The 61,460-nt window shown below is 38.9% G+C and overlaps 1 protein-coding gene across 2 annotated transcripts; it reads right to left on the bottom strand.

Moving 5' to 3' along the window:
• Positions 1-2,113: 2,113 nt before the first annotated feature.
• On the bottom strand, positions 2,114-36,058 carry LOC106938914 (cadherin-20). 2 transcript variants are annotated; one of them, XM_015021120.1, is made up of 12 exons: positions 35,773-36,058; positions 27,680-27,982; positions 22,435-22,729; positions 22,228-22,347; positions 16,780-16,947; positions 13,875-14,062; positions 12,400-12,653; positions 9,641-9,777; positions 7,979-8,100; positions 7,153-7,270; positions 4,580-4,831; positions 2,114-4,115 (listed from the first exon to the last, which is right to left on the bottom strand). In XM_015021120.1, the coding sequence occupies exons 2-12, from the start codon at positions 27,899-27,901 to the stop codon at positions 3,592-3,594; spliced, it is 2,400 nt and encodes a 799-aa protein (XP_014876606.1). In that variant the 5' UTR covers positions 27,902-27,982; positions 35,773-36,058; the 3' UTR covers positions 2,114-3,591. The 2 variants fall into 2 exon arrangements, with proteins under 2 accessions (XP_014876606.1, XP_014876604.1); XM_015021118.1 differs by lacking the exon at positions 35,773-36,058 and having other exon boundaries at positions 27,680-27,992.
• Positions 36,059-61,460: the final 25,402 nt, after the last annotated feature.

Genomic DNA, 61,460 nt, shown 5'->3' with positions numbered 1-61,460 from the left:
TGTATATATATGTCAGGGTTAGTTAATGTTTAAATTTTTTAGTGAGGATTGACAACTGAAATAAGAAATAAAAATGTGTCTGACTATATTTTAAGCTTCCACTAGCATTATTTATGGGAAAAAAACAAAAACCAAAGAAACAAAAATCAAACAAACCAAGAAAAAAAATTACATGTATATTTAATTAATCAACTAATCCTATGTACAGAATATTAATGCCTATATGAAGTCACTAATAAAGTCTGGCATTTTGGAAGAATACAACCAAAACAAACATGCTAGTTTAGCGCTAGCGGGGGAAGACAAAAGTGAAATCCTCCAACCACTAAAATCTGACGCCAGTCCAGTTTTGTTTACATTTCGTGAAGAAGGAAGTTGCGCTCAGTGTCATCTTCAGAGCTTTTTGTGTTGTTTTCTTGAGTGGTTCTTGGTGCAGCGCCCCACAGAGGCAAGGAGAGGAACAGCTTTTTCAATTAGTTTGGTTGGTTTGACTCAGTGTGGCATGAAAGAGAACCGCAGCAGCTGAAAATGTAACAAACTGTAAGTTTGGTCCCCAATCGAACCAAATCTACTGGTGAGAAAACGCCACAAGGTGCCATTGTCCTATGAATACATAATCAGCTCAAATCATCAACCCTCCACCGGCAGGGTTGACAGTTTCTGTGAGATGTGTGAACTAATATACTGTGTTTGCTAGGAGGAAGAGAATATTTGGAGGAAAAATGTCTACAAATATACGTTTCACTCTTCATGTGTCAGATTGGCTTGACCTGCTCTTCTCTCCAGAGCCTGGGGGTTTTCTTTCCGCCCCCTAATTTCCAGCAGAGCGAAGTGTTTTTCTATTCAGCATTAGGGGATGATTCAGTGGGTTTGACGCGGTTTACCCTCAGTAGGATTAGAGCTGCAAGGCTTCTTATTATCTTGAAGCGTTTGAGCTCCATTGTCTGTTAGGGAGAGCAGTGGAGCTTAAGACAAAATTAGCCCCACAGAGCCTTTCGGTGGCAAAGCTCTTTCCTGGAAATGGCCGTGGAAGAAGTCGACAGCGGGGCAAATGTGAAGGAGAGGATGCCGTGGTGTTGCGTCTGGATGTAAGGGATTAATTTATACTGCTGGATGGCGCAGAGAAGGGCAGTGAGGAGGAAAGAGGCTCTGGGATGTGAGCTGTATGTGCTGAAAAATGACAAGAGATGTATGCTGAAGAGATGAGAATGCAGTAGAAGTGAGTGCAGATCCTCCTCCTCGTCTTTGACAGTTTCGGAAACTACAAAATGACATTCAAAGAATATAAAACATTTCAACTTTCTTTTCCACATATTGTCATTGGGGTACAGTAGCAAAAACAAGCAAATTACATTAAAATTCAGCAGAAATTTTCTACAAAATGAAGCATTTTAAAATCTCCTAAACGGTAACACTGTTTTCATGTCAGACGTTTAAAGATCAGACCTACTCTGAATGTTCTCAGCATCTCTTGACTAGTACAAAACCAACCAAGTTTTTGTTTACCTCTTAACCCTAATAGGCATTCACACAGGCCCTGTTTGGTCCGCTTTGATCCAACTCCAGTGCATTTGGTAAAGTCTGGTTTGTTTGGGGAGGTCTGAATGCATAATCAACCAAAAAAGCAATCTCTGATCTGCCTACGAACATAGGTTTAGATTCGGCTGAAGTGCAGTTTGGATGCCTATGTGAACACCAAGCAGACTGGAGATCATTCCTAAAGCAGGAAGTGGACTACAACGCTGGGAATTCTGGGTAGATGTAACCAAAACATATGTAAGAGTCTAGCACTAAGGGGAGAAATATCTCATGGTCTTTTACCAACAACAAAAGAGAAATCCTACAACCGCTAAAATCTGATGCCACTCCATTTTGTGCAGACCGCTCATTCACAGCAAGGCCAAAGAGTGCTAACCATAAGTCAAGAGCTTTTCAGGGAATAATAATTCATACCTCTTTGATTGTATAATTAAAGTATTTTTGGACTGGGTAAATTTTGAACTTCAAATCGTTCAATTGCCCCATAACACCACTGCTGATGTCATTTCTCTTGGTATTGTGTTTTTATGGAGGTGCTCACTGTAAACTTTGGCTTAATTATCGTTCAACAGCAAACATTTTTTAAAAAAGCTTTTATTAACAAGAATACAAAAAATATCTACATTCACATACCACTTAGTGCAGTATGACTCACCGTATTGAATTCAAGTAAATCTGCCCAATTCAATAATGAAAAAGCACTTTTTACATCTTTCTCAGTTTCTAAAATCCTTATTTCATATTTTGGTGTTTCCGTCTCTCTTGGATTCTTTTTTTTTTCTTAAAAGTCTTTTTGTTCTTTATACATTTGGCACTTATTGCAGGTTGACCAGTGTCCCTGCAGCCCAAATGGTTGGAGAAAAGCAACGTGACGGTTGGAGCCTCTCCGCTGTCGGACTCCGTTTGGCACGGCGGTGGGATCGGAAACGAAAGGCGACTTGGTCGTGTGCTCGTTCAGATTTCTGTCGAGATAAACCTCCACCCTGCCTCATGGCAACTTCTTTATGCTTTCAAGAAAACTGTTTGGGAATCGTAATACAAAGGGGTGAAAAATGACAGACATCACAATAAACACATCGAAGACCCCTATTAGAATACAGCGTACCATTGATATACATCACTGGACTGGACATCACCTATTAGCCTCTGTAGGTAGTGATGCCGTTTCTGTGCCTTGTGTCATGTCTACAACCCGTACCAGATGCGTTTCACATAACTGTTCAAATTACAAAGACAAATTTGCTTAATGGAAACATGGAAATTTCAGAAAAATAAACTTTTTATTATTAAAAGGTTTTGGCGCTAGCATCAAGTTAATTTTTTAGACTGTATTGAAATTAGTTTATTTCACAAAACTGCAATGGAAACACTTTTTTTTTTTGCATCACAGGAATCGCATAATCAACAACCGGATGTTACTACTGGCAGAGACGACAAAGAAGACAACATGAAGTAGTAGTAGGGGGATGATGGCACGGCATAATTTTTCAGGACTTCAAATTTCACTGACACATGATAGTGACGTAATGTCCAATCCAGTAATTTATACCAATGGGTGTGACTTTTAGAAGCATTGAAATCTCCTTTCTAGCAAACCCCGAAGGTGTCTACTGTCACAACATATGTGATGTTTTTAAAAGTTTACGCACAGTGCTAGTTGAAGAACCCAAATAAATTAAAACATAAATACAAAAGTTTAAACAAAGGAGTAAATTAGGACCAAAAACACATCAAAACACTGACTTTCTCTCAGAAGAAAACATCTCTGTGGTGCAGGGAGTTTTCATCTCCAGCTCAAACACTTTGAACCAAAGAGGCTCTGTCTCTGGGTGTTTCAGACCCGAGGAGGGGGTTAACATGTGCTTTGAAGCTGTTCCTCTACCGGGCCCCATGAGGCCCAAAAATCCAGCCCATCTTTGAAGAAGATTTAAACCCGGCTCAGACTGCCTCTGCAGGCGTGAAGGCCTTCAAGGCTGCTGATAATCCAGCCTTCGGATGTAGAATACGGGCGTCCCAGCGTTGTCTTCTCATTTGTGTTTTGCCTTTCTTCTTCTACCACATGGGAGGCGTGTTTGTCTCCAGCACTCCATACATCTCTGCCAGCTTTTTAAAGCGTGGCCCCCAGTCGTTCAGGTAGTCGTACTCATGGTCGCCGTTCGACGTTCCCGACTGCAGCGAGCTGAGCGACTCGGCCACCGAGCCTTCGCCTTCGTACGCGTACGTCTGCAGGGAGTCGTACGGCGGCGCGCACGGGTCCAGGTCAGCCTCCAGGAGCTTCGCCAGCACATAGCCGTGGACGTTGCTGTCCTCGCCACTGCCCACGCCGATCACGCACGGCTGAGGGACGTAGCGTGACAGGCTCTCGATCTCCGGCATCATGTCCTGCCGTATCTTGCCTAGAGGGTGGTGCACTTCCCTGGGGTTCCACATGGCGGCGATGTCGAAGGCCTCGGTGTCCTCCTCACCGCCGCCTTCGTCGTCGTAGCGTACGATGTTCTCGTGCACATTCTCCTCCTCGTCGCAGAGGTAGGGCTTTTTACGATGTGTCCGCAGGGAAAGCATGAGGAGAATCATCACTGGTGAAAAGAAAAAAAAATGTGGAGGTCAGTACAAAACCTTACTAGAATATTTATGTACAATTTTTACATTTTTGTACTTGTATGAATTTTCTTTTATTTTTTTACACTTGTACAACCACATTATACTGGAATTACAGCTATCATCCCTTAGAAAACAAAAATCTACTGTAGTACGATGGGAAATATTCAAATTAATCAAATTTTTGGTGTTTAAAGATTTAATTTTTGGAAAATCTGGATTTTTTCAAATTAAATCTTCAAAAATTTGAATAATCGTTGAAATCAATTAATTGCTCAACGTTAATATCTGTATATAAATGTGAAACTGGTTCCTTTTAATATTTCGCTAAATTATTAAGAGCCATTGAAGAAGGTTCAAGGAGCCACTGGTGGCTTTGTTCAAAGAAAACCACAAGAAACAACTTGTTCTGCACAAGTAGCAGCGCCGGCTGCTCACTCACCCAGCAGGACGAAGATGCAGGCCAGAATAGCAATGAGCGCTCCTTTGCTGAGGCTGGCAGGCAGGCTGTAGGCCTCGGCGTTGCACGACATGACGTTTCCCTCCTGGTCGCAGCTGCACACTCGGATGGTCAGAGTGCTGGTGCTGGTCTGCATCGGCTGCTCGCCATCGGACACGAAGATGGGCAGGTAGAAGACGGTCTGATCCTGCTGGGACCAGCCGCCGCGGCGCGTCAGGATCCACGCCGTGTTGTCTGCAGACAGCAGAGATAAGGTTCAGCCCTGACTGTAGGGAAGGTGAAAGTCTTAGTCCAGCATTCAGTCGACATTTATAAAGCCATCGTTATCAATAGATCTCTTCTTACTGGAGACCTTCTGAGGTTTTTAGAGCTGGATAATAATTTCTGCACAGTAATGTAGCATAAGAAACTCAAGAGTCACTGTGAATCTGTTTGGGATGAAACGACTAATCGTGATTAATCAATTATTGAAATCATCGTTGACAAGACTCAAAAAAAAGCCCATGTGCTGGAAGAACAAAACAATTAAAGCAACCATTGAACCAAAACTGCAATTAATACATACAGTGTGCATTTAAGATAAAATAAACCTTTTTATCTGAAAATATGTTTCAGATAAAAGATATCTGAAACAGTTCTGGCAGATTCAGATTGAGCTTCACCAGGTTCAAATTATGTAAAAAAAATAAAAAATCTATTAAGCAACTTTTGCTTTCAATTAACTTTATTTGTATAGCACATTTCAGCAACAAAGCAGTTTAAAGAACTTTACGTCATAGAAACCATAATAAATGAATTATTGACCAACATATTTGATGTGCATGAATTTGAGTGATGGCACTTATCAAAATGTAACGTTTGTTCAATTGTTGACTGTTTTCTTTATCACTTTGTAATTTTCTGTTTTCAGAACCTTGAACCGCCTTGTTGCTCAAATGTGTTATTCAAATAAACTTAATTGATTGATAAAAAATACAAAGCCAGTAAACATTACATTTGATCAAGTTACACATCAGACTGTTGGTCAATGTTTCATTTATTATGGTTTATCAGTAATTAATCAGTTAATAGATATAAAATAACAAATCAGCTCTACACTGTATTGTTAATTCAAGCAAAGGCTGAACTTTTCTCAAGTATTTTTTTAAGCTTTAGCAAACATTTTACTGCCTAAAGTGTGTTTTCTTATTTAAAAAATAGAGTTGTTTATTTATGTGCCACTTTTAATTTATCTCTAATATTGTTTAAAAATAGGCTTAGATGGGAAATGAAAAATCTGCAGAATGTGGCAGTTTTTCATCTGATTAATTGATTACTAAAATAATCGTTAGTTGCAGCCCTAGAGTCTGTGGGGATGAAGTATCTGCAGTTTCATAGTAATTAGTCCCAGATGGTTGTTCAGGGACGTTACAGCTCTGGAGGTTTAAGCGCCTGACTTCCATCCAGTAGATGCACCTACTGCATCCAGAGCTATTAGGACTGCCGACACTGATAAGATGCTCATACTGCAGCTGATTAAGGAGGAGATTAAATCATATATTAGTTTTTGGGACTTTATTATGGTATAAATTGAATCTATGAAACTAATTTCACACTGATTTTGGGTAAGTTTAATACAAAAACACATAATCTTTACAAAGTATTTTGTGTAGCTTCTAGTGCACTTGAAATAAGACAAAACAAACTTACAAGTAACTTTTTAGCAAGATGTGGAGTATGTTGAAACGATAACAAATTTTGCTGGACGATAAATTGGCAAAGAAATTACAACAATAATGTTTTGAGACTATTTTTAAGTAATAAAATGGTAGTAATAGCACAATAATGCGAGTTTGCCCTTCAAAGATCAATAAACCTGAACTAATAACGCTTAAACACGGGGACTATTAAAAAAAAGAAAAACAAACAAGACGACCAGTTACAATAATTAAAAACAGAAATAAACACATAATCAATGAAATAATGAAATTGATTATATCTGTAGATAAAATTGCTGTTCTAAAAATATTAATCATTATGATGAGAATGATCAGGTTCATTTTTATTTATCATGCAATTTATTTCTTGTAGGGACATGGAAAAAATTTCGTTATAAGTGAAATAATCTGCCAGTGGAACTAACTTTTTTTTTTTTTTTTAGCAATATTAAAGAATTATTTATTTAAAACAAGTTCCTGTACCTGATGAAAAGTTAGTTATAAGTTAGTTTTGTCTTATTTATAGCATACTAAGATATTTTCCAGTTAATTAGTTCTTTTTCATGAAAATGTAGAAATTATTTACTCAAAACAAACTTCCATCATGCTGAAAAGTTACTTTTAAATTAGTTTTTGTCTTATTTCAAGTGAACTAAGATATTTGCACTAGAAACTGGACCAAAACTACCTGATAAGATTTAGTTTTTTGCAGTTAGTGCAGCAGACAGTAGGGAGTTCAGGCAGAGCTGACTGAGCTGCTGCTCCATGTGGAGCTTCGTTTGTCCTGTACTGACAGGGACAGTTGGGATCGGCTCCATGCAGCTAACGCCGCCACGCTCAGTGTTTCAGATCATCTACCTTGGTTGTCTCGCAGCGTGAAGTTGGGGTTGTTGGCGGCCTCCGGAGCCAAGCTGTAGTAGAAGCGTTGGCCCCCCAGAGGTTCGTCTGGATCCACCGCCGTCACGGTCTGGATCAGCTGGAACACAGCGACAGGTGTGGTTACTGCTCTGAACCGCAGTTTCACCGGATTTCACTGGTGATTATGGAATAACAGAACATACTCCAGTAATATAATAGCAACGGCAGCATATTCTAAAAGAACTGGAAGACATTTTAAATTTCCAAAATAAACAAAAGACAAACAAAATGAACTATGAAGTCTCTGTAAACAAAACTTTCCTTCAAAAAAGCACCAGACTGAAGACTTTTACCATCCAGTCTTTGGTAGAGAGAGAGGAAGAAAAGAGAAAAATGATAAATCATGCAAATGGAAATTATTGAGCTCGTTTTATGATTTGATTTATTGCTTACTGCCTATTAGTTACTAGTTACTTATTATGGACCGTTTTAGATAATATTTCTTTTTAATCTACTCTTAAATGTAACCAGAACTGCATAGTTTGTTTACGATCCACTAAAGTGCAAACAAATTGATTTTATTTTATTGTTTGTCTTTTTTAAGACTACAGCTGGTGTCATCAATAGTATCTTCCAATAACGCATAATTACAAAGTCATATTTTCAGATTTTCTGTCATCCTTTAACACCAAAAGCCCTTTGAGCAGCTGGTGGAGATAAGCTTCCTTTCAAACTGCATCCATTGATGCCGTCCGTTCAACAAAACTCTCACTTGTCTAAGTGTGAATGAACCAAACCATTAGATTTGTAACTTTGGTCTCTGTACCTGTCCTGCTTTGGCATTTTCACACACAAACGTCTCCAAGTAATGCGACAGCGACGGTGGGTTGTCGTTGACGTCCAGCACTCTCACAGCCACAGACACGCTGGCGATCTGCGTGGGGTTATCTGCAGAAGACACAAAGATGCTGTGAGGCGTTGAGCTCCCGGTGGGACTTGGTTAATCTTCCCCTCATTTACTGCCAACCCGGAGCACATTACCGCTTCTCACGCTCCCATCACAATTCTATTAGTCTTCATTACAGTCAGCAATTTGCATACCTTAACCAACTGTGTAATGGGCTATAAAAATACAATTAGAGGGCGGTAACTACTTTCTCAGGTTTCATCACACGATCGATCAGTCAGCAATGTGACTTTGATTCTGGAGGTCAAAGCTCCACGGGGTCTAATAGTGCCGACCTGCAGAGTCGGATTGCTCCGCCCACTTTAAATGTCAACATTTCTTTCATTTACTGATGCTTTCTCAAAGGAAAAAATTCAAGTTGGGTGTCATTTTTTTATTTTGCTGCTGATACAATTATTTTTTTTCTTTTTACTAAAAATGCATCTTACATTGGTTTGAAACAGTACTTTTAAACTTTTTTTAAGCTTCATTGTTCACATTTTACACCTTTTTATCACAGTTTGAAGGCTTTTGGGATGGATTTTCACCCACTTAGCTCAAGCTCAGTCACACTGAATTCTCAGTCAAAATGGTCTAGTCAAAGCCCAGAACTAAATCTAACATTAACATACAGAAAGTTTTTGATCTGTTATATAAATGAAAGTTTATAGCACCCATCCGTCCGTCCATCCATCCATCATATATTTGTGCTTTAGTATTCTTATTGAATAATCATATCCTGGTCATTGTAGCTAGTTTTCCAACATTGCATTGTGAGCAAAAAGCGACAGAATCCTCGAGAGTAAAACTGGAGGAAGTGTGTAACTTTATTTTGTCTGTCCTCTAAATCAATCGGCTTTCCTCTGTTCTCCCTGTTGATTCTCGTTCTGCCTCTTCATTGTTTCCTCCTTCCTGCCACGCTCTGCCTCACCAGGTCTTCCTGCTGCTGCCCTCAACGTCTCATTTTCAATTAGCCGTCACACGAGAACTTATTTAATCAGCCGGTGATTCCATTACCGCCTCCTTTAAGGTGCGTCGAGCAAACAAAGACTCTTCCAGACAAACAAAGCCAATGGATGAAGGATGAAGGTGACTTGGTGCGTCTGCTGATGCGCAACAGGAGTTATTCTAGATCAGTCTTAAACTTTTTCAAGACCACTTAACCCATTTAACAGACACTCACCTAACTTGAATCTGCCCCGCACTGCCCTACCTCCTATTGTTGTCTTCTTTGTTCATCTTAATGAGGAGTGTGGTGGTTTTTTGTGAATGTGACTGGCATGACAAAACCATGAACATGAACGTGTAGATTCTAAGCTTTCCAATAATGTCAAACACATGAAAATCAAAAAAGAAGTCATGTTGTGTGCATTAGTAACATTTTAGGACACAAATAAACTGTGATTTATATGCAGTACTTTGCAGACCACTAGGGGGCCACAGTTTGATAAAGACTGTTCTAGATCTATAGGAAGTGTTTCTGCTACAAATTGGGTCACATTCTGATGTTGGTGGAGTTAATCTGGGTTATTTTCTACTCACTCATCTCCATGGCCAGGACTGTGATGTTGTGCCATCCCACCTCCTCTCTGTCCAGCGAACGCACCGTCATCAGCATCCCGGAAGTGATTTCAATGTAGAAGAATTTTTCGGGGTCGCTGCTCCTGTCGATGGAGTACCTGCAAACCAAAAAATCACACTTCAAACAAAACTAACCGTCTTATCAAGAATTTTTGGTCTAGTGCTTGTTTTAAGTCGATAACTCATCAAGATTGATGAAAAAGTACTTGTTCCATTGGCAGAAAAAGTCACTTAATATTGTCCTGTTTTGGGTCGTAACTAGTTACATTTACTCACATTTACTTTTGTGAAAAAATGTAATGTTAGGAGTATTTTTACTCTGATGTACTTTTTACTTGAGTAAAATACATACAGTTTTTGGGTACTAGTCATTTTTCATCGATCTTAAGGAAATATTGACTTAAAACAAGTTCCTATATCTTTTTGAAAGGTTATCTATGAGTTTTGTTCTATGTCAAGTGTGCTGGGGTATTTTTACTAGAAACTAGATGAAAAATACTAGATAAGATTTGTTTTTTGCAGTGATATCAACATAAAGTGCACTTCTGCGTGTTTTTTGGTGGAGCTGTAATCCTATCTGAGGGCCGCCGCGCGCTCGTATCCGATGCTGCGTGTGCATGCGTGTGTGCGGCGGGGAGATAAGGCGTCTGGCAGCTCCTGCAGGCGCAGCGAGGAGACGGCGTTCCTGATCGGAGGCTTAATCAGAGTATCTGCTCCTCGTGCCAAACAGGCGGCAGGAAAACACAAACCTGCAGAGAGCTGCTTTGGCTCATCTTCTGTCACTGTGGGCCGATTTCCAACAACAGCTCCTCTGAGTGAGCCGAGCTAAAGCAAGATACCCAGAGGAAGGAGCAGGATGCTGACAACTGAATATGAGAGATTCTCAAAGTGAGATCATTTCTACAAAGGAAAATTTCACTAACTCTTTCCTGTTGAGGATTTTTAAGTATATACTACAGATCCACTTTTTCCCGTCCGATACCGATACAGATATCTGAGGTTTAGTATCGTTCGATACCGATCCAATACTGAAAAACAGCTGAATTGACTTAAAATGACATAATTGTACTGAGTCACACTACATTTATGTCTGTAATCAAATTTGTTTGATGACTCTGCAGGGGTACAGCACATTTAAATACACCAATAGCTTCACAAGGTTGGTCAAACATGTAAAAGCAACTTTGATTTGTTCAGTCAGCGCAGTCCCAGCACGCAGCACCACTGTTAAGTATTGGAACTTAGCACAGTTGGGTGTTTTATATTCTGTTTAATTTAAAATAAATAATAAATAAACTGAAACTGATAAAAAGAGGTTGACTACCTTGACCAAACTGCTTGATTGTGATTGAGGTTTTGTTGGCTAAGTTTCAAATCTGTTGATCTAACAGGTTCCATCACGTCAAAGTTTTTCCTTTTTTCAGCAAACTGACATGAAGAAGCCATGATGAAAGAAGAAAACTTTTTAATTTGGTCTGAAACCTTCAAAAATGATAAAACTAGTGTAATGCTGCAAAAACATTGTTTAAAAAAATCATGGACCTGTCAATCAGTGATGGAGATTACTGTTAATATTTATTTTCTAAAGTTTAGAGCAAAAATATACGAAGCATGTATTAAATAATCAGTGCATTGTTTTAAACTAAAATAATCCACACAGATCAAAACACAATCATACTTTTTAATGTGGCTCTAATTTAACATTCATTAGTAGATTTTTAGATATTTTTTTCCATTAAGAGCATTGGAAAATTATAAAAATGTTTTTTTTTTAAAGATATTAAATCAACATAGCACAAAATACAAGCCCGTGAATTACATTTGAATAAAAAATGTTAGTATATGAACAATAGTTAAAAATTGCTACCTCTTCGTCTCTATACATTAAAACGACAGGCAGTTAATGGGTAAGTGACATAAAATGACAGATTTAAGAAAAAATGTATGATAAATAATTTAATTCTGTTAATCTTGAAACTGAAGTTTTATAGTGGAGCTAATATTCCTTCATATCACTAAACTAAGTAAGAGATTTCTGCCTAATCAGTTTATGAACGGTTGAAACTGAACACCAACATCTGTTTATATAAAACACAAGAAGTCATGCTGTGTACTGGTTAGGGTTCAAACTGGTTATTTCATCAGGTAGAAGCACATATTGATCAGTATCTTTTTCTTTCTGAGGCTTCAGCAGTGATCAGCTTTAATGTGTGTTATTATGCTGCCCTCTGGTGGTGCAAGGCAACATTACATATAATTTAAGCCCTGGGAAGACTTGAAGTCTGGTTAATTTGCTTAAAATATAGATATTTAATTCTGACCTTAAAAAAATACTTGATCATTTTAATATTTTTCTGTTTTTAAATAGAAATAAGTTGCAATAAGTTTGAAACTGCTTTGTCTTGTTTTTTTCCCCTGACGTTTGCATTTGAATGCACCTTGAGTGTTTTCTTTATTTGTATTTGCAAAAATAAGAGAATTAAAGATTTTCTTTTTGGAAAAACAACTTTTTCTTCTTATTTTTATGTTGATTTGTTGTGAACATCATCTGAAGAAAAACTGAATGAATCCAAAAAACTTTTGTACTTTTTTTTAAACTGACGTAAATCAGCCTGAAATAAACTACTGGCTGAAATAATCACAATAAAAAACTGTGAATTTGTAAAAGGAGAAAATAACAAACTGTGTAGTGTGAATGTGTTTTTCCTTCTCCTGCTCACCTCACTGTGTTGTTGGCAGCGTCGGGATCTCGCGCCGACACCGTCTTCACCACCGTCCCGATCTCGGCGTCTTCCAGAAGCTCGATGTAGTACGCCGGCGAGCCGAACAGCGGCGGCTCGTCCACGTCCTCCACGCTCACGTGAACGATGGTGACGTCCTTGAACGGGCCGCGGTGCCGGAAGGTCGGGTCCAGGTGGGTGTTGGCTCCCTCCACCTTCAGGGTGTAACTTGGCTTGTTCTCAAAGTTTAACGGCTGGAACAGAGAAGCAGATAATCTGGATTATTTGATTTACATGGAAATAAAAATGGCCGCATTTCATGCCACTAACTAAATGAGGCAGACATTGGTGTAAGCACTAAGGTGGGTCAATAAATGTTACTTTTATTAAAAGCAAGTATGTTTATTTTTATTATTTAAATGTAAAACTTTGTGTATATTAACTTTTTGGAAAATAGTTTAATAATATTTCATGTTAAACTCATGTTATATTGCTGTATTTAATGTTATGTGAATCCTGTCACATTTTTATAAATTAATGATATGCATAAATTACATTCTTTTTTCAATTAATATTTTTGTTAATTTGTCCTAATCTGTCACTGATACACATATCTAACTAAAAGCTGCAATTTAATATTTTTTAAAAGCTTAATTATTTAAATAAAAAGTGAAAAATACATATAAATGTAGAAAAAACAAAATTTAAATTGTGGCATGTTGAGTATATTTTTTAAATTTGTACTGGTTTAAGTTGCAGAAAAATAACTTGTTTAAATGCTTCATTTCATGTTATAATAAATAATTTGTATTAATTATTGCGATTATTAAAGACAATATTAGAAACCTTTAAATGCTATATATTGCTATAAACCATAGCAATATATAGTTTATAATTATTCAGATTAACCATAATATATTAAATAATACCGTCATGCTTTTTATTTTCATTAATATTATTAACCCTTCTCCTTTCTTTGAATGCCACCACTAACATTTTCAAATATAGTTTATAAAGAGAAAATATTGTGTGTGTATGTATTTATATATATATATATATATATATATATATATATATACACACACACACCATCTAACAAGAACAATGCAAACCAAGAGGTTTACAGGCAAAATAATTGTAACAGAGAAGCTAAAATCAACAATTTACTTTTGAATCGATATTTTACTGAATATATATATATATATAGATATAGATATATAGATATAGATACTGCGCAGAACCCTCAAGCTCCCAGGCCTCTGGTAGAGGACCCGAGCTCAGAGGATGAAAGAGACCACCCGCGGAGGGTGAGAAGGGATTTTTATATATATATAAAATCATTTGTAAAATGTGGAATAAATTGTGGCACCAATGGTTACCTATCAGGGTTATATATGATTTAGAAATGAGCAAAGTAAAAAAACATCAGCATTTATTTGAAGGAAATCAATCAATATTTGCCCTGAAATGTTTACCTTTTTTACGGTGATGATGCCAAACAGGTTGGTGGCGTCGGTGCTGATGTCAAACGTGTCCCTCCCGTCTCCGTCGATGATGCTGTATTTCATCTCGGCGTTGACCCCAATGTCCCTGTCCTTGGCCCAGATCCGGCCCACCACCGAGCCCACGGGGGCCGACTCTGGCACGCTCATCTGATACAACCCTGACAACGCAAACCAGACACGGTTCACTCATTTGTCCTCTAGAGGGAGCCAAATACCTTCCTTGTATCGGAACTGCAGCTTGACTCCAAATCAGAGAAACATAAATGGCTCCATAAAGTCCTGATACGCTGCCTTGTGGGCCGGCGAGGGCTTCATCTACCGCTTGGCGTCAAAGAAAAGGTGGCAGCTGCCCAGTGTGGTGTGATCGGGCAGCTGATCAAACCTACACTGAGTGACAGCGCTAATTGGTCGGAGCTAATTGGTTATGATGGAGGTGGAAGTGGGTGGTGAGTTTTCTTTCTCTTGGGGACTGAAGCCATCAGTCAGCCATCTGAACATGACCAAAGAGAGAGAGTCAGCCCTGGATTTTAATGTGGAGTTATCATGAGCCAAACATGGAGCTGGACTGAAGGACTCAGCACCTGGATGCTTTTGGGGAAGGAAACGCATCACTGGATGAAGAATAAAACACAATCTATTCAGAACATTAGCAGTGAATCAGGTTGTTTTCCCTCAGCATAGGCTGGTAGGCTTGGTTCAACGACCGAAGCTGCAACGTTTGTTACATTTTCAGTTGGTGTTGTTCTCTTTCACACTGCATTGTCAATTAAACCAAACTAATTGAAAAACCTGTTCCTCTCCTTGCCTGTGGGGGCGCTCCACCAAGAACTAATGAAGGAAATGATACAAAAACCTCTGAAGAAGACACTGAGCTCAACTTCCTTCTTCACAGAATAGAAACAAAAGCAGAGTAGCGTGACATTTTAACGGTTGTAGGATTTCTCTTTAGTCTTCGTTAAAGGACCACAAGCCATTTCTCCTGCTAACGCTAAAATTGTGGGTTTGTTTTGGTTGTGTTTACCCAGAATTCCCTGCATCATAATCTGCTTCCTGATTTTGGAGGGGTCTCTGGTCAGCTTGGCGTTCAAATGTGCATTCAAAGAGTTCACTTTGCTGTTTTAGTCCAATTGTGCATTCACACCTTCCCAAACGAACTGGACTTTCTAGACAACAAAATGGAATTGGATTAAAAGGGGTTGTTGGGAATCCAGCCGTAGATACTTCTCTTTTTATTCTTTAGATAAAAAACTTGAGATAAATGTTCACATCTATGCTGATGATACACAGTTTATTATTGTCATTTCTCCTGATGACATGTTGCCATTTGATGTCTGTTAATCTGGATTAAGATAGGTGGAAAATAAATCTGACTTTATTGCGCTCACACGCTCCATTTCTCTCTCTAGATGAAAAGCGGCTAAATAAATCCAAACTGAGGGGTTTGTGAACTCTAACAGCGCGGTAAGAACCGCCGCTTTTTGCACTTCAGGGAGAATTTGTGATTTTCTTGGAGTGGAGTAAAAAGCAAGCAGTGATTATGTTTAACACTCTGCTGTATTTGGCATGATAACACCAATTTCTTCCAATTTTAAGCACTTTTTAACAACTTCTTACCATTTTTATCATCAAGTTAAAACATTATTTTCTGTTTTTTCCCCTCATTTCTTGGGTGAATACTTTTATTTTGACGGTCTGCTGGAGTAAGTGGGATGTAAATTACATGTTTATATTATCGCTCATTTTTAGCTTGCATCTCTTTAAAGCTCAGTCTACTCTGGTCAACAATTTGCAGATCTTGTTTTTTTGTTTTACTTGTACTGTTTTTGTCTTATTGAAAATGTTCAACACTTTGAAGTTATTAATAATAACTATTTATAAAACACTTTCGAAGTGCCACAACTTATTCACATCATGATATAACCATCATGATGTGAATAAGTTGAGGAGTGATCCCAGGAACAAAACTGGGCTGAAACTGAGGTGTTTTATGTAGTTCTGGATCCCATGAATATTTCCTAATGGGTCTGAACAGAAAGGAGTGAAGCACTTCCCAGACAGAGGTTATTATGTTCCCTTAAAGTGGCAGTATTGTGCATTTTCCAGGAATATAATTCCATTTTATAGCACAATCACTGTTACCTTTAGTTATAAAAATGCTTTCTATATGTATCAAATAAGACTTAAAGTTTGACGTTGTATTGTAAATGCTTGAAATTGGGCCTCTGTCTCTTTAAAAACTCCAGCCCTTTCTGGAACTGCAGCTTCAGGAAGTCATCCAAACATGGCTCCTCTATTGACCCTTTCACCACATTTTTACCAGCGTTTCACTGAGAAGTAACTCCTATAATGAGCTCAGCAGATGTGCAGTTCCACCAGGTGTTTGCTAATTGCTGCTGGCTAGTCTGAAGGAGCTGAGTGGGGGAGGAGCTGCGACTCGAAGGTGGAGTTAGGTCCAGCCAGGCGTTTTGCACAGCTGAATGGTTGCCATGGAGATTATAGGATTTCTTAAACATGAATGAAAGAATCAAAGAAACACTCCAGGAATGTTTTTGATGAGGGGATAACATTATAACATGATGGAAAGCTGGAAAAATAACATTTTACTAAATACTGCCCCTTTAAACACGATATCTGTAAAATAAAATTATTCAAAAATGAGCTTTGTTTTGTACTTTGTAAGACAATTGAAGCATATCTCTCTGTAAAAACAAAGGTTTGTTGCAGCAGCATCAGATATTCAAAGCTGCAGGCTGTGCATGCAGCAGCCAGCAGCCATTTGTTTACAGTAAATGAGCTGTTAAAAACTCGAGGAGATAATAAAGTGTGCGTCATGGTGGTGAAGATGCATCGTAAACACACTCGGTGTTTTGCTTACGCTGGTCAAACACGGGCGGGTTGTCGTTGACGTCGCTCAGCGTGATGTTGACGGTGGTGGTCCCCGCCAGCCCCCCCAGCTGTCCGCCCATGTCTTTAGCCTGGATCAGGATGGTGTAGTTCTCCCTGGTCTCTCGGTCCATGTCTGTTAAGGACACCCGGACCACACCTGGGAGCAGAAGCCAAAGGTCACGGGGTCAATTAAAGCTCAGAGAAGGAGAGCTGCTCCAGAGTGTGTAATTATTTTCTGATCTTTGACTAGGCCATTCTGAAACATTGATATCATTTGATCTATGCTACTTTGTAGCTCTGGTTGACAGTTTAGCGCCATCAGCTGACCAGCATCCCTGACCTATGGGAAGAATCGCATTCCCACAGCATGATTCTGTCACCACTGTGTTTCAGCATGAGGACGGTGTTTTCAGTGTTAGATTCCCTCTAAAAGCAGATTATTGCATGTTTAACGCCAGAGTTACTGTGGTTCTCTGCTTAACTCTGATTAATCCGTTATTTCCTCCCCAACCTTTCCTTTCACTGCAAAAACACAAAATCTAACCAAGTTTCTAGTGCAAATATCTTGGTACACTTTAAATAAAACAACTAACTTATAGATAACATGTCATTAAGAAATAGGAGCTTGTTTTCAGCCAGTAAGTCCTTAAAACTGATGAAAAAGAACTATGTCCATTGGCAGAATATTTTGTGTATAACGTGAACAATTTCTTGTTAAAGTGAATTTATCTGCCAGTGGATCAAATTATTGACCAATATTAAGAAATTACTGATTTAAAACAAGCTTCTATTGTTTGCTGAAAAGTTACTTGTAAGCTGATTTAGTTTTATTTCAAGTGTACTAAGAAATTTGCACAAGAGACTAGACAAAAATACTTGGTAAAACATAGTTTTTTGCAGTGCTGTGGTTTCCTAATTGTTCTGTAATGTTCTTTAAAAAACCCCTGAGGTCTTCACAGAGCAACTGAGATTATACCCATAATAAAAAAGTTGATGGTTGTAACCTTGAAATAGCTGTGGATGCTTTGGATCTGTGCTGTCTGTGTGGGATGTATTTGTGAAGTCTCTCAGCTTCTACAGTAGAAACAGTTCAGTGCATGTAGCTGGCCTTCACCCTGCAACTCGACACACTTATTTCACCAGAGTGTAGTCTTCATAAAAACCAACAGCTACGCAGAAAACAAGAAGTCTGGGTCAGCTGATGATGTTTTCTGGTCCAGTTTTGAGTTTTATATTGTGTTGACATCAGTAAAAGCCTTACAGGCAGCACTTACAGTGGAACCCAGGAAGCTGATTCATTGCTCAAGAGCCATGCTGAGGTTTTATTGACAGGGGAGCCGTCGGATGAAATAAAACAGGAAAACTAAAAGGTTCTTGTATGCCAGCATTAAATCATGAAGGTCGTTAAAAGAAGAGTTAGTTTTTCAACAAGATGTCTCAGTGTGAGGGTTTCCTGAAGTTGCGCAATTTTAGGAATTAGCTTTGTTTGCCAAATTCACGACTGTTTTCAATTTGGCAACAACATGAATTGCATGTTTGGATAATTGTTCCCTCTGGTTCTGGATGCTGTGCAGCTGGAAGGATGTTTGCTCTTACTTGTTTTTAATTTAGAACAGTTGTTGTGCTACGTAACCATGCCAACAAAGTCAAAAGCTGAAATAACACCTGAACTTTGACCCCAAATGGCAGATGGGTCAAAAAGGAGGACGTTCATTATATCCCGGAGTATGGGTGGGCGATAAGGACTTTAGGTTCTATCACAACATTTTGTGGTACTTTTGGGACCATCGGGACACCAGTCACTTAAAGAAGTGCAATTTGTATCACTAAGCTGCACACAGGAACTGCATTTAATCATAATTTCAAATTTATTGGTATTTATTGATGCACATTGCATAAATAGTGGAGAAAATAGTAAAAATAACAATCCTGACAACCCAGATGGTTTTTTTTTTTTTTTTTTAAAAAAAAACATCATTAGGAATTTATCATGGCAATGTTGAATAAAATTTTTTAGATGTTTATCACGATAAAGGTTACAATAAAAGCCCATGAGCTTTAGTTTCCTTTGCTCGATGGTTCTGACATTTAATCAATTCAAACTCATTTTTGTCAGGGATTAAAATAAATTTTGCACTCTTTGATTAATCGATTTTATGAGAGTCACAATCAAAAGAAAGAAATATCCTAATTTTAACAGTATGCATTCATTTAGTTTCTTTATCCAATCACATAATTGTCAAATACATGAGCAATTCTACCAATGAAATGGCTGCAACTCGACGCCTTTTTGCATCTAGAAGTGTTGAAGAGCTGCTGAAGTTCAAAGCGAGCATCAGAATGGAGAAGAAAAGGGATTTAAGAGACTTTGAACTTGGCATGGTTGTTGCAGCCAGACGGACTGGTGCTCCTAAAGAGAGAAAATATCCAGTGTGTGGATGAAAAGTGCCGTGTTGATGTCAGAGGAGAACAGAAAGTAGACAGAAAGTAGTGCAAAAGAGCTGAAATATCTACTCGTTTACAAGCAAGGTGTGCTAAAAAGCTTCTCTGCACACACAACACTAACTAGCTCATTAGCCTGAGGTTTAATAACAGTCAGGAGAAGCTGAGAGAAAGGGGGAGGAGGTGAGTAGCACATACACAGTGGTGATTGACAGTGCTAAAACCCTCCTCCCAGCTTTGATTGGTTATTTCTGACCAAGTTGTGCAGGTTTGTAGTTAATACTGGGAGCACTGGAAGAAGACAGAGGAGTTTTTCTATATAGATTATTGGTCTTATACTCTGCTGTCAAAACAAAGTGAGGGTTTTAGCTAATTTGTAAAAAGGATATATTTTTATGAAAGTTACGTACTGTAGCTTTAATTTAGCAGAAAATGTTTTTAGTCTAGCTGGAGGTAGTTTTTGGCTTTTCTGGAGTAATGTGCTAAAAGGGAGATGGAAACACATTTACTGAATATGTTCTAAAACGGATAACTTTCCCTCACCAGAGTGTGAAACTCGGATCATTTCAAAGAACAAAGCTCCAGCCTGGAGGGGAGGACTCTACATTTTCCTGAGCCAGTTTTCCTGTTTGCAAACTTTTCATTCTACTTATTGCAGCCAACGATATTTTAATATGAAATTAAAATATCGTTTAATTTAATAAAATATGAAATTAAACGATATTTTTAATTTCATAAAATATCGTGTCAATATTTTATGAAATTACGCTCTGCATCTCCTGGTTGATTCGCTCCAAACCAGTAAATAGAAACTCACTTTTTTTTTTCTCTTTTTGGCAACATTTTGAAAACTTGCTCATAAATCATGACAAAAACATTCCTTGTTTGATTTGCCGTGATTCCAGCTGCAGCCTTCATTTTGCAGACTTTTTCTTATGATAAGCTGAGCCTCGGTTAAAGGCAGGAACCTTGTCTGTTCCTGAGAGCAAGGCAGGTCTGTTGGGAAAAGCGGATCCAACCAGTATCACCAAGGTGGTAAACTGGTCACCACAGCAAACCAGTACAGCCTTGAGCTCACTGTTAATTGTTATTTCCACTCGAGATGCTTCGGCTTCTCTAAGCATTCCTCTCTAAAGGGTTTTTAATAACCAATCCAAGGCTGCTGCCCAAAGACTTTATTATTATTTTTCTTTTGTGATATTTTTCCAACCGCTTGTTTGTTTTGGTCAGATTTCCTCCAATCATCTCCTCTGCAGGTATAATGCGGGTCTAGAGTTTGATTCTTAAACTTAATATAATTTCCTCCTGTTTTCTAGTTATTTTTCCAGCCTTTGAGAGTTTTTGGTGAGTCACTGAAAAACAGAGATGTTGTTTTTGTTTTCTTCTGAAGCGATCTACCTGTGGATACCTGAAAATAAAACCCGCATTTTTCTGTAAACTATAATCTGTGTTATATTTGGAAAGATTCACTCCAGATAAAACTATAGTTTTATAAAAATGATCAGAGGCTGAAGGATTGATCCTGCAGTAACTAAGACTACAAAGTAATAGCCAAATAACTGAAATCAAACCAACACAGCTTGGTTAAAAAAAAACAAGTCTAAAAGACTAGATTTCAATTATAAGCTGCGTTTTTTTTTTTCCAGGAAGCCTCTTTCCACACTACAGCCTGCCTTCTGTCCTCATTATCAACAGGAAAGTCACACTTTTAAGCTTAACACGTCTTCTTTGTCAGCTGCCATGAGTGAGTTTTTAGATGTAGCAACAAAAGAAACACGTTGGGTAGTTTCGTAGCAACAACAGGAACCATGCTGAGCTCCCCACATTTTGAGCTGGTTGGTTTACACAGGGGGCACAAAGCGAGCAGTGAAATCACTGCAGCCACATCTCAGAACGTGACAGAGAGGAGGAAAAAACAGCAGCCACAGGAAGGTTTTTACTTTACCACTGGCTCCAAAAATTTGACACATCTGTAAAAATTTAAATGCAAAAGTTATTGTTATATGATTTTCCCTGTAGGGTGACACACGTTTTGTTAAATCCCCCTAAAAACTGATTCAGGAGTATCAGTCAGGAGAAGGGTACAAAACATTTCCTCCTTACTGTAAATGTACAAAGTTTAAACGGTCACCAATAAAAGGAAACTTGAGGCGAGAAGGACATCACAAAAACTGTAAAGTTCTGCAAAACGGATGAAAAGATGAGATGGAAACTGTTCCACCAAGAGGCAAACAGACACTGAATGACCTGCAGGAATTTCCAAAGTGACAACAGTCTTCTTTGTTCTCCATGTAGCTCAGCTTTGGGTTACAAGACAGAAAGGACACATGCAGTCCTGGAAAAAATACGCTATTCTTCTGCTAGTCAGTCTGGAGTCATAGACCGCGGCCACATTTAATTAGTAGTATGAACGACCATGCAAAAAAAAAGAAATCTGGTTTCAGCAAAGGATGCTGTGTGAAGGTAGTTTTATATGCATCAGTAGTTAAGCTTCTCCTCAGTGGTGTAGATAAAAATGAGGCAGGCTGAATAATTGCTCACTTCTTGGTTTAAATTGAATTTGGATTGAAGGTTGAGGTGAAATAAGTAAGGTTTGTTTAAATGAAGCACCTGTTGAGCAGGAAATTACTTGATTATCTGCCGTCTGATTGGACAGTTTGATTTAAATCATCACTGTCAAATCATTTCAAGGAGTAGAGATACAGATTGAATGTCTAATTTTAATCTGGTAGGTGGAACATGTCTGGGCAGGGTTGTTCAAAAAGTTTTCTGTTTGGCTTTTTAAATAGATACCTAAGATAAAATTGTGTATCCTAAACATTTCTTCCATTATTTCAAGTTTTAAATTGAGAAATTATTTTTCTTTGTAGAACAGCTACTTTCCTAACTTTGTAACGTATGTAAACCAGCATCTGCAAAAACAACTCTTCCCAAAAACAACTTCCGTGATGCTGAAAGTCAGTCAGGAAGGTTTGCAGCATGTCTGCGGTCATACCGGTTTTTGCGTCCACAGAGAAGTATGGCTGCCCCTCCAGGATACTGTAGACGACACGAGCGCTGTTTCCATACGTGGGGTCGTCGGCGTCTGTGGCAGTGAGCTGGATCACAGACGTTCCTGAGCAAATTGGAAGAAGAGACAGTTTGATGAGGATATTTGTTGGTGATAAAACTCAAGCTGCCCTGATTGTTCCCTTCTGCTGACCTATTCTGGACATTTCTGGAACGGTGGCCTGGTAGGGACCATCCAGGAACTTCGGCTCGTTGTCGTTGATGTCCTGGATCTTGACGATGAACTCGGATTCAGGCTCCAGAGGTCGGTCAGTGAGGCGGTTTCGGGCCTGGGCCCGGAGAACGTACTGCGACTTCACTTCCCTGTCCAGCCTCTGGATGGCGTGGATGTCCCCGGTGCTGTCGTCGATGGTGAAGGTGGTTCCCGCCCCCTCGCCCGTCAGGATGTACTTGATGGAGCCGTCACCTTTGTCCATGTCCGAGTGGAGCTGCAGGAAAACAACACTTTCAGACAATGAAACTCTTCTTATGACCAATCTGATCCCAACAGTGAATGCTTCTAAATTCAGCCACAAGCTCAGTGTTTTGGGTGGTGATGTGTTTTTTGAGGGCATTCAAATGGGTCACATCTCCCAGTTTTACAACAATAAAGCTGCCTTGCTCTGCTAAACATGAAGATAAGACAAGCAAATAACTTTCCAGGCCAAATCAGCCTTATGATCTCTGTCCAAGTTAACATGTGCCTCAATCCCTGAAGAGCAGACCGATTGGAGGAAAGAAAATGCCTGCAGAGATAAACATGAGCTGATTTAAACAGAAAATAATCAGCAGTTATTTGTGGAAATGTGGGCTTAACAATATTATCAGCACATTATCAGTATTGGCTGATAAAAGCTTTCAAATTAAAGCTGGTGCTGGACCAGATTGGATGATTGCATGAAGATAAATTCAGATTCAAACTACATGAAGTTAGTTTCTGGGAAAGTTGTATGAAATCTAATATCCAAGTAAAGAAACGCTGACTTAGAAAGAACGCTTGTAAAAATACCACAATGTTATAGAAGGTTTTCATGTTTAATAAAGGTCTCTCATCAGGCAAGACAGCAGAAACTATAAATAACCAGTAGGTGGCATAAACTCAGATTAATGACAGGTGTGAACAGAAATCAAGAAGTTGGTTGATTATGCTAATTTATGCATCAACACTTACAGTATGTTCCTAAATTTCATCTGCTTATGACTGAATTTAAAGTTTACAACATATGTAGATGACCTTCAACTGTCCTTTTAAGGGATAAAAATACATAAAAATACAGACTGAAGACATTTAACTGCTTCCTTCTGGAGTTCTAGTTGTATAATTTAATTAGTTACTCATCTGATACCAGAACTGACACTTCATTAACAGTTTTAGGAGATAGGAAGCCGGCACCACTGTCAGCCATTTTCACTTTCATGCATTCAGAAAATGATTAGCTCTCATTCTTTGACACATACACCTAACCCTACCCTGACTCTGTACCCTAACCCCAATACCTCACACAAGCTACACCTACCAGCAGTGAACACTGCTGGTTAACAAAAGTATTGAAATTTCTAATCACATGATGGTAGACTTATTCATGATTCTAGCTGTGGTGACGATAACTTAGTGAAGTTCAAAGTGAGCATCAGAGCAGGGAAGAACTTGGATTTCAGTGACTTTGACATGCTGGTCTTTCAGAAACTGCTGCTCCACTGATATTTTCTAGCACAAAAAAAAATCTCTGTTTTACAAAAAGTAGTCCTAGAAAGAGAAAGTAATCAGTGGGCTTCAGTTATGTGGTTGAAAAGGTCTTGTTGATGTTAGAGGAAAAATGAGCAGACTGGTGCAAGATGACAAAGTAGAAAAAGGAGCTCAAACATCCACTTGTTTACTAGAAAGGTGCGCTGAGTAACAAATCTGGACACACAACAGGCTGAGCCTCGGAGCAGAAAACCAAACTGGGTATCACACCTGTCAGCCAATAACAGGAATCTGAGGCTACAATTCACACAGCCTCCCCAACATTGGAGAACAATTGATGCCTGGTCTAATAAGACTCAATTTTAGCTTCACCAGTTCAGCGGCTGAGTCAGAACTGGGTGTAAACAACAGGAAAACATTGATCCATCCTGGTATCGTTGGTTTAGGCTGGTGGTGATATAATGTCATGCTTTAGGCATTTAGCATGCCATATAGGATTAAGAAGAATCATTTGGTATAATCGTTTTTGTTGCAAATACATTCTTAAAGCTATTTGAAATTCATTCTTCTGAAGTATCTCCAATATATTTTTCTGTAAAGTGTTCCATGAACTCCTTTATGAAAATGAAACCCAGAGATGTACGTATTATTTAGTGCAGTTTGCCACAGCAAAGGGGAAATAACGCAGAAAAACCGTTGAACAACTCCAAACCATATGTATTCTAATTTGTTCTTGCTCTCTGTGTCAGTTATGCTATACTCACGCTTGTTGCCATAGCAACTGACTGACTACAACGCCACTAATGTATCAGGATGCAACACCAAAAAACAAACACACAAAACAGAACATTCACTCCGTTATAGTTTTATGTTTTCAGGCTTGGTGTTTGTTTTGCGATTATTAATTGCTGTGTTAGATTAGCTATGCCTGTGGTAGCTAATTAGCAGCACATTAGCAATGTGGTAGCACATTAGCAGGTTAGAAATGTAAACACCTGCTCTACTGATGAGCTGTTGGAGTTGCAGTGTGGGTCGAACTGAACTGCACCGCACATCTACATGGTAAGGTTGCCAAAGTCAAGCTAGCATAACTGGCCTACTTCCATATCCCTCAGTTTTTTGATTAAAACCTTTTCCCGACCTTGTTATCTAGTTGTCGTAGTTTTGAGAAATCGTATCGACTCACTGCATCCCTTTTCCTTTTGTATTATCACGCGTACATTTAAGATTTGGCGTTATGTTGACAACACTGACAGGTCCTGTACATGCCCAGTTTGGATGTGAAGATGAGTTAACTGTAGACCAGAGAGGTGGTGTGTGGTCACATGCATAACTTTAATCTGTTAACAGGCAGCAGACCTGTAATCACAGCTCGCTCCCTGTTTGTTGCTATGGACCCAGCAGTGCAATCAGCAGCCTTTTGTGGCCTCTAAGTGCAAATGCCAGCCTGTTGATGTGCAATCAGCCTTTACTTTGTACTAAGAGGGCCTCTCTGTATGACGACGAGTACTTACTGCCATCACGTTGGCAGAGTGAAATTCAATGCCTCCATTGGTATCTGCGCTGTATATAATCAACAGGCGAGCACACAGGCTCAGCACTCTATCTGAAAACACACTGCTTTCAAGACGCTGGCTCTGGCCTTTCATCATCTGTGGCCTCTGAAAGAAGAGACCCAGACAGGGTTGTAAAACAGCTCCTTGTTGTCAGGCCGCTGATGCTTCACCAGCTCTCTTTGCAACACCTATCATTCCTGTGCAGCAGACAATGGAGCGTCCCTTTCTGCTTCTGGACCTCATGCTCACCTGCACTCCACCTGCAAACCCATCAGGCTCGGGCAGAAGTTTTTAATCAAAACTGTGTTGTTGCTTTTAGACTTCTTTATGTTGATGCATCTTAGGCCGAAACTTTTCCTTCACCTCCTGCACTAATCCCTTCATACCTCCAAGGGCTTTGAAAACTTAGGGTATTAGTTACCTGCTTCATCTCCCAACCTAAAGGCTTTGAACAACAGCTCAGAGGGGCTTTGAATCGAGGTGAAATATGTTAAAAGATGAGGCTATACCTTATATTTTTCATGTTTTCTATTCTCTCCGTTGGTGACTGACCTGTTTGAACCACTGTAATCATCCATGAAATGTTACTCGGTAAACCACTGTAAGCGAAATTAAAAAGCTCAGATCAAGATAAAAAAATTTACCAGTATAGCAAATTAAACAACAAAATGTTAAAGTGACTAAGTAAATTAAAAAGCGTTTAGCACGTAAATCAATCAATGTAAAACACCATTGGAGTTTCTGTCCATTGACTTTAAAAATGTATAATTTTCTAAAATATTTTCAAATGAAATTCAACAAGAATAGAAATTTGGCAGGTTTCTTTCATTCCCATATAAAAGCCGTGTCAGCGTTGAAGTTTTTTCAAAGCGAAAGAAATTTAGGCTGTGCAGTTTAAAATACAAAGATTATTTTAAGAATGTATTTATCTTAGAACATTATTAAAAATGTTAAGTAATTCAATGTAAAAACAGTAGAAGTGAGTATAGAAAGTATTATGTAGGAGAAAAACACACGGATTGCTGAATTTGTTTAGGTCAGTTTATCTTGTGTGATAACGAAATGGTACATGGTTAGAAAAAACTATTGTGTGGTTGGAACAGAGAGTTACGAGATAACAAAATGTTGCCTGATTGAAACGGAGCATTATGTGATGACAAAATGTTGTGTGGTTAGAGAGGAGCGTTACGCGGTTAGAACGAAGTGTTACATGATAATGAAATAGTCTAAATAGTTAGAAAGCAGCGGTGCATGATTTTAACGAATCATTGCGTGATTATGACGAATCATTGCGTGATTATGACCAAGCATTGTACGATTATGACGAAGCGTTGTACGATTATGACGAAGCGTTGTACGATTATGACGAATCATTGCGTGATTATGACGAATCATTGCGTGATTATGACCAAGCATTGTACGATTATGACGAAGCATTGTACGATTATGACGAATCATTGCGTGATTATGACGAAGCGTTGTACGATTATGACGAAGCGTTGTACGATTATGACGAAGCGTTGTATGATTATGACGAAGCATTGTACGATTATGACGAAGCATTGTGCGATTGTAAGAGCATTATCTGGTTAGAACTTAGCCTTGTAGTTCCAAGTGGGATGAACAATGAAAGCCTCTACATTGCAGCCAGTAAGTCTTTCCCAAAGTTTCACTCAGTCTGCTAAAACTTCCCGTTTTACCTATTTATCCCATCTCAGGTCAAATGAAACCAGATCAGACAATAATCCTCTCACCGTTTCTATTTTGAGCGTGTTATTTGCCTGTTTCTTTGGTCGGGGGTATGTCAAAGCTCCAACGACAGCACTGCTGAGGGCCTGAAGACCTCAGGATTAAATCTGGATTTTTTTTTATACCTTTGAAGCCGCCCTTTGCCTCTCGTCTGATCATCCCTCCTCCTGCAGGCTGCTGAGCTCTCTGGAAGATCTGTTGCTCTGCTCTGGTTGAAAGTTTGGAAACTTAGCAACTCCTACACTGAGCTTCTCTTCACACCAGCAACACTGACTGAAAAGGTCACGCTGAAAAGTTGTTCACCTCGCATTTCCTCAGGTTGTACCTTCATGTTGTCATATATGTATATAAATATATATATACTGTGTGTGAGTGTGTGTGTAGCCATGCTTTCAGTCAGCACCGACCTTTCCAATGTAAAGCGGCTCCAGTCCGGTGTACTCCTCCAAGACGAAAAATTGATTCCACACCCATCCTCTTTTCACCCTCTGCAGCAGCGCAGAGCTTCTGGTATTTTCCTCGTCTCCTGATTTACCCAGGAGGCCTTGAGGCAGAAGGGTCAAAATGCAAAGGGTCACGGGGAGCAAAAAGCTGCCCGCAGTGGCTGGAAGATGCACTTGGACCCCCATTGTGAAACGCAGCGATGCTGAACAGACTTGTGCTGTTCACGTGTTATTTCCTCTTATTTTCTGATTCCTGCAGCAGACTTTCTGAGGAAAGAAAAGAAAAGGAGAGGACAGATGAGTGTGCATCATTTTTATTTTTGGAAGCCTGTGGATAAAGCAGCCGTCCTTTTACTCAACATCAAGATTACTTCTCCACTGCTGAGGTTTTGTTGGGTTGCCTGTGTGTGTTTGAATAGGAAGGGATCCTGTTGTGCCCAGTAAAGTCACACAGAATGGAGGAGAGAACACAAAGAGAGCAGAGCGTTCACCTGCTGCTGAGAAAGGAGCGGCTGATTGGTGTTCGCAAAGTCCTGCTTCAGGCACGAGAAGGAAAAACTTCAAAAATACAAGTTTATATCAGGACGTACATTCACCTATCGATCGATCAGCCAGCCATTCATCCATCCGTCCAGTCAGTTGGGAATTTAATCATTAAAACATTTTTCTAGGAACTCTGTAACCTTTCCAGGCAACGTGAAACAAACTGACGTTAGAAAAACCGCCACCAGATTTCGTCCACTCTGTGACCAGGAGGTTTTATCTTATCTGAGTTGATCAACAGGAGTGGCAGCGTTTGCTCGGATGGCAGGGGGGGGACGGGCTCCAATCGGCCTTCAGGGCTGGTTTCACCAAACCTCTGACTCAATCATGGCTGCTTACTTAATTTTTAAACCCTCCCAGTGTTCCTGTTCAAAATTTCAAACAGTTTGCCCAAATTCTTAATGACGCATACATTAACAGCCGGAGAAAACCTGCCAAACTGCTGCTGCTGCTGCTTTCCTCCAGCTCTGGACAGGCGGTCTTCACAAGGAGCCACACTCCTTTCCTCCTTCCTCCCCTTCCTGTCATCAGCAGAGGTGCGCTCCTTCACACCTCGTGTAATTGGCCCGGGGTGTGATGTTCTGAGATTGCAGTGTTTCTGTCAACACTCCTGTTCAGCTGCACTCGCACCATGTTCTACAAGCTCCCTTCAGTGCTGCACGCTGCTCATTACAAGAATGCTACTTTTTTTTTCTCAATTTTTCCCTCCGTATCTCAGCTGTAAGAAACTCCTCTGGCTCTGCTTGAGATTTAAACGCCATCTCCATCCACGTTTCTCCTCAAATCAAAGGGATACTTAAGACCAGGGAGGTCAGCTCCATGGTTTTCTTCCAGGAGAAGTTATTGATTGACTTTCTCACTAGAACTGAAACGATTAATCAGATTAATCACAATTAATCACGATTAATTGATAAATGAGATTATCGCCAATGTTATAATGACCACATAATTGCACAATTTGATGTTTCAAAAATAAATCCTCTTAATGGAAACATGTTGTTGCATTTTGGGCATTAAAGTGTTTGTTTTCTCATTTAAAAAAGGAATCCAACTGTTCATTTGCATCTCTTAACGTATTCCTAATTTTGTATAAATAATACAAAACTTAAGTGGTGAAATGAAAAAACTGTACAATATGCCATTTTAAAAAGTGAAAAAATGTGATTAATCAATCACACTTCAGAACAATTGATTAATCATCTGGATAATCGATTAATCGGACACTAAAATGATTGTTAATTGGAGCCTGACTTTCTACATTTCCATATGTTTCTTGTTTATATGTATAAAGGCAGCCTGCTTCTTGATTTAATGAATTTGAGGGAAAAAATAGACAAATTTATCGGCAGAAAACAGAACAAGGGGCGTGAAAAGGCAGCGAGCGGGGGGCAGAAAGGAAAGTTTGGTCCTCCAAAGGAAAGGAATGAAAAGCAGACTGTTTGACTCATGGACCGACTCCATTATGTGTTGTAAAAGAGAGCATTGTGCTTCTGTAGACTCTCTGAATCACCAAACCCAGTTAATCATTGTGGTGGAGGCACAAAAGGCAGCAAATGGTGGGAGACTTGGCTGCATTGTGAGCGGGCGGCTGGCCAAAGTGTGTGTGCGTTGGTGTGTGTTTGTTGAAGAAAACTCAGCTTAGCAGGACGACTGACCCTCGACCCGACTGCTCCCTTCGTTTTCAGCCCATTCATGCCGCCTGGTCTCCATTATGAAGTCCCCGCTCCGAGCCACGCCCAGTGAAAGGTCGTGACCTTCACCCAGGCCGTTTTGCTTCGTTTTGTTAAGCTTAATGAGGCGACGTGCAAAGTAAAACATTTCACAGTCCTTTCTCCTGGTAATGTGATGGTATCTCGCTTGTTTAAGGAAGCAGCTGCTGCACAAGCCGCTGACGGATGACAGACGGGATAAATAGGGTTCCTACGAATAACACATGATGCTAGGAAAACACGCAACACGCTACTTTATTGCACTGCAAAAACACAAAATCCTACCCAGTAATTTTGGTACAGTTTGTAGTGCAAATATCTTGGTACGATGAAACTAGCTTTCAAGTAACTTTTCAGCAAGGTATACGGAAACGACTCCACCAGAACATGTTGATGCCTGCAGACAGTGTTTGCTGTTTTAGCAGCTGCTCTTCTGGAAATGTCTAAAGGAGCATCAATCTGGAGGAGAGTAAAGAAAACTCTGTTTCCAGCTTCTTTTATTTGCATATTGTTGCATTGTCTTTCCTTCCTTCCTCTTGACTTCCATGTTCTTGTCTTATCACCCTCTCCCTTTTTTCTTGCTCATGCCTCATCTCCCTTCCTTTTCAGTCCTTTCTTTCTTCCTCATTTCTTTCCTTATGAATTACTTCATGTCCTCCTTTACTTCCTTCCTTATTTGCTTCCTTCCTTTTTTACTCCCTTCCTTTCTTGTTTCTTTCCTTCATTCCTCAATTCCTTCCTTATGATTTCCTAGCTGATGTCATCCTCTTCTTCCTTCTTTCACTCTTCCCTCCCTCCTTCCTTCCTGACTTCCTTCCTGATGACGTCCTTTTTTATGTCCTTCCTTCCTTCTTCCCTTCCAACCTTATGTCCTATCTTCATTCCTTTCTTCCTTTGTTCCCTTATTCCTCACTTCCTTCCTCATGACTTCCTTTTGCATATTCTTCCTTCCTTATGTCCTTTCTTCTTTCCTCCATCCTTCATGTCTTTCCATCTTTTTTCATGTCCTTCCTCCCTTCCTTCCTTTGTAGTCTTAATTTTGTTTCCTTCTCGTGTCCTACCTCTGTTTTTCTAAACTTCCTTTCATTTCTCCTTCTCCCTTCCTTCCTTAACTCCTTTCTTTGTTCCTTTTAAAGTGAACATGAGGAACTGGGAACTCTGGAAGTTGAATCTGGAAAAGTCTTGAACCTCTTCATCTGCAGGAATCCCTGGACAGTCGGTCGTATGAAAAAGTTTACGACTAAGAGGAGTTTTTTCCCCTCCTGCATTCTCAAGAAAAAATAACCCAATTTCAAGTTGTTATCTAGAAAACGCTGCAAGAAAAGCCACCGTGGCAAAGGAGCCGCAGAGCCATCCAATTTGTTGTGTGTTTGTTTTGAAATATGAGAAAGCCCTGAAAGGCAGAGGTGTTTATCGAGACGGAGGAAGAGTTTGAGTGACAGCAGAGGAGGCTGTGATTGTCAGGGGGGGAGCAGCTGGCGTGAGAAAATGACGGGCCATATTGTTGTATCATCGCACTCCGAGTCCACCTGCTGCTCCATTAACTGCGATCTGTCAACAGCAGACTACATCAAACTGCCACGACACCAGGGAGAAAGGTGAGCTCTGCTTCTGAGGGAGAAAAACAAACGGCGAGCGAGCGGCACGGTTCAGCTGGATGCGACCCGCTCCACCTGTTGGGAATAATGAGCCGAAACCGGCGCCATCCCTGCGGTTGCACACATGAAACTCGGGTTGATCAGAAATCAAACATCGGCAACGTGAGAGGTCGCCACGACGACCGGTTAGGGATCAGGAGCTCAGATTGTTTTGAATAATTCATGTTTTTCCAACAGAATTATAAAAATAAGGAAGTAGAGATGCTGCACTGCAAAAACAAAAACTCACCAAGTATTTTTGGTCTAGTTTCTAGTGGAAGTATGTTGGTACACTTAAAATAAGACACAATTAACTCAGATAACCTTTCGGCAAGATATAGGCGCCTGCTTTAATCAGTAAGGCCTTAATGTTAAAGACGTGGTAGTTTCTTTGGCAGTTTCTCAGTTTTATTTGTATTTATCTTTAAAACATGTAAAACACACACAAAAAAAACTAGTGAAGCCTCAGAAGAGCAAGGATAAGTTATAAAATCTTTTTAAAAAATATATAATGATGAGGTAAAGTTTTGATATTTTAATGGGGAAATCGTTGAAGTTTAATATGTTTCCACATTTAGTTTTGTGTGTCAGTTTAAATGTGAAATAATTGATTCCTAAGGTTTGGTGAAGCCTCCAACCTTTGATCTGCTGATCCAGAGGAGCCTCTGTGTGTGGCGGGTCCGTTTGGGTCAGTCTGCTGTTGATTTCACACCGGCTTTAACTTAACCTCGGCTTTTAAAGAGAGGCCTCCCAGGACGGAGAACAGCGCCCTAAAAACTGGGCGGGTCCATGAAAACTGGACCCGCCCATCATGGAGGGGTGAGACGTCACGGCCAATTTGTTAACCACAATTGATTTTGCACGGGGGTCAGCACAGAGACGGCTATAGATCTGAAATTAAATGCAGAAATGTAACTTTTTTTAAACCATTTTTTTCTGTTTTGACACTTTTTATTAAACCAGATAAAACGTAATTATGGTGTGGATGAAAGAAAATTAGCTAGAGGTCAGTGTTTCCTGTTATAACTGCTATGATTTAACAGAACAATGGCTTTATAAAATGCCAAAGTGTTTCATGTTTTGGAAGAACTCAAACATTTTGTACAAACTAAGAATCTCTAAAAATGCGACACCAAAATAATTATCACATGGAGGAAATGAAAACTATTGGAAATAAAAGCTTGTTCACACTTCCACAATGATCAGGATCATTGTTTACTAAAAAATTTCCTTCAACTCTCACTTCTAGTGATTTATTTAAATGTTCAAGAGTTAGCAGACATAACTAGCTAGCGGCTAGCTAGCGGCTAGCTGGTAGTTTCCTTATGTTTTTGAGGGCCGTCGTTTCTTTGCACCTCTAATCAACCGTTTTCTGATAAAGTGTATGTAAAGGTTTTATCCCGTTTCATAGAAGTTTGTGGCACTGAAATTTGCGCTAAGATTCGAGTTACTTAATAATTTTTTGGCGAAGCTGTTGGTGTTTCAGAGAGTTTGTTGCTATGGCTGACCTAAAACATTTTCTAGAAAAAACTGACATACAAATGTTGACAGTTCTTTATTTCTGGCCTGCAGCGGCTCTTAAAAGTGTGGTGATCCCTGGTTTAAAGCGGAGAACGTTAAACATTTTTGACTTCTCAAAGTCATAAATTTCTTAAATCTTAGATGGCCACAATACGCCGTTGTGGATATTAGGTAATTTTGTGAAATTCTGCATTTTGTTGTGAATTCCTTTTTGGTTTTTCATTTCCGTGATTCCGTCCCATATTTCTTTTCCATGCAGAAGCGTTTCAGTTTGCTTACTGAAACATAAGTAAAGTTTGATTGTGCAGTTGCTTTTCCAGCTTTTAATGAGCAGCACAGCCTGTGGATTGGTCTGGGTGAAGTCGTGCAGGTTCTGTGGTTTTTAAAGTGAAGGGTCCATCCCATCGGCGCTTGGAGGAAGGACCCAGTTTCTTATCTGGCTCTCAGGGCAGGAATGCAGCCTTCAAAGGCACAGAGCATCCTGACCAGACTCTCCCAACATCACACGCCTGTTTGTGTTGGTCTGAATCAGAGTTCAGAACGTGCCTCGCTCTGTGTGTCGGCCTTCTTATCCTTGCCCCCCCAGGACCGAGGCGCTGGCTTTGAACCGGCCTCTCTTAATTGTGGGGAGCTCCCGGGGCTTTGGGGTCGTGCAGCTGTGCACGCCGCAGCCTCCGTCCCCCTCCCTGCGGTTCGTTTACTGCAAGGTGTTTTTAATTACCCGGCCCTCCCTCCTCTTCTCATCTACCCCTTTTTTTAATATTTGTGCACCAGTTGGGTTTCTGAACCGCAAACCTGATGCACATTTTGCCCAATTAAACATCTGTGTTGCTGTTTAAAACATCTGTTTCCTCCTTCCCCTCCTCTTCAGGGTACGTTTACAGTAGATCTAAAATGGGAGGCCATGATAAACGTTTCTGGAAAGTGTCCTTCAACTTCAGTGAGTTATTTAAAGCTACACACCTTAAATTAATACTTGGTAGAATAACCTTTTGGTTGGGTTTAACCTCCTAAAAAGGAACACAAGAAACTGTCTTCCTTTCTATTTCTCTCCGTCTCTCTGTCTATATATATTCATTTGGTTCTCTCTAGCTAGCTATCTCTATTTCAAGTTATCTCTCTACCTCTTTCTCTCTCTCTTTCTCTTTTCCTGACTGGTACCTTTGTACAGTGTAATCCTTCATTATCATCTTAATTTCTCATTAATCAGAACATCTGTAAATGATGAAATCCTCTAGAAAAGTCAAAGTTAAAATTAAATCAAAATATGAGTTGATGAAGTCTTATGATGTTTTCCTACCGGATATTCCAGTAGAGTCGGTTTGATTAGGGACCAAAGTTGCTACATTTGCTACATTTTCCGCTGCTGTGGTTCATTTTCAAACTGCACTGTGCCAAATTAGCCAAACTAATTCAAAAACCTGTTCCTCTCCTCACCTGTGGGGGCGCTGCACTAAGAACCACTGAAGGAAACGATGCTGAAGAAGACTGAGCACAACTTATGGTTTTACAAAATGTAAATAAAAATTGAGTTGATTCATATTTTAGCGGTTGTAGCTATTCCTCTTGTTAGCACTAGCACATTTATTTTGGTTGTGTTTACCCACGATGCCCTGCGCTGTAGTCCACTTCCTGCTTTTGGAGCGGTCTCCAGACGATCCGAACCGTACCAGAGTTCACTTCAACTCAATCGAGACAAAGGTTTTTTAGGGGAACCAGTTTGTTTCTTTTGGTCTGATTGTGCATCCAAACTTTCTAGACTAACGGACTGGAGTTGGATTCATTGGACTGAACAGAACTGGTGTAAATTGACACTTTGTTTTATTGTGTAGACATTTATGTAACCAGGTAGTTGCAGTTTCTAGATTCCAGCAGTTGAAATATTCATATTAAAGACCGAAAAAGTTTAGAAATGATTTATCAAAGTCTTATTTTCTGCATTACTCTCTTTAAAAGAGGAGTGTCCAAAGTTTAGAGAGCCACTGTAGTTCAGAAATAACAAACTGTCATCATTTGTGTATAAATTAAATTACACTAACTGGCATTCATCCCAGCCACTGGTGCATGGAAGTGATGTCACCGTTCATAAGCGTCATCTGGAAAAGTTTGCAGTCTGTCACTAATTAAACAGCATTACGTTGGATCTCCTTAGAAAGAAAAAGGTTCATGTCCTCTTAAAGCTCTTTGTCAGACCCTGCAAATGTCAGTGAAGATATCTCAACCCGAAGCCCATCTTCACCCCCTTCCCCTGATATGATAATATCATAGAAGCGTCCCCGCGCTCCAGCCGGGGTACACATGCCAATCTCGTACCTTATTTTCTTCCTTACAAGACAGGCTGTACTTTAATGGGTTTGACAGTAAAATGGAAAAAAAGAGAGTTCTCATTTTGGGAGAGTAGAACCTTGGCTCAGACTGAGGAATGAGGTCTGAATGCCAAACAACGCTCCGTAAAAGGCAGATACCGATGCTTGTTTGAAGACGCAAAAGTGCAGACGTGTTCAGAATTAAAGCCTCAAACTTTCCAAAGTGCATGCAGACCTCTTACTTATCTGCAGATAGTTACTATCAAATAAAGCAAATTCATCAGCATCTGTGAAAAATAAAAAAATTAAAACAAAACTCAAATAATAAGTCAGTGCCTTACCGCTTTTTTGATTTATCCTCTGCTAATTTTTCTTTCCTCTTCCTTTGCCTGAAGTTTTTCTTAAAGGTATGAAATCTCTAAAAGTCACCTTGAGTTGGTGCTCTGCCTTGTTGGCCTCGGTAAAGTTTCCCCTCTTCTCCATCTACATATAAATAAACGTGCATATTCTCATGCTGCCTCTATAGCGGCTTCCTGTGCACTCTCATCTCGGGTGTTGCCAACCTGGGGACCCAATCAGACTAAAGGACCTATTGTCCCTCTCTTTTACAATCAGCGCCACGAGCTCCCCCCCGACTCCGGCGTAATCCACCAATCTCCCACCACGAGCAGCGGAAAAAGGAGAGGAGGAGAGAGTGGAGGGAGGGGAGTGGGATTGACAGCAGGGCAGGGGTGAAATTACAGCGAGAGGGGAGGGGTGGAAAATCAGGCGAGCATGGGACGGAGGAAAGAGAGGAGAGACGGTGGTACTCAGGGTTATGATGGTTTTGGGTTTTTCATTATAGTTCATTTTTATTTCTTTATGACTTTTTCTTTCTCTTATCCCATTTGTTTTTAGCTGGACAATAAATCAATAACAAATATCAGTAGATAACAAATCTGATAATAAATTTATCTTTTCTCTCTCACTCTTTCGTTACCTAGCAACGACCTGTTGAGTAACTTGCGCAGCAGCAGTTTCAAGTTTCGCCACCGTGGGGCATAACTGCTTAAAAATAAAAAAAAAAAAACAGTGTGGAGTGAAAACTGTGCTAAAGGTCACACCACCAGATATTTAAAACTAAAAACAAATCGATTATTATCGACAGTTATTGATATCAACTGATATGAAATGATTGTATCGTGATAAGTTTTTCAGCCATGTTGTCCAGCTCTACCGATAACTGAGATTTGGTTTTGGATTGGAAATTCTTGCCAGTTTGTGTCAAATCATCTGCATAGAGCTTTATTTCTAGGGGAGGTTTGATGTTGCATACAAATGTAGTTTTTTGAAAGTGTGAAATCTATTTTCTAGGAAGAACTATATTCTCGGTTTTGCTTATTCAAGTAAGAAATTAAAATTCTCTAAACTTTCGGAGAATCAATTGTCTTTTAGTTTGTTTACTTGTGTTATTGTTAGCTTAAGAGTTTATTAGTTTGAAGATCTTCATGTTTTATACCTGTTGGGTTGTGTAACAGCGTAGGTAGCAGTTAGCTGGTGCAGACAATCGTTTGAATACTTAATTACTTTAGCTTAAGTACGTTTTGGGTAACTTGAGTTTGAGTTGCATTTAGCTTGAACAGCCATCAACTTCTCTACCTTTGCATAACTGTTAGCCGAGTTGAAATTAGCTTGAATAGCTTCTAGCTTTTGTGCCTGTTGGGTTGTGTATCTGTTAGCAGTGGTAGTTAGCTTCAATAGCCTTTAATCTGACTACTCACTATCTTGTGCATCTGTTGCCGGTTTAGAGTTTGGCTTGATTAGTTGTTAGCTTAAGTAAGGTTTAGCTTGTGTAAACAATAGTTTGAGTTGCATTTAGCTTCAGTAGCCATTTACTTCACTATTTCTGATCTTGCATGAGTGGAAATTAGCTTGAATAACATTTGTCGTTAGCAATTGTTAGCTTGCATAATTGTTACGTTAAATAACCCTTATAGGTCATGTTGGCTTGTGTAACTGTTAGCTTTTAGCAGTAAATTCAAGTGTTTGGTGGAGTTACATTTAACCTGAATACCTATTAGCCGTCTAAATGTTACTTGAGTAGCTTGAGTCGACATTAAAGTAAACATTACTTTTGGATCAGACTTTTCTTCAGATTTTTCCAAAGCTAGAAGAAAAGCTTATATGCTACCTTTAAGCCATGTCTGAATTTGAGAGCAGTTTTTACCTGCATTAATTTTGGCCACTTCAGTATTGAAAAAAGCATAATTAGTTTTCCAAATCTGCAGAAAAAGCCTCAAATATTAGGTACAGACCAAAACACAATACCCACACTGGGAGATTAGTCATGGAGATCTGATTCTTGTTTAGCTCAGAGGGAGAAAATAGCATTTCTGCTTTAAAGCAATCATGGAATTAATGCAGCAAAAAAAGGGTTTTCAGAGTCAAGTCCTTTGCAAATTTCTCCACAGGAGGAAAAGGATGATGAAATTGAAATCATTTTGGAGATGTACTCAACCATGTTTAAACATAAATGAGATTTTTATTCCACAATTTGTTTCTCAGGCTTCTCTGTTTTTTTAATTTTTCAGAATTATTTCCTTGACGCCATAAAGTTGCTGCAGACACAAACATGCAAAGTTTCCACACTGGGATGACTTTGCCCTGTTTTTCCACTCGACAGCCCATTGACTCTCCTTAATCTTTCTGACAGAGTAATTTGGTGTGTTGTACAGCTCTAAAAATACAGATGAAGGCTGTTGTCACCCACTGAGGCAGATGGTCAAAAGGTTGAGCTTCTCCATCGGTTCAATATGTTTTTCCTTTCTCCCACTCTGTCCCTTTCAATAAGTCCTCTTTCTCATTTGGCAGGTCATTCTTCTTCACATTCGCCCCACCCTCCCATCATTGCGGCCCACCCCGTTGCCTTTGTGTCTTTGAAGACCTGACTGGTTACCAATCTGTTTGTGAATGCTTCACTGGACCCCCCCTTTAAAAAAAAAAAAAAAAGAGAGAGAGAAATAAAAGCAGGGGTCTCCCTCTTTGTCTGGACCGTCCATGGAAAGGGCGGCATTGAAGCTCATTGAACGACGCCTCCCATTACTGCAGCGGAGAAGCTGGTAATGATTAGCAGAACAAATTGAACCCATTGGACTCGTGGAAGCGCCTCTGTCAGTTAAGTCTTTTATAGTTGCAGGCGTTTGGAAAACAAGTCCCTTCAGGCCTCGGCACAAAAGCTTGGATATGGCGTAGAAATAGATTGGATACACTTGTGTTCTGCATGTTTCTGGACTTTGGTTTGGCGGGATGTTTTAGGGACACAAATACGCCTCTTCTTAAGTCGGTTTATAAAGGCCAAACTTGTTCCGACACCTACAAGAAGATTTTATCGCAACTCCCGACAATCGAGTGAAAAGCACATTACATGCCTGTTAGACCTACATGGAGGTAATGATTGGTTTACAAGAAGTATTTCCTGACTTTCGCATCCACTTCCTCTTGTGTGTGACATTAGAATAATACTCTATGCACACTGCAAAAACACAAAATCCTACCAAGTATAACTTTTTACACTTCAAGTAAGACTAAACTGACTTACAAGTAACTTTTCTACAAGATATAGGAGCTTGTTTTAAGAAAATAACTTATTTTTGATATAGAAATTTTAGTTGACAGATGTTTTTCACTTGTTACAAGACGTTTGCCTATTGTAGTAGTTTTTCATCACTATTGACTTGAAACATGCTCCTGTATGTAACTGGATATTGGCTCACTGTGTAGTTTCAAAACTTTAGAAATATATAATCCATTCTGGAGTGATGATGTCACTAGCTGCGTTCCCATCGACCGATTTGACATTTTGACAATAAATCTGCTTTTCACCAATTCTGAAAAAACAAAAACAAAAAAAAAAACACTCGTTCTCCGTTTGATAAAAAGTTTTGTCGCTAGCATGAGGTGATTTTTTTGGTTTATTTTGGAAAACTTCAATGGAGACACTTCTTTTTGCATCACACGAGTCACATGATCAACAACAGGATGTTGCCACTGGCGCAAACCACGAAGAAGAAGAAAACAGGAAGTTGCAAGCAAACATACTTACGTGTGATTTTAATAGTTTTTCTTCTTTAATGGAAACAGCAATTGCGAAGTTGTTTTTTCAACGTTAGTGGAATATTGACAAAGTTTTACACACACTAGTAATGGAAAAGAAGCTTTACTTCTTATCTGTTTTGGGATTTATAGCAGGTTTTGAAATATTTCAGCCTGTTTTATGAAGTCAGCCAGGTTTTCTTTCAGTGATTTTCTTTGTTGTGCAGTAAGTTGTTCATCATAATGCGGCAGCTATTTTTTAGCATAAGACCAGTTTGTTTTGGGTGAGTTTTTTTGCCCTCTTAAAGAATAAACAGATTATTAGAAAACTATTTTCCATTTTCATGTATAACTGTTGGAGAATCTGAAACATTTCTCTGTGACAGAAACCGAAGCAGTCTGTGTGTAAAAATCTTTTCACAGCACTGTAAAACCTCCCCTTATTGCCAGGACCTGCATGGATTTTGAACATTTCAGAGATGTGGAATAAGGAGGCAGTAATTTATTTTCCAAATCATAACTTCTCTTTACCTGCTGAATGAGCTTCCACCGGCCCTGGGCAATAAAAGAAGAGCTAAGAGTATCAACAGGAGTTAGCAATCACACAATTTATCACAGAAAGGCAACACCTGGCCTCTTCACACCCTGTATCATGTAACAGACTTCAGATGGAATAAGCTAAACAAAAGTTAGCCAGTCTCATTCGCTGTATCTCTTCGCCACCAAACCACCAAGAGGGAAGAGCATAAAAGAGGGTTAGGTTTCAGAAGAGCAAGACGAGAGAGCCCCAGAGAGAGGGAGCAAAGCCTCCATGTCATCTAAGATAAGAGCAGCAGCTCTCTTCCCTTCTGCCCAAGATTAAAAATGGCATGCAGCAGAACAAGTCAGGGTACAAAGAGCTACTCTGTGTCTTTGGGATCCACAGTTGGGGCTTTTCATGTCTGTGTTTTTGGCTGAGAATTGCAACAAAGGAAAATTAGATTGGAAAGTCATTGCATCTTTGTTGATGGAAAAGCCCAGAAGAAACCAAGTAAAGTTTCCGTAACCTTTACAGTAATTGGTGAAAAGATAAATATAACATGGTTGGCCTTAATTGTGAAACAGCAGCAGTGCCACAGGGCACGCATGCTATTGGTTTTTTTTAATTCTCAAGCAACTGAGAGACGCAAACGCATTTGTAATCAAATTTTTAGCACTAATGTAAAACAATGCATATAGATGTTGTCTCATTAAAGTCTGGGCTGATGAGATATTTCATCTCCAAAGGTAGAATAAAACTTCAACATCAGACAATTTGTCAAGAATTTATGTTTCTTCCATTGAGGTAATTACCTTTAAAAAAGAATCGGTTGCATCTAAAGGGCAGCCTCATCAACACTGTGCTCTTTATCTGACCACACCTTTAAACAAAAGAAAATGGTTTCATATAATTACAAACAAAATAAAGTTGTGCTACTGTTGGATCAGGGCAATAGTTCAGTTTTCTATTGCAAGAATTGCTTTACATGCTGTTAGGTTTTGTTAAAGAAATAAGTATAAAACATACACATTGCTGCATCTAACATCAAGTGGTTTACTGAGAGAGTTGTTTTAAGAATTTTAACCATCAGTTCTTTCTTATAAAACTGTTATCTGTGCCATAAAGTTGAACTATATCAGCATTACTGAGCATATACTGCTGCCCGTTGGCCGTGACTCATAACCCTCAAAATATATTTTTCTTGTGTGCAGACGAAGAACCTCTGTTAGAAAACCTGTACAATTTACTTTCAGGCAGCACAATATGTTGCAAATCTGTTGTTAAAGTAGTGTTTATATCTGGGAGAACTGCCTGGACCGCAGCAAGAGTTGGCTAAGGATTTAAGTAGCAGGACTTCAGGTTCTCTGTTTGTGGTACAATTGTTGCTTAATGCAACGTAAAGCGATTTAAAAAGTGGTGGTAAGGTGGTCAGGTCATGGGTATTAGTGTGTCAACTTTTAGTGTTAGCAACAGTTAGCTTGAGTAACAACCTCAAGTAGGATTTAAATCTTTTAACTACTCACTTTTTTTACTTCCAGAGAGCATGATAGTTTTTATTAGCGATTGTATGTGTCAGCTTTATATTTCCTGATTGGCTGTACAGCACATTGATTGCCTTTGGTTTTTAGTGTTTTATCCATAAGTAAATGAATGAAAGTAGATGTTAGCCAGTCAGTTTTTAGCATTAGCAGATGTTAGCTAAACAGTAAGTTCAAGTAAATGTAATCCTGCTAGCTTTTAACTTTAGTAGCTGTTAGCTTAAATAACGATGAGGTGGATCGGTTGTTCACCTAAATCACAGATGGAATTCAAGTGGAAAATAGCTTCTGTAACAATTAGCTTAGGGAATGGTTAGCTAGTTGTCTGTTTTCATTAGCTTGTTTTTGGTTAGCCAATGTAGTGGCAAAGAGCGGTTTGCTTAAGTTGCTACTTATTAGCTTAACTCTTCCATACAAAGTTCATCATTTGGACTGAAGTCGGTCTGTTTTCTGCAGCAGGTAAGATTCTGACTTGCTGTCACTGAAAATTAATTTATATTTTGTTTCTTCATAAAATTTGGCTTGTGAGATCTTGGCAACTCTGAGTCAAAGTCCTTTTTATCATAACTCCGAGCTCTGGTGTTTTTTTTTTTTTGTCTTAAAGGATTGACCTTTGGCATTAGCTTGGCTTGCTTCGTCTGACCCGCCCCCCAGTTGTGCTTCTGTCTTTGACAACCTTCAGGATATCATTTACCCTGCCGACCTTTTCACCGTTTCCCCTCTCATGTCTGCGCTCCGCCACCTCAGCAGGGTTATTGACTTTCTCTCCGCTGCGTTAAACTCCGCCATCCGCGTGCGACTGGTGGAGGAGCCGGCGCCGTGACACGAGGCGGCGTTCTATTTAGGATAAAAGGCTCCCCGGGCTGTTTGATGCGATATTCCAGCGGGGATTGGCTGGGATGTGGCCTTGATGAGCTGACAGGAGCAGGGGAGACGTGGTGCCTTGAAGCGGCAGGACCACAAACCTAAGGAGCAGCACATCTTGCTCTGATATTTACCCCTCCCTGCTCTGTCATTTCTTATAACCGCTGCGCTGCTCTGTTCCTGTGACCCCCATCTCTGCAGCTGAATCCCAAATGAAAGACGGGAGTTAACTTCTGAAGCATCGCAAATGTTGTGACTGACGCAAGCAAGAAACACAGATTAACACGAAACATGTTTGAATTATTAAACTCTTCCGTCTGGTAAATTATGCCCCGTTTCATTATTTAAACGCAACTAACAAAAACAATTAAAGTCCCTGACAATGAAAGCTAGCATCCCAAGATGACACGTTTTAACCCCTTCAAAGCAAAAACACTTTTTTTTCCTCCATTTCATCATTAAAATAAAAGGAAAAAATAATTTTATACTCAGAAATAACATAAAAGTAAAACAATGAAATATGAAACCAAAAATAAGCTATAAAATGCTTGTAGATCATTTTTTCTCTTTGCATGGTAACACTAAATCAACTTTATATCAAATTGTCTTATTTTTTTTCTGCTTTTACTTTTTGTTGTCTCAAAAAAGAAATAGATCCAAAGTCCTGATGACCACTGGGTTGGACATTCACCTTTGAAAAAAAAAAAATCCTATAATTTAGTGATGGAAAATATTTAAAAATAGCTTTAAATACGATCATTGGGATCATTTAAAATTATAAGAGCAATTTATTAAGCTACCAATGCACTTTATATTTTTGATGGAAAATGGACACTTACGCTTGTCTTGTTGGATGACAGTGAACTATGTCATTGGTCAATACGAAACTAACAAGAATCATCCAAATGACAAAATCCCCATTTTTTTTATAGGTTTCAGCCCAAAAATGCCAACATTCCAGTGGATGTTGGATCTGAAAGGGTTAAATCAGCCTTTGATTCGATTATTTTGAAATGCAGAGTCATTTTTCCATCTTGTATCTCTCAGCGACATGGCTTTGTTCAGCAGTACGTGCACGTGTCTCATATCATCAGGTCTGACTGAGTCCCTACCCCCACTTCCCTGAATCAATAGAATAATAATTAGGGGGAGTGTTCCCGCTGCGTTGCATGTTTGGTATGCGGTTGGGGTGCATGCATCGGCTGCCAGAGTTAACCAGAAACAAACACACCAAGAATAAACGTCTCCTTTGTTTGGTAGTTCAATTCTGATCCGGCAATCAGACGGGGAACTACACAAGCCCGTCTTATCAGAACTGAGGATTCATTTAGAAGCTGCACGCATGAAAACTTCTCTCTCCAAAACGCTGAATCCAAACAGCCATTATATTCCTCCTGTGAAACACGTGCTGCGCTGGAGATGGAGCTGTCGCCCACAATCTTGGCCAGCTCCTCGTTAACCAGCGAAGCATGAAAAAATCAATTAGGACAGTTATGAGGTCGTCCCTCCACCTGCGGGTCTGCGGCAGTGCGTTCGGTCTGAGAATCATTTTACTCTTCTGTCACCTGGCAACTAAAAGCTTCACAGGACCTGCTCACCTCCAAAGGTCCTGCATTCACAGATCCTGAGCAGTGTGGCTTGACTCACACAACCTGGAGGTAAAACTTATGCAGTGAACCCTTTTACCAAAGAACACGACTTTCTCATTGTTGCACTTTATCTGAAAGGCTACCCTGATGTTTCCTTTGACAAGGTGCTGCTGATGAATAGAAGGTAGGTGTTTGTTTTTCTCGGGTTGTTTCCTGCTTAGGGAGCAATAAGTTAGACACCCTGGATGATGACGGAGAGATGGAGGCAGAAGAAAAGATTGTTTCCCTAAAATCCAGCTCAACACCAAAATGCGTAACTGCATCCCACCGCGTTGGTTTACACCTGCTACATGGAACTGAAAACTGTTTAATGTCCTAAAAGAAACATAAAAACTCTGCAATCAATGCAATACTGCATTAGGTTTCTGTTTTGTTGAATTTTAATTTAAAATGTGAATTTTGCACATTTTCTTTACTTTCATTTGGGTCCCAACTGCTTCTAAAAACAAAGTACTTAAAAGAAACCACTTAGCTCATTTTTGGCAAAAAGTTAATGTTCTTGGTGTCTAGAAAATGAGCAGTTTCAAAATCATCCAGATTGTTTAGTCACACCGCCTGTTACCTAGCAACCCCAGCAGAGTTCTGCCCGTTTTCTAGCAACCCCAGCAGAGTTCCGCTTGTTACCTAGCAACCCCAGCAGAATTCCGCCTGTTACCTAGCAACCCCAGCAGAGTTCTGCCTGTTTTCTAGCAACTCAAGCGGAGCCCTAGCTCGTTTGGCCAGCTGGTTTCACCACTGTGTGCACTGTACAATGGCTGCTGGAAAAGACAAGAGTTTTGTTGTTGACAGCAGTCTGAACGGCCCAATTTCAATCTTTTCACCCAAATAATCTGATTTGTACCACTTTCATATTTGGTGCTAAATCAGTTACATATTTTTTTCAGGCATCTGCAGTTTATTTCACACACATCATTGTCTGATTTTGCTTTTGAAGAAATAGACTTATATTACTGCAACATATTAGCTAGTTTATGCTAATTTCAGCATAATTGTCACTGTTTACACCATTATTGTTATTTATTCTTAAGCATGTAAGGTTACATAAACGTTTGTGTATTTATATTAAATGAAACACTCGTTTACCATGCTCCCTCCCTCCCAAAATAAGCAATTGTCCTGTTTCATGTAAAAAATTTTCCCATCACACTTTTTCCTTCCACTCAACTTTCCTTTATTATACTATACAGCACCTTCTCATGGATGGCATCACTGATTGCCTCCTGGATAAAATGTCATCTGCTTCACTGTCCACATAAAACATTTTCAATGTATTTACAGAAATTAATCAACTTTTGATGATTTTGTTAATTAATAAGCTGTACACGCAAGATTTTTGTTACTACTTGAAAATGAATTAACATGAAAATGAGTCAAAGGTGAAACAAAAGCCCCGGTGCAGAACGAGCAAAATTACAAATAAACTACCAGAAGTCAAGATTATCCAACAAACTGGAAGGAGCAACTTTACAAACACAATACCAATAAATGTTGTAAAACCTGCTCAGAACAATAACAAAGCACGCTGAAACATTTGAGATCACGACATTATCTGACTAATCCAGATACGAACTCGCTAAAAAGGCCCGTTCCCATTCAATGATTTGGATGCTTGTTCAGAAATCATTTAATTGTTCCATCAGGATGTAACGTACCATTTTCAGCTGACTCTGATTCTCTGTCTCCCTTTTTTACCTCAGGAACAAAGTTTAGAAAAGTTACAAAGATAAAGCTTTTATGTTTAAATTACACCTCAGGATGAAAAGGTTTGTTTTCTTTCCACATATATTGAAGTGCAAACCTTTTATCTCGCATCTCAGTAAATGATAAAATTTTCTTTTTCAAGTGCTGGTAGGGTTTTAACCATGAAAGGAAAAAATATTCATAAAATTGGGAGAGTGGGATGAAACAAAAGTTTAAGTGGCAGCTTGATTCCCAGTAAAATCTGGCACCTGTTTCTCGTGCTGATTTAATAATGTCCCCATTAATGCAACACTAGGGCGGCATCACGGGAGCCGCTGACAGATTGATCTGAAATCATCCCTCCAACTGCTCTAATGACTCCGCCGCTGCGCTCGGCTCCGCGGCGAGGCGGGATTCGGGGCTGCTGAATCCGGAGGCGTTGTTTCCTCCGACGCCGCCGCTGCTCGTTTCCAAACGGAGAGCCTTACTTTATTACGCTGGATAGACGGCTTCAGAGAGAAAAGAGGAATTTTAATACCTCATTTATGGAAGTGACAAAGACTACCCCAACACTCTTGGAAATGTTTTTGGTAGCGACGAACGCTGAAGAAAGCGGGCTGAAGATGCTTGAAGTTGGGAGTAATTGCCAAAGTGTTTGAAGATGTGACACTTCTGGGACCGATGTGGGCATTATCCACGGGAAAATTAATCCAGAATCCATCCTCTATGCAGAACCTGGGAATAAGTGACACATCCACATTCACCGAAGTGACATTTGCAAATTTAGTAGAGATGCTACAGTCAGAGAGTCAGTTTGGCATGATGTATTAGGAGCAGAATGTGACAGTTTTAAACCTCATAATTGGAAGAACTGACCAGGAGGGATATTTTCTACCTGAAGGAGTATTTTTATGCAAAGTGAACCGGATGTACTCCACCATGGAGTTGGGACTCCAAGACCTGGATTAGCTTGGACAACTTATCTAATGAAATCTTTCTTCTGATTGAAAGACAATCTTGGAGACGAGCAAGAACCCTAACCTCCCGGCGCGTTTGGAGCCTTTAAGCCAAGTGTCAACGGATCTGATTGACATCCTTGAAGCTGCAGTATGTGGCTTTTAGAAAACATGTCTTTTAGATATTTGTTAAATCTGTCACCATGTAGAGACCTTTTCGATGAGCTATTTTCACTGTCTGAAGAAATGCAACAAAAACAACCAATCAGAACCAAGAGGCGGGCGTTAGGGCTGTCAGTCATCCTCGTAAAGATTGTGCTAAATGTGCTAACGGCAGAGAAACAAGTTACAGTTACAGGAAAACCTTTATCCACTGTGATTGTGCTACCTAGCCTTAGCATTCATGACGAGTTCTGCTGGGTATGATTGACAGCGCTAAGACCCGCCTACTGGATACAACAGATATGTAAAATGTTGTTTTTACTGCAGTTTTAAAGAGTCTTAATAAAATATTTAATTCGTGTATCTAAAGTTAAGGCCTTAAAATATCTTAAATTCATATTAAAATATGAATTTAAGATATTGTATGTCTTATTGTAAAAAGCAAAATCTCAAAGTATTTTTGGTCCAGTTTGTAATACAAATTTCTTATATTTGTCTTATTTTAAGTGTTCTGACTTGCAAGTAAATTTTCAACAATAGGAGCTCGTTTTAAGTAAAAGTAAAAGTAATTGTTGCATTGCCACATAAAGTCATAAGATATTTTCTGTTATCAGTGAAATTATCTGCCAGTGGAACTAGAACTTTTTCATCATTATTGAGGAATTATTGATTTAAAACAAGCTCCTATTTCTTGCTGTGAAGGGTACGAAGATATTTGCACTTAGTAAGACTTTGTGTTTTGACATTGCGCCGTATTTGGTGTGTTTTGATCATTTTGATGATGGGACTTGACAAAATGTCTTGCTTTTTTCTGGTTTCTCAATTGGTGGCTGTAACAATGTTTTTATGACTTTATTTTTGAGTTTTTGTGATATAAAGCACTTTGAATTGCCTTGTTGCTGAAATGTGCTACACAGATAAATTTGATTACTATAGAGAAGACCACTGGATGAATTCAACATTCTTTACTATTTGAAGCTCTGATGTTGCGATAACGTTGTTGATCTCCAGTAAACAGTTAAAAAAGTCTCCAAACTTTGTAAACGGTACAAAATGTGATCCATCTCAGGTGCCTTTTTAAACACAGCATCTCTTTTTGGCTGACCTTTCCCTTCATTGATGAGATTATCTCCCCCTCTCCCTTTTAAAGAACTCGTCTGCTCACAGGTTGGATTCACGTCCATCACCTGCCACATGTGCTCCAGCAGTGTCCTTGAATGAGAAACTAAATTTCCTCCTGCTCAGTCAGGCAGCATTAATCACTACGAGCTACAAAGGAATTCATTTTCTGCTCCCCTGATAATATTATGAAGCTTAAAACAGAAGAACAGTGCTGTGACTGGAGAGCTTTGTTGCCTTGAAAAGATGCTAACTGTGAGTTAGCAGCATTACGTTAGTATTTGTTCCTCTACAGATTTCTTCATTCCTTCCTGTTTTATTACATGTAAATGTTTCAGATCACCAAGCAAACTTTAATATCAGACAATGACAATATGGATGCACTGATCCACTTGTTTCACTTCTGATGCCAATACCGATATTTGAGGATTAGTCTCAGTGCTTAACTGGCTTTCAATGTTTTATAAATTACAAATTTAAATACTTAAATACACCAGTAGCTTCACAATCTTGGTCAAATATTTTAGCACACTTAAACAGTTCCTTGTAAGTTAATTTTGTATTTTCAGCAAGAATTAGGAGTTTGTTTTAGGTGAGTAATTCCTTCATATTGGTGAAAAGGTTCTCGATCCACTGGCAGATAAATTCACTGATAACAAGACATTTTTTCCATGTTGAAAGTGAAACAATCTAGCAGTGGAACTAGAACCTTTTTATCAATATTAATGAATTATTGACTTAAAACAAGCTTCTATGTCTTGCTTAAAGGTTACATATGAGTTAGTTTTGTCCTATTTTAAGTGTACGAAGATATTTACACTAAAAACTGGGCAAAAATACTTGGTAAGATTTAGTTTTTTCCCCAAACCCAAAATAAATAAATAAACTGAAACTGACTAAAACAATAACTTGACTACCTTTGACATGTAAAAATAAACAACAAAAACCCTTCCTTTAAATGGTTCACAAAGTGAAATTAATTCTGGATATAATGTAAAATAAATGAAGCACAACGTCACTCAGAGCACAAAGTATAGAATTACACTGAATAGATCTGCCCTTCGTCAGCTGTTTACGACAACTGGCAGGGAGTCTCTATGATCACTGTGACCCACTTTTCCTGTATTGTTGAATATCTGATGGTTTTCACACCTCTGTAAAATCTTATCAAGCATCTCTGTTGGATTTAAATATATACTTTGACTGGTCCGCTCAAAGAACTTAATTTTGTATGGTTTTTTTGTGAGCTTAATTTGAATTTGAGCTTGATAACATTCTTTTTTTTTAGAAAAGAAAGTAGGATTCAAGTTTCCCACACCATCAGTGTTTGAGTGACGTTTGAGATTCTGAACGATTTTTGCATGCACTCAATTTGTTTGATCCAAAACATTCAGCTGCTGCAAACAAAGAACAGAAGAAATACTTTCCCCCAGTTTTGTCTCTGTTGAAAAACAAGCATTTGATGGCGCTTTTGTTACATTTCTAATTAGCAGCATCCTGTTTGTTTTGTTCAGATGAGCAACCTTCAGTTTCTGTTCTTGTTTATATTTAAAGCAGAGTCATTCTTCTTAATAAAGAATAGTTTTATCTTTCTGCACTTAAAAAAAGTAATTAGAAAACAGAAGTAAAGGTCAGCAAACTGAATTTACGGTAGTAAAATGGCCGAATGCTCTCTTCGGTACGGGCGTGCCTGCCAGGAGCAGGTACGGAAACGCTGCCACTCAGATCAGTGTCTGTCAGAGGAGATGATACACGGCTAACACGCGGCTGTCTAATCCTATTACATCTAACAGCATGGCTATGATGCTGCAGCCCAGGAGAACTCCTCCATCTCTGAACCCGGTTTACATATGGACTCGACATCAAGCTACAGAGAAATTCAGATTTCTCCTTTAAGCTGCAGTATGTAATATATTTGTTAAAACTGTTGCCATGTCACAATATGAGAAAGATAATCTATTAAATATAACATCCTCCATTTCCTCTCTGCTGTCTGAATAAATGCACCTAAATCATCCAATCAGAACCAGGAGGCGGGTCTTAGCGCTGTCAATCAACTTTGTGAACATGCAGCTAAATGTGCTAATGGTGGAGAAACAACTCTGTTATTGGTAGACATGCTAACTAGCCTTAGCATTCATAAAAGGCTATGCTGTTGGGGAAAAAGCTGTATTGTAGCAGAAAGGAAGGAGGAGAAGGTGAACAGGATGATTGGCAGCACTAAGACCCGCCTCCTGGCTCTGATTGGTTGATTCTAGTTAGCACTGGGAGAAAGCAGTAGAGCTTGATTTTCTGTCCCATACTAATATTAGTATGAAATTTATCAGCCTTTAGTCTCTAATCTGACCTTTGACCTTCTCTCTGCAGAGAAAGTCAAATATGTAAAAAAATATTTTTTATAAAAGTTACACACTTTACCTTTAAGGTGAGTCAATTTACATAAAGTAGGTGGTTTGTACGTTTTCATTGACATTAAGATCCATAATAAAGGGTTAATTTAGTGGTTGGCACTAATTCTGACCTAAACTTCTTAGGGTATACTACAAATAATTGAAGATTTATTTATCAAAGTTGCAATAAAAAGTATTTTAAGATACAATATATTTTTTTAGACATAAATTATACAACCATGACTGTATGTGCTTATATAAAAAGCCTCACAAACACAAATGCTGACCCTGAAATGAAACCTCAAAACCACCACGGCTACTTCAGCGCACTATTACACATAAACTGCATAAAAGAACACAAATATCACCTTTTTCATGTTTTCAAATACAGTGGACCCATTTTATTTGTGTTAGTTACAGACCATGAATAAATAAAATCTTGAATACTTGAGAAATAAAATCTTGAATACTTGAGAAATAAAATCTTGAATACTTGAGACCCCTCTAAAAAACATCCTAATTAGGAATTTATTATGGCAATAATAAACCACAAATCTTATCACAGTAAGAAATTTATCACGATAAATGATTAACGATGCGATAAATGTCCTGCTCAGAAGTCATAATTCAAACTTAAAATGGAGCTTTTTAAAAAAATAACTTCAAAGTGAAAGTTTAAACCTGCTTTGAAGACACATCCCCGCATCATGATACTGCCTCCACCTTGTGTCGCCCAATTCTAAACGTTTACCATAAATAAATTTCTGAAAGCTGAACTCTTTCAACATCATCTTTCTTTTTTCCTCTCTTCCATGACGGTCGGGTTTGCTGAGTTAAACCAAAAACTTTCCATTTTCACCTCTCTACGATATCCAAACCTTGATATTGTTTTACTCTTCAAAGGCGAATATGCAGCTGTCTAATCCTACTACATGTAGTGGCAGGCATCCCAAAAGAACCCCTCCATATCTTAGGTTTATGTTTATTGATATACAAGGTCTTGACAGCAAATGGAGATTTAGTTTTTACCTGGAATATATTAATGAGATGTTGAGTCCATCGACTGTGAACTTGTCAAGGTTCATAAGATAATGAAAGGTTATTTATTTCAGTGGTTAGCTCATTCAGCTCCCAGGCGGTCGACATGAAACTCTAAAGTTCATAAAATAAACTACAAATAGATGAAGGATGACATGTTGTGCATGCTCTACAGTTAAAGCGATTGGTCTTCAATCACAACTCAAAATTCAGATGGACTTTTTGTTCAAAGACATAAAACTTAAAACGAGCATAATCAACCAAAACAGATTTAATATTCCAGAGAGTAAGTGAGCCGCATTGCCCCATTTCATCTCCACATCCCTTTCACTAATGTGATTTTTGTTGAGAAAACTTGTAGAAACTAATGTATAACGTCTCGCTGTATTAATATTTAGGGGTTTTTTCACTTTGAAATGAGTCTGAATTTTTTGCGTATTTTACAGGAGAAACACCTGAGACCGGTTTGGTTTCTTATTGGATATCAGAGGCTTTTGGGGAAAATTGTCAGCTATAACTGAAAAGGTTGCATGTCATGTAAAATGGAAACTTTTCTAGTTTTGCTGCCACATAATGAGCCTTTATATTTATGATCAGAAAAAGTTACAAATGGCCAGTAGTTTGTGTTTTCCAGACACATGGAGATTTTTATATCACATTAAAGCAAATATGTTCCCGTCAGTTATTATAAAAATGACATGCATATCGAATATGACTTAAATGTGATTTTATAAGTTAACTCATTGAAATTGGTTCTCTGTGTCCTTAAAATCTCCTGTTGTTTCTGAAACTCCGTCTCCAGGAAGTCATCCCAACATGGCTCCTCTGTAAACCCTTTAACAACATTTTTGTCAGCGTTGCTCTGAGAAGTAACTCCTATTATTGATGCGCAGTTCCTCTAGCTGTTTGCTAATTGCTGCTGGCTAGTCTGAAGGAGCTGAGAAGGGGAGGAGCTGCGTCTCGGAGGCGGGGCTAGGTCCATCCAGCTGAATGGTTGCCATGGAGATTAAAGGATTCCTCAAACATTCTTGAAATAATCGAGGCAAATCAAGGGAATAACATTATAACACAACGTAAAGCTCATAAAAAGTCGATTTTACACGATGCCGCCCCTTTAAGAAGTCAGACATTAAATTTAAGAGGCAATACTTTGTTTCAAATCTCCAAACTTAAGATGAAAACATGAGTAAAGATGTTTTTCTGTTTGTGATCTTTGCTCTCCTTTTCGTCCGTCTATTTGGGTCAGCGTTCGTTACGCTGCCTTTCCACTGAGCCGCATTAAAACCCGAATACGTACAAAGAGGCATCATCAGAGGCCCGTGTAACGCTCTCATCCTTCCTGATGGAGATGTGTGGAGATCTTGTTACTGAAGTTGTGACCCGTTCTTAACAACCTGTCCTCTGATGTGCCGCTCAGGTAGATTTTCTGCTGCCACTGACAGATTACTGCTTTTCTTCCTTTGAACACCGAGCTCGCTGCATACTGAGCCTCCAGGCAGGGAGTGTCGCCTCACAACAGAGTGTGAAGTCAGGGTTTAGGACACGTCTTTAAAGGGGAGAAGCTCTCCAATTTACAAAGCAGTGACACATCAGTGGTGACCAAACTTTTTTTTATAGAAATCAGCAAGTCAAAAGTGCTGAAAAATTAAATTGTGAATATTTTTGCCAGCTCAACAATAAACTAATCATTCAGATTTCAATTTAACAAATAATGTTAGATTTTGTGGCAATTCTGTTTTTGTGTGTGGCTTGATTGGAGGTAAGAGGAGTTTATTTTAATCAACACACTGCAAAAACACAAAATCTCACCTTGTTTTAAGTAAATTATTCCTTAATTTTGATTAAAAAGTATAGTTTCATTAGCAGATTATTTCACTTACAACATGGAGAAAAATGTCTTGCAGTAAGTGAAATAATCTGCCAATGGAAATAGAACATTTTCATCAATATTAAGGAATTGTTGACTTAAAACAAACTCGTATTTCTTTCTGAAAAGTTAGCTGTAAGCTAGTTTTTGTCTTTTCAGCAAGAAATAGGATCTTCTTTTAAGTCAGTAATTCCTTAATATTGGTGAAAAGATTCTAGTTCCACTGGCAGATAAATTAACTCATAACAAGAATTTTTTTCAGTGTTGTAAGTGAAATAATCTACCAGTGGAACTATAACTCTTTTAACAATATTAAGGAATTATTTACTTAAAGCAAGTTCCTGTATCTTTCTGAAAGGTTTTCTATGAATTAGTTTCTTATTTCAAGTATACTGAGATATTTCCGCTAGAAGCTAGACCAAAAATACTTGGCAAGATTTTGTGATTTTGTGCAATTTCTCTTGACAATAATATTGAATCATGAAAAGAAAAAAAAAATCATGATAAATCTTACAATTTTTATGCAGATCTGTGAGGAGAATTTTACTGTCAAAAATGCGACTAAAGATAAATGAATGGATGTGTTTCTCAAGATTTGGTTGGGGCATTAATCCTGGAAATCTTCTTCAGGTGGTAGAAGGCCGACTTTGTAACCATTTTTATGTGACTCTGAAGGGTCCGAGTCCATCACTACACTGCAAAAACACAATCTTACCAAGTCTTTTTGTTCTAGTTTCTTGTACAAATTTCTTAGTGCACTTCAAATAAAACGAAGCTGAACTGCAAGTAACATTTCAAAAAGATATAAAATGTAACATTTATAACGTGGGAAAAATGTCTAAAATAATCTGCCAGTGGAACTCGTTATTTTTTTTTTATCAGTTGTTAGACTTTTGGAGGCTCAAGCAAACAAAACAATGTCCAAATGTAGTTTATCTGCTGTAAATATGTGTGAATTGTGTAAAAACCACATAAAAACCGAATGGGAATAGAATCTTTACGGTTGTCCCGGTTTTACTTCTGGGGGATTTTGCCACATCAGAGGCAGTTGCTCCTTCTGCCTGTTGAAAAGACTGAAACTCTTCCCTCTGCAGATCCAGACTTTTTGTTCTTTTACTTGCCAACATCACAATGAAACACATTTGCATAATGGCTGGCTAATGGCTAAAAATTCAGTTATTTTGAGATTATTCTCAGAAATGTTCTAGAAAAAAAACTTGGCAATATTGGAGTTTAGAAAGTCGAAGATTTGATAGAAAACAACTCAGACATTTTCTAAAAACTACATTTTTAAATTTTCTGAAAATCATCAAAAATTTCTGAATTTTTTCACACATTTTGGAGCTCAGACATTTATAGTTTTTTTTCTTGAAAATTTTGGAACTTGTTCTTAAAATTTCTGAATTTTCTCTCTCAAATTTCCATCTTTTACAGTTCAGAAATTTCCATGTCTTTTTCTTGAAAATTTCTGAAATTAGTCTCAAATTTTAAGAATTTTTTTTGTGGAAATTTACTCATTTTTCCTTCTATTGATAACGGTCCTAATACACTGTTGTAGTGATACAATATTTAGTTAATATTGTTTTAGTTTTCTGGAAAAAGTTTATGCTAAAAAGGAAGCGCGTAAAAAATCTGAGCCTTCTCCAAACTGAAAGGTATAAAGGTATTACTCTGGTATAAGATGTAAAGGAAGGTTAAATGATCAGTTTTTCCAAATATTTAGCTAGAATGATGTTGATTTCAATTCCCAACCTTGACACCTTTGCTAGATATCGTTCCCTTCTCTCTCTGATTTTGTTCAAGAAGAAAAGCTTTAAAACAAAAAGAAATATTTTAGATTATTTCAAGCAACAGCTCCCACAAACAGGAAGGATAGAGGATTGCCCTAAAGCAGCATGTTGGACATATTATTATTAAAAGCAATGCAAACTTTTTAAAACCAGGTGAAACATTTTCACTCCAGACTTTAATCAGAAATCAAACTTGAAAGAGAAATCTTGCAGTTGAAACAATGTTGAAATGTTGGTTGGAAAAAGAAACTGCACAGTAAAGAGTCGATAAGCTTTGCTTTCCCGTCTGTACATCATCCAAATGTCTTACTTTTGTTCCACTCCTTTTATATTTAGATTGGATAAAATCACATTTTCAGCACCAAGACAGGAAAGAAGTTGAATAGCCGAAGTACAAAAAAAGCTCCAATAGAAACAAGAGCCAGTCTTGTATTTAACTGAAGGTGGTTGGATATTTTCTAATTCGTTGGCTTTACTATAATGTGAGCTCTGAGAGTCATAAGCAATTACTGCGTTTTTTAATTTTTAAATTTTTTTCATCCTCCAGACTCGGAGACAGAACTAATCTGCGCTCAACAGCCAAGGCGGGAAATAATGAAATTAATTATGAGCATTAAAGCAACGCAACTGCCGGAGAAAGGTGGTAAAGTAATTATCCACATTTAAACAGAAACCTGCGCTTTTCTCCCCGGCTCCACAATATTTCTCACTGCTTGCTTTTATTTTCTTCCAGAGCAAAAATCAGCAGCTGGTGCACAGAAACGGAGCTGAGCTGTATCTCAGGGAAAATCTGTTATTATAAATGTTGTTTTTACCGTCTAGTCTCGTTTACGCTCATTAACTAGATCTTAGATGCTAAAAAATATTGGATACTCTTATGACAGAAAAACTGCAATACATTGCAGCATATTGTATTGAACTGATGCCAAGTCACACCGTTTTTCACTTTAAAATAATGTTAGAAAACTAAAACCTTGCTCCTTTTCTAATTTCCACTGAATATTGAATGTTTTTGTCCATTTAAAGCTTAGATTTTAATCGCCCAATCTAATGTGGTCACATTAAATGGTTTTCACGGCTTTCATATGCTTAATTCTTCAAAACCTTCCACTGATTTATCTTTGCTTCATTGAAACTTTCTCAAAATCTCACATTGAATGTTGTGTTGTCGAAACCGTTCACTGAATGTATTTGTTTTGAACATCCTCCACTTGGGCTGATTTCCCATCTGGTAAAACTTCTTGATTTCAACAAGTTTGGCAGTAATCCAATATGGGAAACATGGGAAAAACCATGGAGAATGTTTGAAATAAAATATAATGCTTTGGGCGATTCCTAGCCTAGAGGGTCACAGAAACAGAGTAAATGTATATAGCGATTAATATATTTCACTGGGTTCGTGAGAACAAGAAGATTTTAGTTCACAATGATTCAGTCCAGTTTGGAGTGCAACTGCAAATAATGAGAATCCACAAATATTGCCTCTACAAATTGTGTACAACTGGCTATTTTAATAGTTCAAATACCAAATATACCTTAACATGTATTAATACACAGTGGAAACCATCTTAGCACTACTGCAGAAGCTAACGTCAGTCTTTAGCTACGCTCTTGGGGTTTAGCCAAACAGCTCAGCTGCTTTGTAAAAGAAAAATAAGGCCTTAAAATGTCTTAAATCCATACAAAAATGGTAAACTGGCCTTAAATACATTAATCAGGGGTCTTAAATGTTGTAGCAGGACTAATTAATGTTTTTTTTCATACAGAACTTTTCTGTCAGGCAAGAAGTTTGAAACATCTTCATTGCAATCTGTGACTTGCGGCAGTTGAGACTATTGCTAACTAGCTGCTAATATACCACTGCTAGCTAGCTGCTTTGCCTCTATTGTTAGCACGATCCCAGGCAAATAGCTGTTAATGAGCCAGTAAGTTTCTCCAAACATTCCCTATATTTAGAGTCTCAAATTTCAGCTTTTTCACTTGACATTTCTTCCTTTTTACAGTCCTTTCTTCTTTCCTTCCCTCCTTTTTATAATGCTTCCTTCATTCTGTCCTTCTTTCCTACCTTTGTTTTTTAATTCTTCCCTACTTTCTTCATTCCTTTAGTTTTTTCAGTCCATCCTTTCCTACCTTTGTTTTGTCCTTCTTTCTTACCTTCCTTCCTTCTTTCTTTCCTTTGTTTTTTCAATCCTTCCTTCCTTCTTTCCTCTGTCCCTTCCTTCTTTTTCTTGTTCTTTCAATCCTTGTTTCCTACCATTTTTCCTTCCTTTCTTCCTTGCCTCTATCATGGCCCAAAGCTGGGTCCACAGTTTTAAATACACCTGATTGTAATGCAATAAGCTTCTCCAACCATCCTCTACATTTACAGTTTTTTGGGTCTTAAATTACATTTGATGCCATTGAAAATGTCTTTAAAAGTCTTAATTTGAACCTGCAGTTTGACCCTTCAGAGCCCCTGTAGTCACCAGTCTGGTTGTTGTAGTAATTTGCTGGATTCTCTGGTGACAGTGATCCCCTGGTTACTCTGGGGAGGACAAACCGTTTCCTGTAACACCAGCCGCTCCCTGGAGCGCAGCGCCTGGTTGTCATGAGAGACGGAAACACGACTCCGCTCTCGGTAGCCATTGTTCTCATTCCTCACGCCGTGCTCCGGTGGGAAACAAGCAGACTTTCAGCGGCGCTCTAGTTCTCAGGGATATACTTCCTTCCACAAATGAGCATGGAGTCTCTCGCTCCAGCGCCTTTTTACCTCCCGTTCTCAAATCACACACTCCTCTGATCTCTGCGCATCGACCTGCAGGCCGCCCTCATCTTCACAGACAAACAGCTAATTTTTCCGGTGCATATTTCACACCTGCCTGACGAGGAGAAGCCTGATGTTGGCTCGTTTTTAGAGTTGGTACATCCTCGCTTTGCACTTTCTCCCAGCATCAAACTCTTTCTCTTTCTGCTGGGTTCAGGAGATGCTCAGAATTAGAGAAAAAATGGCCGCCGCCACGTGGACCAATGGTAGAGAAGGCGCACCATAAAGATGGCGGCAGCAGTCAGCGGTTCAATTTCCCAAATGTTTCCATTTCTCTTGACTTCCTGTTTTTCTTTGACTCCATTCTGCATCTTTGATTCTTATTTTCTTTTTCAATTTTTCCTTGTTAATCAAATCTTTGACCTCGAACAAATGGTCCATCCGTTCTTCCTTCACTCATTTTCTATCTTTTCTTTCTTCACTCATTTCCTATCCTTCCTTCACTCATTTTCTATCCTTCCTTCCTTCACTCATTTTCTATCCTTCCTTCCTTCACTCATTTTCTATCCTTCCTTTCTTCTTCATGCTTTTCCTTCCTTACTTTTCCAGTACATAATTATTTCTTTTTGCCGTTTCTGCCTTCCTTCCTTCCTTCCTTCCTTTCTTCCTTCCTCTTCCATGGACACTCGTGGATGTAACTTTGGTTTCTTGGATGTTAAATTGATTGATTGATCGATGTATTGATTGGTTATTGATGGTCTCTCTCTGAATCCAGCGGCTGTCCTTTCTCTCCAGTCGTTCATCCCTCCTCTTCCTGGCCGCTCTGTTAATGGCGGCGGTGTCTCAACATGCGGCTCCCCATGACCAGGGCCGGTCCGTTGCGCCTGGCGGCCGTGTGACCGCCCGGCCCTTTAATGGCGCCGATCCCCATTGTGATCCCACAGAATCAGACGAGCAGCTGATAAATAACGAGGAAAGGCTTAGAAAGACAGCGAGCGCCGCTTCCCATTAACTCCCATGTGTGAATGTGTCCGTGCAGGAAGCGCCTCGGTGTGTGTGGGTGATTGAATTAATTACGTTTTATCACCTTTTAGCTGATTGAAGTCTACTTTACTCCCCTCAGACTGAATGTGTTTGTGTCTTCGCCCGCCAAGCCAAATGGATGAAGCTCCTCACCCGCTGCCGCCGTCTCTCTTGTCACACTCGTCTTGCTGCTTTCTCTTTTTTTTATTTTGCTTTTTCTTTTTGCGGCGCCCCATTTCTCTTTCTTCCTCTAATTCATCTCCATCAAGACAGAAGCAGAGTGCGGGGCGTGCTGTTTCATTACTCACATAATGATTTGTGGCGACAATTTGAGGTTTTCTATAGCCGCGTACGTCTGTCAGGAGAGCGGCGCTCCACCTGCCATTGTTGCCAGAATTAGATTCCTTTCATTACAGAAACACAACAGGCCTCATGATTACTGCTGCAAGTGATGCTGAGTTTCCCCCAGAAAACCTGCTGAGCCCCGAGTTATGGGCATCAAGCACCCCGACATGTTTCAGTCAAAAAATTATAAAAGTTGATAGTAAATTTAAAAATATCACTTTATAATTGGAAGACATTATTAGCAATACCTAAACACCAACTATAAAGTTTTTAGAAAAGGCAAATGTATATAAAGATGCTGAAATTATTAAACAGACAATGCTCACCCTGGCGGGGAGGCAAGTAAAGCCTGGCAGCCCGCCAGGCTGATGAAACACTGTGATGCTGATTTTATTTAACTCCTTAAATTTCTGGGTTTTTTCTGAATTATAAATGATAATTATACAGATTTTACAATATGGTGAATGATGAAAGAAGCTTCTGTGTCAAATTCAGTGACAATAGTTTATTTTAAATTGATATAAATGAAATTTATCCTAAACGTAACTGAATAAATAAATCTAATGGACTAATTTTAAGTCTTTCATTGGTTATGTATGGATCATTTCTTCATTCCCAATACCAATACCCGATATTAATTTTGTTTTTATGGCTGATGACTGATATGATACCTTTATTATATATATTTTACCACCATTTTAACACTTTGAGGAAGAAAAGTACCAGAAATAAACAGCAGTGAGATGAAAGTAAATATTGCTTGTTCATGTTTACATCGATACCGATGTTAGTACCGATATATCACTCATCTCCAGTTTTAAGTGAAATAATCAACCAGTGGAACCAGTTCTTTGTTTTAAAATTAATATTAAACAATTGTTGATTTAAATAAGCTTATATTTTTAAGTAAGTTTTGTCTTATTTTAAGTGTACTAAGGTTAAATATACTAGATTTTGTTTGCAGTTAATGATATTAGTTGTTAGCTTGGTTTCGGTGTTTACACTGTAAAAACACAAAATGGTACCAAGTATTTTTGGTGTATTTTCAAGTGTAAATACCTTCATGCACTTGAATTAAGACAAAATTGACTGAAAAGTAACTTGTCAGCAAGAAATAGGAGCTTGTTTTAAGTCAGTAATTCCTTAATATTGATTTATAATTTGCCAGTGGAAGCTGTACTTTATTCTTTTATCAATATTAAGGAATTTTTGACTCAAAACAAGTGCAGGTAATAATGCAGCTGTATAGTTTAGTTTATTATTCTATCGAAAGCCATTAATTAATTCAGAAAGGAATGTAATTACAATTCAGAGACAATCTTTGGCTGCAGATGGACCCTTTTTGTTTTATTTTCCAGTCTCTGACCTCAACTCATATTTGTCTGGTAAATTCTCTGCTTACATTTATTATGTGCTGCGGGATTAAAGCACATAAAAGCTGCTATTTGCCTAAGTTCAATGTACCACAACAAACAGGCAAATCCTGCAAGTTGCATGCAAAGAGACAAAATGTTCCCGTGTTGTGCAGCGTGCAGACAGCTTCCAGCAGCACTTTGTAAACAATATGTTCCAGAAACCCCGCAAGTCAAACTTCATCCTGCACACAAACTGACAGGCGCTCCGAGGAACGCTCTCGTTCGGGGCCTGCGGAGCGTCATCCTGAGTTACAGATACGCCGTCTCAGAGGGTGGCTTCCTGCTTCCCCTTCACCCTTCACTACACCCGATGCATCTCTGCGGCGTTTCTCTTCCTCCAGCCTCGCCGCCGCCCAGCGTCACATTCCCTTAACGAGGATCCGTTCCCGCTCGTAGATCAATCCGCTACCTGTTTAGCTAATTGTCGGCGAGTAATTCATCCCCGGGTGTGATCCATCAGCGGATCGATCGTATTGATGCGTCTCCGCGTCCTGACACGTGTTTATCACGGAGCGGCGAAGAACACATGCAGGGGAAGCATGATGGATGTTCTTCATGTTGATGAATATGAAACTGAGCAGCGAAGCAAAGCAGGAATCAGCATGACTGTAACTAACAGCACTGCCAACACCGCAAAAACAAAATACTACCAAGTATTTTAGTACACTTGAAGTAAGGCAAAACTAACTTAAAAGTAACGTTTCAGAGTAAACTAGAAAATTCCTGCAGAAATTTTAAGGGGCCTGCCAACTGTGCCCACCACTTTAAACCTAGCATTTCAAATTTGTCATGAAAGATAGATATAAGCAGGTCTCACATACTTAACCCAACACTAATACACAGTAGCTGTGAATATTGT

This window comes from Poecilia latipinna, unplaced genomic scaffold (genome assembly GCF_001443285.1).
Source record: "Poecilia latipinna isolate Pla-1442-1.1 unplaced genomic scaffold, P_latipinna-1.0 Scaffold2725, whole genome shotgun sequence".
Lineage (NCBI taxonomy): Eukaryota > Metazoa > Chordata > Actinopteri > Cyprinodontiformes > Poeciliidae > Poecilia > Poecilia latipinna.
The sequence above is the reverse complement of the archived record's forward strand: the minus strand, read 5'-3'. Positions and strand labels throughout refer to the sequence as shown.

Excerpts from the sequence above, each read along its gene's own strand:
- LOC106938914 (XM_015021120.1), bottom strand. The coding sequence starts at position 27,901 with ATGGGGGTCCAAGTGCATCTTCCAGCCACTGCGGGCAGCTTTTTGCTC. Across the intron at positions 14,063-16,779 it reads CCCGCCCGTGTTTGACCAGC|GGTTGTATCAGATGAGCGTG; the intron begins GTAAGCAAAACA and ends TTGCGTTGTCAG. Across the intron at positions 4,116-4,579 it reads CTGCATCTTCGTCCTGCTGG|TGATGATTCTCCTCATGCTT; the intron begins GTGAGTGAGCAG and ends TCTTTTCACCAG.